The sequence below is a fragment of the Nicotiana tabacum genome, chromosome 15, assembly GCF_000715075.1.
Source record: "Nicotiana tabacum cultivar K326 chromosome 15, ASM71507v2, whole genome shotgun sequence".
Taxonomy (NCBI): Eukaryota; Viridiplantae; Streptophyta; class Magnoliopsida; order Solanales; family Solanaceae; genus Nicotiana; species Nicotiana tabacum.
The window spans coordinates 55,363,534-55,435,622 of NC_134094.1; the positions used below are offsets into that span (position 1 = coordinate 55,363,534).

Consider the following 72,089-nt stretch of genomic DNA (forward strand, 5'->3'; position numbering starts at 1 on the left):
TATATTCTCGAGGAGATTTCTTTCCTTCCTCAACTATCGCAGTTGTTTCTCGATTTCTGGTTCATATGGTAGCACTTCTTTCCCAGAAGATCGAGTCATGCACCAATCTAACATGTAGCCTGCGCACAGTTAAGAAGCACCAACATAAAATAAAATAAAATAAAATAAAAGAAAAATTCCTGAATTAGCACTACAAACTATTTCAAACACTATTGATTGCCAATCCCCGGCAACGGCGCCAAAATTTGACGAGCGCAAAACACACACTTAAATATACTCACTAGTCGAATATAGTAAAATATAATATCGTATCCACAAGGATTGGAGTTAAATAATATTTTTGTAGTTTATAGCTTGGTTGCTATCCAAGATGATAAACACTTGAGAATTATGTGATTAAAACTAAAATTAACTAAGAATCTAGAGCTAATTGACTATGACAATCGCAACGAAAGTAAGCAAGGAAGATATCAATGTGAGAAAATAGGGGTTGATTGGATAGGTGCAAGATAAATATCTGGGATTTAACTCTAGTTAATTGACTTCTAATGTTCAAGTGAGTCTCTTGAATTCACTCAATTATTAGTTCAAATGTTTAGTAGAATTTCCTCTCTCGATTAAGTCTCAACCTCACAATATGAACCAATTTAAGCTCGGTAAAGATATGCAAGAATTCGTAGTAGATTGGTCTTTAGGAGAACCTCTTCCGATTATCCTCCTAACTAGGCCTAAACAATAATTCAACTAGCCTCTTTCGATTACTAAGAAGAATTAATGAATTCGACCAACAAGATAATGCAAAGATATCATAAGTATACCTCTCTCGATTACACGAACATGCGAATATAGATGCAACAATTAGAACACCCAAAATGATTCAATGCATAGAAACTAGAGTTAATATCCATAAACAAATATCAATACACCAAATCCATCAATCCCTAAAGAGAAATACTCCATAGATATGGAGTAATTCATAACAAATATAAAGAAAAACATAAACGATCCAAACTCTTGTCTTGAGTGAGGATTGAATGATGAATCCCTTGTGCTTTTGCTTTTCCACCTTCTCTCTAGCCTCCTTAGGTCTTAGGTGTGTCAAAAGTACCAAAAATAATGTCTTTCCATGTATATATACCAAGTAGGGTCGGACCCAAGCGAAAATACCTTCTCCCACGTGAAATAGGAAAATACTCTGTAACAATTGCACAGGCGCGCCGCATGGGGCGATGCGCCATGCAGGGAGTTAGTGGGAAAGTTTAGAGAGTTAAAATCTATCAGACAGCCGGATAATATACAGGCGTGGCACGCCACACACCGCCCTACGTGCTATGGTGTATGCCTTTCTCAGAGTCCGACATTTTGTTTCAATTTTGACATCCAGACATGGTATTCGATCCCCGAACGCGATCCCGACTTAATCCCTTGGGCTTTTACTTAGACTTCGAAGCTCCAAATAGCTCAAATTAGATCCATAACATTTACATAGCTCAAAATTTTTCTACAAGACATAAAATACACAATTAGTGCAGAACACTAGCGATTAAAGCTCAAACTCATCTAAAGTGCAGTAAATTAGAGTGCAATAAGCGACTAAAACACGAGATTATAGCCTACCATCAGTCACTCTCCACTAATTGATTTGAATCTCTGAAACCCTAGGGTTTCACAACCGCTATAAATTGGGGCTTTGAATGCTCTCACCTAACAGACCTAACAAGAGCTAAGAAACCTAATATGAGTACTAAAAACCCACTAAGATTTCTAAACATAGGCTCTCTCTCATTAATTTCTGTTTCTCTTTTGTTTCCGAGTTCTTTTACTGCTCAAAGCTTGAAGCTTTGGTTCCTAGATGGCTAATTAAATTTTTGCTTGGTCTGCTGCACAAAAGGAGCTTAGTATACCTCCACCCCTTCTCTTTTGACTTTCTTATTCAAAATCATGAATATATTGTTGTCTTTCTGTTGACTACTTTCGTTTATGATGTTTGTCATTAGCTTATAACTGTTTTACCAGTTCATAATGATTTGGTTATTAATTTATGGCTGACTGGTATGCTTTTATGTATCTCGAATCAGTATTGAATGAGTTATTATGTGACCTTGATGACTTCTCTTCTGAATAAAATAGCTTGTATGATTAAGTTCCTTAATATGACTTAATGATTTCTCACGTATGTCTAGACTTCAGATTTCTTTAATGCTCTGTTGTGGTCTTCATATCTATTTGTCACGACTTAAATCTCAACATGTTGTGATGGCGTCAATCCTAGTACTAGGCAAGCCGACAATCACAAAATAACTTCTTATTTTAATTTAATCGAAAGGACTAACTACTACTCAAATAAAAGTCTCCCAAAGATCTGAGTGTCACTGAGTACATGAGCTACTAAATATCAACACAATCAAAACTTCTAATACAATTATCTAGAAAGATAGAATAATGCTAATTAAACTAAAAAGAAGGAGAGTCGAGGTCTGCGGACGCCAAAGTAGCTACCTCGAAAGTAACCACCGTGCCCAAAAGTACTTGGATATGACACGAAGTGTAGAGTGTAGTATGAGTACAACCGACCAAATGTACTCAATAAGTACTAAAATTGGGCCGAAACCAGTGACTAGCTCAGATAGGTACAGTCCAAATTCAGATAATAACAGTACAGATATGACAGGAAAAATGACAGTAACAACTCAGTGAAATGTCATAATCAGTTTGTACAGAGTAAAGAAATGTAGACATGCTTTCAAGTTGAACAGTTTAAGCTCAACACTGATGAAACATGTCAAGTACGACTGATATGAGGAATGTTACATCTCCATATCTATATGTCAAATGTGCATGTCACATGTAACACATCGCAATGATAACCTCATGTACTCACTCTCTCAGAGTACTCAATCTGACTGTCTCAACTTTTTCTCATCACACTCAACACTCCACACTGTATGGTACCCGCGTTCACTACTAATAAATCCACCATGCGCGGGTTTAATTCCCGTCGTTCACCCGTAATTCATAAATATTAGATAAATGATTGGCTACAAAGGGAGTTTTTTAGTGAACGTGTCACAAGCTTAATCCTATTTTTTTTCAAGCCCGCTTGAGATCTATCCAAGACCTGGCTGATGGCTACTTCCAATTCAAGTGCCACTTTTCTTAACACAACTCGGGCTAATCGACTCCTAGTCTAGCTAGACCTGGTGAAAGCAATCAAGCCAAAACAATACTTATTTCTTCAATGGTAAGAGCTATAGATGAATAGCAGTCGTGCAGCCCGATCCATAATAATAATATATATAAAGCCAAGACGGCTTGCTGTGGCGTGCAGCCCGATCCACAACCTCACTCATAACACGGCTCTCAGGCCCCAACTCAGTCATCAATCTCTCCAGTCTCACGGGCTCACAAATCTCATGCCAATCAGCCCAAACAATGATACATGATGTAACAATAAATAACAACAGAGACTGAGATATGATATGCAAATGATGGATGTGACTGAGTACATAATTGCAATTTAAGCAAATAATTCAACAGTAGAAATAACCTTTGTGGGTCCCAACAGAATAAACATATAGCCTAAACACGATTTCTAACATGAATTGCAACTCAATTTCTGCAACACGTAGGGATTTGATGAATGGCAACAAGGTTTGATAACTACACAGTACCACCGAAACAACTGAGTCACAATTACCACGATGCATGCCCACACGCCTATTACCTAGCATGTGTGTCACCTCAATACCAACCACATAACATGTATTTTAGGGATTCATACCCTCATAACCAAGTTTAGAAGTGTTACTTACCTCAAACTGCGCAAATCCCTACTACAACAAGCCCTTGCATCGTGAATCAACCTTCGAACGACTCAAATCTAGCCACAAACAACTTAGTATAATCAATACAAGCTATAGGAATCAATTCCATACGATAAAGCTAAGTTCTTTAACCAAAGTCAAAAAGTCAACCCAAAAGGTCAACCCCGAGCCCACATCTTGGAATATGACAAAGTAACAAAATCCAAACACACATTCAATAACGAGTCCAACCATACAAAAATTACTCAATTCCAATCTCAACTCGACCTTTAAATCCTTAAATTATAGTATATGAAATTTCACAAATCTTCCCTAATTTTTCCAATCCAAAGCACTAATTAATTAGTAAAAACAATGATAGATTCATGTATAATAACCAATACCAAGTTAGAATCACTTACCCAATCAACCTCTTGAAAATCCCTTCAAGAATCACCCAAATCCGAGGTCTCTAGCTAAAAATATGGAAAATGGGTTCAAACCCTCGATTTAAAATTTTATAAATGTTGCATGTAGGTTACTCTTCGTGATCACGGAAAGTCCCTGGCAATCGCAAAGAACAAAAGAATGCTGCCCTAAAAAATGACCTTCGCAAATGCGGAACACCAACCACGAACGCGATGCATAGGAACTCGAAGCTACGCGATCACGGACCTCCTCATGTCTTCCATGCCACCCCCCTTCCTACTCCGCGAACGCGGTATAACCCTCGCGTTTGCATAGTACCACTGACCAAAGCTCCACGACACGGACCAACTCTCACGGACGCATATAACACTTTCACCAGTCGCCCAAACAAGCCTTTGCGATCGCGAACCTTCCCACACGATCGCGAATAAGAAAATGAAACCTGAACATCAGCAATCCCACAAAGTCTAAAATGAAGCCGAACTTGACCCGAATCACACCCGAGGCCCATGGGACCCCATCCAAACATACCAACAAGTCCTAAAACACAATACGAACTTAGTCGAGGACTCAAATCACATCAAACAACATCAAAAACATGAATCGCACCCTAATTCAAGCCTAATGATCTAATGGATTTCCAACTTCTACAATCGATGCCGAAACCTATCAAACCAACTCCGATTGATCTCAATTTTTGCACACAAATCATAAATGACATAAAGGACCTATTCCAACTTCCAGAACCAAAATCTGATCACAGTAACAACAAAGTCAACTCTCTCAACTTTCCCTTCTTCCCGAACCTCATAACACCCTTCATGGGTGAAACTCTGAGCAATACCTTCTCTCCAACCATGTAAGCAACATAACGAACCTTCTGATCGGCGTAACTCTTCTTTCTAGACTGTGCTATGTGAAGCCGGTCCTGTATCAACTTAACCCTTTCCAGAGCATCCTGAACCAAGCCAGTACACAATAGCCTAGCCTCACCCAGCACAAACCAACCAACCGGAGACCGACACCGCCTCCCATACAAGGCCTCATAAGGAGCCATATGAATACTAGATTAGTAGCTGTTGTTTTAGGCAAACTCTGCAAGCAGTAGAAACGGATCCCAAGAACCCCCGAAATCCTTGACGCAAGCACATAGCATGTCCTCCAATATCTGAATGGTGCGCTTGGACTGTCCGTCCATCTGAGGGTGGAATGTTATACTCAACTCAACCTGTGTGCCTAACTCTCACTGCACTGCTCTCCAAAACTGCGATGTGAACTACGTGCCCCGATCTAAAATAATGGACACTGACACACCGTGAAGGCGAACAATCTCACAGATATAGATCTCAGCCAACCGCTCCGAAGAATAGGTAGTCCCAACTGGAATGAAATGTGTGGACTTAGTCAGCCGATCCACGATTACCCAAATGGCATCAAACTTCTTCAAAGTCCATGGGAGCCCAACTATGAAGTCCATGGTGATGCTCTACCATTTCCACTTAGGAATCTCAAGCCTCTGAAGCAAACCGCCCAGCCTCTGATGCTCGTACTTCACCTGCTGACAATTCCAGCACCGAGCTACAAACCCCACTATATCTTTCTTTATTCTCATCCACTAATAGCGCCGCCTCAAGTCCTGATACATCTTTGAGGCACCCGAATGAATGGAATACTGTGAACTGTGGGCCTACTCAAGAATCAACTCACGTAACCCATCAATATTGGGCACACAAATCTGACCATGCATTTGTAACACCCTATCATCCCCAATTGAAACCTCTTTGGCATCGCCGTACTGAACCGTGTCCTTAAGGAAAAGCAAATAAGGGTCGTCATACTGATGCTCTCTGATACAATCATATAAGGAAGACCGAGAAACCACGCAAGCTAACACGACTAGGCTCCAAAACATCTAACCTCTCGAATTGATTGGCCAAGGCCTGAACATCTGATGCAAGCGGTCTCTCACCAACAAGAATAAATACAAGGCTACCCATACTCACCCCCTTCCTAATCAAGGCATCGGCCACCACATTGACCTTCCCGGGATGAGACAAAATGGTAATCTTATAGCATTTTAACAGCTCTAACCATATCTGTTGCCTCAAATTCGGATTCTTTTGCTTTAACAAGTGCTGAAGACTCCGATGATCTGTAAATACCTCACAAGACATGCCGTAGAGGTAATGCCTCCAACTCTTCAATGCATAAATGATGGTTGCCAACTCTGAATCATGAACAAGGTAGTTCTTCTCATGAGGCTTCAACTGGCGTGAAACATAAGCTATCAACCTACCCTCCTAGATCAAGACACACCCAATACTAATCCAAGAAGCATCACCATACACTCTATAAGAAGCCGATGTTGAAGGGAAATAAAGAATTAGAGATGTGGTCAAGGCATTCTTGAGCTTTTGAAATCTCTCCTCACGCTCATCAGACCACCTGAATGGGGCACCCTTCTGGGTTAACCTAGTCAAAGGCACTGCAATGGACGAGAAATCCTCCACGAAGCGACGATAATATCTGGCTAAGCCAAGGAAACTCTGAATCTCAGTAGCTGAAGACGGTCTGGGCTCTGAACCGCCTCAATCTTCTTCGGAACCACCTTGATCCCCTCACTGGAACCCACGTGCCCCGAGAACACCACCCAACTGAGCCAAAACTCATACTTGTAGAACTTAGCATAAAGCTTATCCTCTCTCAACGTCTGTAGTACAATCCTCAGATATTGTGCATGCTCTTCCTAGCTATGTGAGTATACCAGAATATCATCAATAAATACTATGATAAACGAATCAAGATATGGCTGGAATACATTGTTCATCAGATGCATGAATGTTGCTGGGACATTGGTCAGTCCAAAAGATATCACAAGGAACTCACAGTGACCATAGCGGGTCTTAAATGTCGTCTTCAGAATATCCGAATCTTGAATCTTCAACTGGTGATATCCTGACCTCAAATCAATCTTATAGAACACTCTAGCTCCCTGAAGCTGGTCAAATAAGTCATCAATGCGCAGCAAAGGATACTTGTTCTTAATGGTAACTTTGTTCAACTGCCTATAGTCAATGTACATCCGCATGGTGCCACCCTTCTTCTTCACAAATAGAACTGGTGCACCCCAAGGCAACACACTAGGCCTAATGAACCCCTTATCAAGAAGCTCCTGAAGCTGCTATTTAAATTCCATCAACTCAACTGGTGCCATATGATACAGAGGGATAGCAATGGGCTAAGTGCCCGACACTATTTCAATACCAAAATCAATGTCCCTGTCAGGTGGCATGCCCAACAGGTCTGCAGGAAACACATCTGGAAAGTCTCACACTACCGGAACAGAATCAATGGTAGGAGTATCAACACCAACATCCCTCACAAAAGTCAAATATGACAAACACCCCTTCCCAACCATCTGTTGGGCCTTTAAATATGAAATTACCCTACTAGGAACATAGTCCAAAGAGCCTCTCCACTCGACTCTAGGTAACCCCGGCATCGCCAATGTCATGGTCTTAGCGTGACAATCTAGAATAGCATGACATGGGGGCAACTAATCCATGCCCAGAATCACATCAAAATCAACTAATCAATAAGAGATCAACTCTAGTCTCCAATCCCCTAATAGTCACCACACATAATCGATACACACGGTCCACAACAATAGAATCACCCACTAACGTAGATACATGAACAGGCGAAACTAAGGACTCACGGGGCATATCCAAATAACGAGCAAAATATGATGATACATATGAATGAGTGGAACCAGGGTCAAATAATATGGAAGCATCCCTGTGGCATACTGAGACAATACTTGTGATCACTGTGTCTGAAGCAATGGCCTCTGGCCTGGAAGGGAAAGCATAGCATCGAGCCTGACTGCCACCTAATCTACCTCCCCTCTAGGGCAACCTCTAGCTGCCTGAGCCCTACCCTGAGCTGGTTGAGCGGGGTGGCGAAGTAACTGGTATGGAAGTCATAATTGGGCCCTTCTATTGAACTAGACCTCCCAAGAGACGGGGACAATAACTCCTCACAGGTCTAAACTCCTCACACTCGTAGCAACTCCGATCCGTCAATGGTGGTGGAGACTGAATTGGACCTCAAGAGCCAGAATAACTACTAGAAGGACGGTGTACAGATGAACTCTACACTGATGGAGCACGTGATGAACTCTGAGCTGGGAGGGCACTAAGAGATGACTGACCCGGACGAGCACTGTATAAACCAATACTAGTTGATGCACCACAATGAACCGGACGAGCCATCTAAGCGGGGCCTATAAGGACGACCTCTGCGGTGATGGGACAGCCCTCCAGAAGAAACACCACTGAAACCACTCGAACCACGAGGCCTCTTGCCTCCCTCTTCTCACGATCCTGACTACGGAGCTGCTCTAGCCGCCTAGCAATATCAAGCACCTCGTCAAACCTAGCACCTGATGCAATCTCTCGAATCATGACAAAGCGCAGTCCATAGTTGAGGCCATCAATGAACCTCCTAATCCTCTCCCTTTCATTTGGAACCAACCAAATTATGCGACGAGCCAACTCTGAAAATCTTATCTCATACTAGGTCACGGACATACCCTCCTGGCGTAGCTTCTCAAACTGCCTACGCAACTTTTCCCTACGGGTGTGTGGAATAAACTTCTCTAAGAAGAGAATGGAGAACTCGTGCCGCTTAAGTGGTGCTGTGCCGGATGGCCTACTCAACTCACAAGCCTCCCACCATCTGAAGGTTGACCCCGACAACTAAAAAGTAGTAAATGAGACTCCACTAGTCTCCAGAATACCCGTCGTGCGAAGGATCCGCTGGCAACGATCTATGAAATCCCGAGCATCCTCTGACTCAGCCCCACTGAATGATAGAGACCTGAGTATCCCAAACCGTTCTAGCCTCTTCAGCTCCTGGTCACTCATAGGTAGACCAACCAGGGTCTGAGCTGCTGCAACCAGCTGGGCTAGTAGTACCCCCAACTATGTTTCCGAGATAATTGTTTTCCATGATATTGCACCTACGATTTCTCAACACGTTAGTAACAAGGAAGGAAAAGAAAATATTTCAAAAACACACCTAAATATATAGTTAACACCATTTTTAGCTCTCCGCCAACGATGCCAAAAATTGATCTCGTCCAATTTCACACCTTAATTCAAGGTTATGAAAATGATCGATGCAATAATAATACCCAACAAGAGTCGGGGTCGAATTTCGCAGGGAGCTATAAATGTGAGTTAGTAGTGTATATCGTAGAGTATGAATTTGAATATCTAAATTTACTCTTCCAAAAAATTTGGTTGTTCTGAAGTCTAATTTGAACTACGAATTGCAAGTTGAGAAATAAAACTAGGAGATTGTCTTTGTTATTTTTCAAATGTTGTAAAAAGCATAGGGCTATGACCTTCACCTAGGTGTTTGCTTAATGGGATATAAACTTTAAAGCTTGTTTTATTGGTCGGGGTGTATTATAGCAATCAACACTCAATTACCCACTCAATACCTCTCGGTCAGAGAGTGATTTTGCCCAATTTGGCTTTCTCAAGTCCAAATGGGTATTGAACAAAATGGTTGATAAAAGCTCAAGTCGGGTTGTTACTATCTCTAGGTTCAACCCTTTAATTGGGCTTATCAATCTCTCGATTGACCCAATTTCTTGTTAGCCAAGTTTTCCTAGATTAAGTCTCTCTTTCTCAAGTAGAGACCAAGTCAAATAGGCATGAACTAATATTTGCAACCATTAATTCCACAAATAAAAGCAAGAACAAGGCTAAATAATAAACACCCAACCATAAAAAAATTAAATTAAACACCCATTAAGTTTACACACTAGGGTTGGGTCACAACCCTAGTGAAAATCTAGCTACTCATGCTTGAAATGGAAGAAATAGAAGAAGAAATAATAATTAAACTCATATTGCTAATTAAAATGATAAAATCTATGTTCAAATAGCTCAAAATATGAAAAACTACTAAAAAGAGTAAAAGGAAACGTCTACTGTAGTAGCTGATGTCAAAAGTTAACCTAAAAATGTGAAACTCATCTATTTATACATGGCTGGAAATTTCGGACAAAAATGCCTTTCAGAAGGTTCTGCAGCCGCACAATTCCATGTGCGGTCCGCACTTTTCTTTAGCTTGACAGGATTGGAAGTTTGTGACTTCATAATTCTGGTTTGCGGCCGCAATGCACTCTTTCTGCGGTCCGCACAATTGTAACTGCGGCCGCACAATTCTTGTGTTGTCCGCACTTCTGGTGGCCTTGAACTGCATCTTCTCTGAACTTTGCTCCTGGCCCAGCTTTTGCGGCTGTACAATTCATGTGCGGACCACACTTTTCACCAAACTGTGATGGTTTTTCCTTCACAACCTGCGGCCGCAGATGGTATTCTGCGGTACGCACTTCTGAGTTTCTGCGTCTTTTATGTCTTTGAGTTCAGATAACTCCTTCTTGATTTGTATTTCATCTCGGGAGTTCATCTTCTAATATTCCTGCAATTAAGCACATTTTATTAGTTTTCGGGAACACAATTAAATGCTTTTGGATTAAAACAAAATCTAAAAGGCACTAATAAGTAGTCAAAATCCCCACTTATCAATGTGCGCCTATGCGACTCTTCTCTCCTTTTTGCTCCAGCTTTTAGCCTATCTCTAGGGCTCACTTTGTGAACATATACAAAACTATGACAAGCTATCCCTCTGGGAATCTATAGGTGTACTGAAGTTCTTTGCTTGGTACTTTGTCAAACTTACGACTATTGCTATATCTTGTTTCGTAGCCTCGGATATCTATCCTTATGGATTTATTGCATCTAGGTATGTCATACTATACCATAACACTTACTTCGAGTTATTATTATCGAGGTCTTCTACCCAACTCCAGGTTACTCACTCACTGCATAACCTCTATGTATAAATCTAAGTCCCTTAATGCTTCCTCGTTACTATTCATCTTAAGAATGACAGCCTAATCTCATCTCATACTTTGGAACTTTTATCCATCTATTGTTGATTCACCTTAGTGTTGATCTATAATCTACCACTGATAACTTGAAACCTCTTACGTAACACATTATCACTAGGGCTCACGTCTCATCGGGGAACATCAAAAGTGATTTGCCTAATTCACCTAGGGACGATACTATACTTCAATAACCGTATTTTATAGCATCCCAAAGTGATTCATCTTATGGTGGTATTATAATCCCATGCAATTCATGAAATTCCTTTTATTTAAATTATTACTCAATCAAATGCCTAAATGTCATCCTCTTATCAATCACAATTACACCCTTATTCTACTACCAGGGAAGTATTCCATCTATTCTAAATGCACCTAGTCTTAGACTCTTCCAAGTTCATTCAGGCTAGACTGAGCTTTCTATTACTTACAAAAACCATCAGCTCTCTTGATTGATGGGCTTAATCCCTGGGCCTTACCTATTCTTGTCACCTTCTAACTCACATTTTTTTATCCTTACTCTATCTACCTAAAACCTTGTCACTCTACCATACTTTAGCTTGCGACCTACACAAATCTATTTATACTACTCGCAACCTTCCTTATAACTTGCTAGCACCATAGATTTCCTTCCGTGCCTTCTCAGTTGTCTTTAAATGTAAGCAATTACTTTTCCTAGTCGTTCTGCCACTTGTTGCATAAATACTTGGCTTATCTTATTACCCATGAATATTGGAATTTCCTGTACCTCATATGATCTCAAATATCATCTTTGATTTTTTCCTGCTCATTAGCCATGATAGGTGCCACTTTCTTATGGAGTGTATACAATGTTGTAGTGAGACTATTCTTACAAGATCATTTCCTCTTTAGGTCACTATGCTTAGGTTTAAGCCTTCTTCCTTGTTTCCTCATCTAGTCTTTCATTGTAGTACTTAGGGGAGGCCCTCTGACTCCTGTAAAGCTGCGAGCTTATTACATCATATACCTGACGGAATTTTTGATGTTCTTGCTCGCCTATAATTATGTTTAGTTACTTACCTCTACACTCTTGTGCTTGTAGGGTTGCTTCTGAACTGAAATTTTGAATATCTCCCTAGTGACACTCTCTTTTATTTCTGTAACACCTATACAGTACCTTTAACTTCCCCAACTCCTATATGAATATTTCTCAAGAATCACGATATCATATCTGCGAGACTGAATTCACTATGTTAGGGTTCACTATGTTTATCTTGAATAATCTGTTGGTTTGTCCGTATCCTCTTATCTAGCCACAACTAGACTCTTTCTGAATCAACTACTAACTACTCGTTGGTCCATTCTCATATCTATATTCCACGTAATCTCTCCAACTTAATACCATATCATGCTATATTCCCCCTTTAGGGGAGTACTAACATTTAATGCTATGAAGATTTATCTATAAATGTTTTACCTCTTCATTGTTGGCGTATTTTCACATCTTCACGGACTCTTACTCGCCTTGCGGTAACCCTTCTATACCAGGGATAATTGAATTTCTTACACACAAAGGTGACACCTAGTGGAACTGGCACACTTAATCCCTTAAGCTTAACTTACTCATAGTACTTGCTTTAGGGAAGCGTCTTCCTGAATGACCTTTAAAGGTTATTCTTTTGTTGTCCATTCTATTATTGCCAGAACGCGATCTCTGAAATAGTCACGATGTAGACTATTATCAAATCCTCTGGTCCCTAATTCATTCTCGATTTTATCTTGTTTACTAGACCATACTGATTTCTATTACTACATGGAGTCTAACTTAGCCTTCTGGCAATCACGTTGGAGTCACCAACTCATTTCTCAAAATGAGGATATGACCTTTGGCCTATACTCTTTTATTGTCTCAAGGCCTGTCACCTCTTTTCTTTTCCTTCACTTCTCTATAGACTCTGTCATGGTGTCATATTTTGATTTACCGTTGTCACCCATTTTATCACATCTTACTCATAATGCTTCATTTACTCTCTTCTTATTCTCCTACTAATATTTCTGTCTATCACTTTATTCTGAAAAATTCAACAAAACATTCTATCACTTTTAGCTCCCCTTGCTCTATCCACTGGCTCTTCGGGTTGCCTAGTATTCTCTCTTTACTAGGGGGGGGAGCCATACAAAGGTAAATATTTATCCCTTCTAGGATTCTAGTGCCAATCTTCTAAATTTTTTCTGGACATTCTAGTATTTCATATCTAAATGTACTATTCTAGAGTGCACCATCGAGGTGTCTCACAAGGAGAACTATTACCACTTTTGCAATATCCTTCGGAAATGTTAGCAAAATGCTAACAATCCATTCACCATTTTGGATTACTCTAACCCAGCTAGATCCTGATATCCCATCCTTCTCTTAAACAATATCTGTTAGCTCCCGTAAGGTATAACTAAGATGGGTGTGGCAAATTGTACATACCTCTGTTACTATTGAAGGTAACTCAGAATACTTATATTTCTCTTCCTGAATTATAAAAATTGATAATCTTCACTAACTGGGTACCCCGTACCCTTCTTCACCTTGCTTCTTTTACTTGTTGAAACTTGTATCTATCTTCTGATTCTCTTGTTGCTTTTTAAACCATATGGGTGGATAGATATTCATGTCTTAGGGCTACTTATCAAGAAGCTTACACATCTTAGTACACATATAATCTACTGAAGACCTTGCATTTACTCATGATAAGCATGATGCAAAATCGAGTCCCTCTAACTCAACTTTCCACAGCCACATTGAATCTCTTTCCAACTCTCTTTGTGAATGTAGAAATCGTTGTATTACGAATAAAGTAGAATTTAGGAGTTTGAATTCTTACAACTGAGCTCTACCACACGATCTAGAGAAAGAAGAAAGAGTGACAGTCATAAATGCCATGTAGCCTCCTGCTTATAAGTGTGGTTCACAACACACCCATAAACAAGTTTGTCATGACCCAAACCGATGGGCTGCGACGGGCACCCGATGCCTTACCCAATCAAGTACCAACGTAACATATTTTTCTTATCATACCATCATGCGTAAATGGGCCAGAAGGGATGTCATGATATAACCAGAATAAAATATAAGGGAATACTCGACATACAACGACCCAACATGATATACAAACTTATACATGTGACATACGGACCTATAGGATCGAAATGATCATTTGTAACTCAAAACATAGGCCGACAAGGCCATACAATCATCCATATACATGACATATGTTTACAAGATTCTAAGAGTATATAAATATCATAAAGCCGAGACAGGGCCCTGCCATACCAATCTATACATGTCCAAAGCCTACTGACCAAATAGGCAACTTCGGAGCAAGTGGAGTGCACCAACACTTTATCCTGAGCTGATAGCCTACTAGGAGAACTGTCAACCCATCTATCGGTACCTGCAGGCATGAAATGCAGCATCCCCAAACAAAAGGGATGTCAGTACAGATAAAGTACCGAGTATGTAAGGGATGAAAGTAGTATATAAAAGACATGACAGAAACATGGAGTAAAAAACTCAACGTGTAAATTTGAATAGCTCTGTGAATCATAAAACATTTATAATGCCATGCATATGCACATAAATGTCATATCATGCATAGGTATATGCGTACATAATATCATCAAGCCTCTGAGGGCACCCCATCATATCATCTCGGTCTCTGTGGGAGAAATCATCAACGTATACCAGCTGATCAGGTGGTGGTGCGTATATAACGCCATAACCTTTCCCCATACTCCATATACATATAATATACGCGTATATAATGCCATCTGGTCATGGGTTAATGTACATGTATAAATGAATGCAATGCAATAAGAAGTAAGTCAATAAGATCTGTCGGGATGTCATAAGATCAATATGCTTTCGGTTAATATCACGAAATAAACTTTATCAACTTACATATTTTCTGAGACCCATGAACAGGCAATATAATAATAGGACACATGGGGAATCAAGAACATAGGCACCCCTAGTACTTCTAAGAATATAGTCATTTGTGAAAGTTCCGCGTTTGCTCGTTTCGTTTGTATCATATGGATCATGCCAAAAGGAAAGAAGGGATAGACTTAACATACCTTAACTCTGTTGATTCCTTAATACCTTCCAACCAATTCTTCAAACAACTCAACTCAATCTACCATAGCATAAGGAGATTCAAAATCCATGCTGAGTAAAGGCTAAGTCAACTTTAACTAGTAGCTTGTTTATGTAAATTTGGGAAGCATCTTCTCTATAACAAGGGCATCCTCCAATACCATATATCAACAACAACAACCAGATCAATCCAGCAACATATAAGTATCAATAACAAGACACCATATAACAACAACAAGTCACAACTACTTCACGACGAGCGACAAGCTCCGATTGGAACCCATATATAACTGATATCACCCCTTATAGACTTCTTACTTTAACTTAATAGTATCATTAATATGATAATAAGTCATTCACCAATGACTCCAGCCTTATACCATATTTTTGTAACAAAGAAAATAATCCAAAACTCCAACTATCTTCAATTAGCAACTTTATTCACTAGTTCATGTCTAGTCCATCCATTTAACTTAATCAACATCATGATAACCTTAAGCACATGCAAGAACCAATTATACATACGTCCTACAGTAGAATCAAGTAAAAATCCAAGTTATATTTACCTTACAACAGCCCTCAATGGCAATACACCACCATATAAGTGATTTAATCTAATCTTTACTTCCAATCTCAAGTTTCATATGTTTCTTTCATCAACTCGCTTGATCAACATATATACATGCATAACAATATAAACCAAATCATAATCAAGTTATTTTCCCCAATTTTCATCGACATGCATAAAAATAGAAACTATATCATAATTAAGTTATTTTCCACATTTTCCAGCCATAACAACATATATATATATATATACCCTTAAAATAACCCAACAAAAGATAACAATATTTCTTCCCCTTTCAAGTGCTATCTTGTAATCTTTCACTCCAACACCATAACCAATATGTAATTAACCTTATACACCATCAGAAGGATGTTAAACATACCTTAGGCAGTAGATATATTTCGAACCCCAATATTAACTTAGCTCACCATCATCCTTATTCACATCACAACACCATAGAGGGCTTTTTGGAATTTGTTTGGAGCCTCTGGGGAACTATTTGGGAGGGTTTGGAGAGTGTGAGGATGGAAGGAGGTCGAAAAATTTGCAAAGCTCATCCCAAAAACGAGATAAAAACAAGTGAAGATCAGCCACCAACCAAGTGGGTCCCATAGAAGCTTCATGCACAGTCTCGCAAAAACGTGAATGTCTCTCTACTCTGATGTTGTATTGACAAATGGTTTAATGAGTTATAAATTAGACTTGTAGATATTCAACTTGGTAGATGGATCATCCAGTAATTCCAAGTATAATGGGAGAATAGCTCAGCTACATTTGACCTAATGTTCAACACATTTATGAATGTAACTTGTGATGACCTTTGCCAACTTTTGTTCCATAACTCGCTTGACATCAAAACTCAATATACGACTATCATACGACTATAATAACTCATAACATAACCTCCTTATCATATTAAGAACCCTAGTCTCACCCCAAAAGTACATGTTATAACATTCCCAACTTGTCAACTTCCGACTTAAACTTATTTTCTTCAATTCGTTTAGCTTCTAAGCCTTCCAAACATCTTGGTACTTGTTATTCATGATCTTAAAGATTTGTAACCTCTAAGGTAACATGATTAACTTACTTTATGTACTTTCAAAGATGATCTCCTTCTGCGCTTACATCAATTGACTTACGATGTACTCTCACGTACAAAAATATGGGGTGTAACAGTAGGTTCGCCGAAACGATGAGAAACGATAGATGTTCTCCGGTTCTTTCCTCAGTACGTTACAACCGAAATGATGAAGAAGTCGAAACATCTCATCAGTCACGTTGTTCTGACTTCGGAAACGTGTCAATCATCTGATGGTTGCCTCCGAATGCGAAGCGTCACATACTTCCCCTATTAAATCTTCTATCCACTGTTCTTTTTCCACTTTTCAATCAAGCTTCTACCTTCGAATTCTCTAGCTATCACCAACTTCCTTCAAACCTTCATATCTTCATCCTTGATCTTCAAATTCTTATAGTTGTTCTTAGGTTCTTACCCAAATTTTCTTCGAATCTTCTTACTCTGTTCTTCAGTCTTCAAACTTGTTCCTTCAAACCTCTATACTTTTTCTTTGAATCATCAAACTTTCTCAGATAGTAATGGCAAAAACTTCCAAGTCAGCCCCTCAGCAGGCTGCCTCTTCATATTCCCAACCAGCCGCCGGTAATGAGGCGGTCGCTCCCAAAATAGTTGTTCCCTAGACGGTTGCTCCCGAAGTGGTTGCCACTGAGCTGACTACCGCCAAACCGGCTCTGGAGCCCCCCTTGAAAATGTTTATTCCCGGGGAATGTTAAATTGTGGATGACTTCAAGGTCGATAAACCCTCATCCAAACAGGACCGGGGTGAAGGAGCATTGAGGTATATATGCTTCGTTACTGAAGACGTCCTTCCTGCGGTCCGAGAGGACTGTAAATGGAAAGGCAAAGACGTAGTATTCCCCGGGCCTGAGGATGCTATTACTTCTCACGTGGAGGGGTATTTAAGTGTTTACACTTACCCCTTCACACTAGGCCCAGTAGACCCAGTTGTTTTGGATTTTTGCAAGAGATACGCGATGTACCTTGGGCAAATCCACCCGTCTCTATGGAGAATCTTGATCCTCCTTCGTTACTTCATGAATAACACCGAATCTCTTTGGTTCACCATCGACTACCTACTCCGTCTATACAGTCCCCAAAATTTTCGAGGGGGACTAATCAAGCTCACTCGCCGGGCTAACAAGGCCTCCTTCTCGAGTATTGACGAAAATCGAGACCGAGGCTGGCAGGGGCGCTTTGTCTGGGTGAAGATAAAATATCTGATCCCTCCCGAGTTTATGCCATTCCCCGAGAAGTGGAATGCATCTCGTAAGTGCAACCCTTCCTTAAATGTCAATTTTTCCTTATTGTTTTTCTCATCATTCGTGTTTGAGGTTGTGCAGTTGTTGCCCGGGTTTTAAATGCGATCCCCCGGCTTAAGGAGTGGATTGAAGGCATCTGCAAACAAATGTCATACTTCGAGCGCTCATGGCGCAAGCTTTCGAAGGGCCGATGGGAGGCTCGTTCTCATGGTAAGGTTCTCCTTCGAATAGCTATTTTCATGTCCTTAACTCACATCATACTAACCTTTCTTCTTTTTTTTATAGGTTTGCCTAAGACCACCGAGCTTAGGCCTTTGGAAGGGGACAAGGACGTATCCTTGTCCATTGATCTCTTCGTTACGGGACAGCCCGGGATTGCCATGGGCGAAAAGAAGAAGAGGAAAAGAAAACCTTCGGGCTCCCCGGGTCCCGAGGTGAAACCAAAGAAAAGGGTGGCTTGCAAGCCCATGAAGAGCACCAGCTCCTGGGTGCCAGACTTCGATTTGATTCTCCGGCTCGGGGATGAGTCGGAAGAATATGACATTTTTATCGCCCATAGATCGACCCCTCCCGGGGAGCAGGCGGCAGCCGAGGGGGAGACTCGTGAGTCTGACTTCCCTCAGACTCGAGAAGCCGATATGGAGACGGGGAATGGGACCCCCCGAGACGCCGGCTTCACTCCGAAGGAATAGCCCCGTGTAATAAATATTATGGGGACGCCCTCCTACACCGAGTCCATGCTTGAGAAGGCCCAAGCAAGAAAAGAGAAGTCCATTGAAGGGGTTCATAGCGCGGATGATCCCCTTCATTCTTTCTTTGATGGTGTGGACTCGTCTACTTTGGAAGAATTTTCCAGGCTGGGAGACCTAGAAGTCCCAAAGAAGGATACATCTTCGGAAGCTGGTGGGCTGAGTTTGAGCCCAAAATTGATTCATCAGTTTCCTGCTCCGAGTGTGGACCCCAGTCGCAAGAGATCGATTATCCTTACTGTCCCGGAGGATGCCCAGGTTCTATCTGCTCTCGTGGGAGTAGCCAGCTACCTCCGATGCGTGATGACCGAGGAGGACCAGGCAAAAATGAATGAGGTGGACGTGCTGTCTCTTTTCAATGAGGCGCAGCAGGCGCTGAACTGAGTAAGGCATTATTACGTCTTTTTGAATTTTACTTAGGTTTTGATATCTCTCACGACTTTCATTATTTTGCAGGCCTCAATACTTCATCATGAAAGCTTTCTCTAGCACTATGTCGAGGTCAATAAGCTCAAACATTAGCTCAAGGAGAAGGCTCATAAAAGGGATACGTATAAGCTCCTCACCGAGCAACAAGACAGGGTCATCAAGGACCTTCAGGCCGAGCTGGATAAGGATCAGAAGGAAGCATCAGCTCTGAGGCGGGAACATGCCGACTTCGTCGAAAAGGTGAAGCTCTTTGAAGTTAGAAACGAGGAACTAGTCGTAGTGGCTAATGACAAAACCTCACAGGTCCAACAGAAGATCAACCAGGTCGACCAACTCCGAAAGGAGATGAACAAGATCCAAGCCATGGCCAATGGGTGAAAGAGCAAGATGGATCTGCTGGCTTTGGAAAAGGAAACCGCCCAGGCAAAGCTGACATCGGTAGAGGTTCAACTTCGGGTGGCGAAGGAGAAAGCTGACAAGCGGGCTCAACTAAATGAAGATCTCTAAGCACAGTTGAGCTCGACTGTCGTAGAATGGGACGCCCTCGGTAGAGAGCACGAGGCAATGAAGTCCAAGCTGGAGACAACCTCTATCGATGATGAGAAGATGGTGACCCAGTACAAGGCTGATGTCGAAGCAGCCGAGGCCCGCCTGAAGACCCATGCCAAATATGCGAGGCGGCTGTCTCGAAGAGAGACCCTCGAATAGCCTTAGGGCTCTTCTTAGACCCTAAACCATTCTTAATGCACCTCATACATATATTATCATGATCAATTGATATCATTCAAATTACCAGTCTTGTTCATACCCGAATTGATATAATTAGCACCCGCCAATCTTCTTAATGGTCTTAAAACACTTAGAAATTTTCTGGGGTGTTATATTCTCCCTCACTTAAGAACATTCATCCTCGAATGTTTTACAAGTCATTATTAGGCACGGTATTATCCTCTTTTCACCTTAACCATCATCTCTAATCGTTCTTGACTTCATATAGATCTTAGATATTCTTCCAACATTTTAACTTCCTTAAGTCCCAGAAATTTTGCTAACTCCCAAAACTTTCAGAAATTTTGGCAGAGTGTTCTCTGCATTTGGCCTAACCACGTGCCAGAGAATCACCAAAAATAGTCCTAACAACATATTCATGAACCAACGACGCAACATAACATTAAAAAAATGCCAATCGTGGCCTCACGAGCAGTATACTACCAAAAAGGAACACTTTTAACATCAGCTATACAGTTGATACATAATTCATAGAAGGTAACTCTTAGCATTTTCGTAGAACACAACTTTATAAATACATGACTATTCAAACAAATCAGGTACTTCTTCTTCATTTCCTTCTCGGCTTCTCAAGTGGCCTCTTCAACCTGTTTGTTTTGCTATAACACTTTCACGGAGGCAATTTTTTTATTTCTCAACTGTAACACCCTAAAAAATTTTAAAGTATCTCAATGTAAAGCCCCGTAAATTTCACAAGTGAATTCAAGGTTTCGTAGTGCTAGAGTAGGCTTACGTGTTTGAGAATGGTATAAAATTCAAGGTTTTGGGTTGAATAATGCACTGGAAAGTAAAGAAACATTTTTGGCGGAAAAATGCATTTATGCGACCACATAATCACTCTGTGGGCCGCATAATGGCCACAGAAGTGAGCAGGAGAAGGGCCAGTCTGGGGGCAATTATGTGGTCGGCTAATAGTTATGCAGACTGCATAGTGACTGCATACACAGACGGTTTTTTTATCGTTTTGGTCTGTAATTATGCGGCCGATATGCGGTCCGCATATCCATTATGCGATCGCATATGCGACCGCAGAACCTGTTCCGGAGCTCCATTTTTGGGTTTTTAAAAACCCGACCCTACTTCATTAAATACATGCTTTGGGTCATCTTTTAGCAAAAATCTGATGTTTTAGAGAGAAGGGAGAGTGTTTTAGAGAGAGAGGAAAACCCTAGGAAAATTATTCATCAATTTTTGCTCAAATCTTGGAAGATTAACAAGGAAAACCCACAAGTTCTTCATCTAAGAGGTAAGGTTCCATACCCTAGTTTTCAATTTTGAATTTGGGTAGAAGATGGCTGATTAGGAGTATGATTCATGGGTATGAGATTATTATTTATACATGCATGTACCAATAAGAATTGTGGGAAGATTGTTGAGTTGAAATAAGTAAGGATTGGGTTGTAGAGTGAAGGAAATCTTGCAGAAGAACCTTGTGGTTAAATTTGCACACCTAATGTCTGATAAAATACTCAAATTAGCTGAGACCATGAATATCTTCCTAATTATGGTTCAATTTTGTTATGTCTCAAAATAGATCGGGATTGCTAAGAATTCAGGATCATTCTAGAGTTAAGGAAGCTCGATTGAGGTATGTTGGCTAAACTTTCTCTCTTGGAATTGAATTCCATAATGTTTCCGTAAGTTTCAAAGTATGATTTATGTATTAAAAGGTTATGGCTTTGAGTCGTGTTTCAATGAAAGATAGTATGCTAAATTGTGTGAGAAAATCTCAATATTCTTAAGACTCTTAATTGCTCATATGTGTACCTAAAGTCTTGATTTGGAAATGTCTTATTGTTGATAATCTATAAAGATGGTTGGAAGTGAAATAAGTTAATTGGGGATATAGAGTGTGGCCAACGTGCCAAGAATTTAAGTTATGATTGTGTCTAGTAGTGCAAATGATTTGAGAAGATGCGATAAAGAATGTGAAATGAGCCTCGACTCAATTGTTTAAAAATGACTTTGAAGATAGAATTGTCTAAAAGCTTTTGTACTAAATTCATGCCCATTAGTGGCTACTTTAACTAATGCTTTGATTTATAAATATATCCAGTGTGATTCGAGTTCTATATACTCATGTGTTGAAATTGTACATTGTCATTTCTGGGGAAGAGTATTGCAAGAGTAAATGGTGTATTGACTGTTTATGATTTTTCATGTGTGTTTCTATTGTTCGTTGGTATGCCTCATTCTTTGGGAATAAACCATTTGTGTTTGGAGTTTCCATTTCAAATGGATTTGAAGTATATGATTTTTGAAATATCCTATATGTTAATACTTGATGGTGATCTTTGAAATTGAAAGAGGTGAAAGTGTGGAATATGAAATACGGCCATCATGCCAGAAATAAAGAATCTTGTGAATGGCCTAATGAGCCAAGGAAATATTGTCGTTGTGAATGACTGGAAATTCTAATGAGAATTCATACAATGTGAAAGATGTTGAGGTGAGTACAATTGTATTTATGATATTTCTGTTTACAAATCAAATCAAAACTATTTTTGGGAGCATCATTAGGAATACCAAGGAAGGGTGGGTCATAAGGCCCACACCTGAAACTACACGTGCCGGTATAGGGTTGGATTGGGATTATTCCCCTTATTTGGGATGAAATTGGAACTTTTGGAAATTGTGATATTATTCCCCTTAATTGGGATGAAACTGGAACCTTTGTGGATTGGATAAGTCAACCCACACGACATATGTGGGAAGGCGGCCTAGCTGATCGGGTGGAGATCAGACGCCATATTGCACATATGGTGGTACTACTCTTGGTAACAACTTTCTTTCGCATCACATGTCAAACCACATTGTTCGTGGGGAGATGGCCTAAACGATCGGACGTGATCGGACTCCGTGCTAACAAAGACAGTGGTATATCGGTACTAATGATCTCCCAACCAAAATTATATATGAAGTTCGTATTTTAAAAATTATTATGTTTTAACTGGACGTTTGGATATTATTGATTGTGAATTGCTGTTTCTATGTGTTGCCTTTTCTTATATGGGCATTCTATTTTGAAAGAGGATTTTTAGCTATACATACTAGTGCTATTTGACAGTACTAATGTCCCTTTTGTCGGGGGTGCTGCATCTTTAATGGATGCAGGTGGTTCTTCAGCAGGCGGCATTGATCAGTGATAGCAGTACACTCTTTTCAGCTGATTTGGTGAGCCCTACTTCATTTCGGGGTCATGTATCTTTTGTTTCTCATGTACTGTGTTTTGAGGTATAGCCGGGGCCTTATTGCCGGCATTTCCATATTACTCTTCTATTGTACTTAGAGGCTCCGTAGACAGGTTGTGGGTTATGGTTGATGTTGGGAATTGAACTAGAAATGTTGGTACTTGGAAATTATGTTTTTCATTAATTCTATAAACTCGTAATGTTTTGGAAATTATGAATGAATCTGCTAATGGGAATGAAAAGGAAGTTGTTAATAAAATCTTTTTAGTGATTGGTTAATGGAGTACATCTCCTCTTTATTCATGGATGAGTTTGGGTAGAAGGAAGTCTAATAGGCTTGCTCGGCCGGGTTCTCTCGGTTGAGCGTCGGTCGCGCTCCCTGAGTTTGGGGCGTGACATCAACTTTCGAACCTGTCGGTCAAAAATGGCCACCGGTTCCACATCATAAGTCAAATTACCGTCCAGCTGCACTGTACTGAAATCCAAAATATGATACGGATTCCCAACATACTTTTAGAGGATGGACACATGGAATACTGGATGAACACCTGATAGACTAGGTGGCAATGCAAGTTCATAAGCCACCTCTCCAATCTTCTTAAGTGTTTCAAAAGGCCCAATATACCGAGGGCTCAACTTGCCCTTCTTCCCGAACCTCAACGCACCCTTCATGGGTCAAATCTTGAGTAGAACCTTCTCCCCAACCATGTAAGCAACATCACGGACCTCCCGGTCGGCATAACTCTTCTGTCTAGACTGAGTCGTGCGAAGCCGCTCCTGAATCAATTTAACCTTCTCCAAAACATCCTGAACCGAATCAGTACCCAATAGTCTAGTCTCACCCAGCTCAAACCAACCCACCGGAGACCGACATCGTCTCCCATATAAAGCCTCAGACGGAGCCATCTGAATGCTCGATTGGTAGCTGTTATTGTAAGCAAACTCTGTCAGTAGCAGAAATTGATCCCAAGAACCCCCTGAAATCTATAACACAAGCGCGTAGCATATCTTCCAATATCTGAATAGTGCGCTCGGACTGTCCGTCCGTCTGAGGGTGAAATGCTGTACTCAGTTGAACCTGTGTACCTAATTCTCGTTGTACTGCCCTCCAAAATTGTGATGTAAACTGCATGCTAAGAGTTGTTCCTAAACCTTCGAATCACTATTCCACCTTACCATGTATATACCCGGGGGTGATCCCGCGTCATCATATTCTATATAGGCCTGACAACACAACATAACTGAAAATCATTCATTTAACCTTAGCCCAAAAACCTTGGAGCCTCATTTCTAACATCTAGAACTCTTTTCAAGACCCGAATCTCACATCCACACACTATATAAGTCCGAACAAACTGTACCAAGCCATAGCCATAACTCACGATGTGATCACATGATATATCACACAACTCGCATACTTGCAGCACCATTTTCGATATCGGTAACTACTCCAAACCAACCAAGTACTATATTAAATCCCACATCCCACAAAACCTCATTCCAAAACTTTCCTACACTGCTGATAATAAAAGAAACACGTGGAATTTCATAACCCCTTATCAGATCAACAAGTCATGGAGTTATCTTGCCCCAACCAGAACCATAATCACTTTCTAAGCCGACTTTCAATGTCATCCTCCCAAATATACCATAATCAAACCTGATAGTACCCACTCTAGGTCTAATGACCATATATTATTAAACACAACTATCCCACAAACATTCCACAACAATCTAATCCAATCCGCAAACTGCGCAATCCGTGTACCCAAAAATGGAAAAATGTTTCAAAGAAGAGAACTGTTTCGCTAGTTCAACAAGCACTTCTACAACCGACATGCTATGAGCTCACCATACATGGCAAAACCAAGACACACGAATATAATAACGGTAACCAGCTCTCCTAGAGCTCATATTAAGATCAACCCGCATGGACAACTCACATGCTATTGTATCAATATATGAATCCGCACAGACAACTCACGTGTCAATAACATAATCCGCCTGGCATGGTCGCAGGCCTCCAATCCAAGCATATCATATAGGAGAAACCAAATAAGTACACATGTCTATGATAAATTAAATAAAATTCACATGATCCTGGACTGGTATAAATAACACGCCATAGAGTAGGCATGTGCAAAGTGCGCTATCATAACTCAAATCGGCAAGTGAACACAGAAATAGTAACTACCCAGTTTATTCAAGGAATTAGCCTCTTTGTAACCTCAAGTTTAGCCCAGATGGTTCTCAACAAAGGTACGAATACGAGAAACATCATAACTTTACGCTTAACTATCAACTCTAGGCATATCATAGTCTAAACATTTTCCCGAGTCTGAATACTTGCCTCGATGCCCGCACATGGGCTCAAATCTCACATATATATATACGCACTTGTAGCGCGTAGTCATCACAAAGGCAACTAGTGCCTCCACTGAGTTAAAATAAAATACTCACCCCAAAGAGGCTGCAACCCTAAAACAATATGCTTTAGAGAACGCCCAGTCTCCACATTCATAGAACACAGGAATCGCCGTGACTGGTCCCAACTCCAGCACTCGAATGACTAACACATCTTTCACGCATGATCATCCCATGAGGAATACTTCCATATTTCCTCCCGTGCCACATAGCAATAATTGGAATATCAACAGTCTATTAACCATGTGAGTATTGCAATACCGATGACATCCGAAAGTCAAAACACAATGCCCCTTTTGAAATGCACACCCTTCTCATGGATTACCGAGTAGTTATAATATCTGTCTAAACATCTGAAATTGACCATTCTGTCCATAATTCGTGGTTTTGCTTTCCAGAATGAACTGCCACCTTGTACATGTAAGTCTTAATCCCGCACAACACACCACATCTATTATGCCATCATGTGACAAGCACGAGAATCTCCTTATTAACTCTGAGTCACACATATTACATAGCCGATCAATTAGAAACCTTCCATTTCCTCTCATCCATGAGGAATTCACAATGCACAACATGTCTCCCACACCGGTTGAAATATCTAGTTAAAATCATGGTAGAAACCATCAAGAACACTTTCAAATCCATTTACACATAACCAAGCTATCAAAACTAAATTCCTCTAACTCGACCAATCCACGCAGGTCACCAAACCCAAGAATATTGCCACTGAAACATCTGTAAAGTCTCACCACATCATAATTATCCCAAAAGGATCGAACATACCATTACCATACTGGTCTAGCCTACTACCTAGTTATCCTATTTTTCTTCGAGTTTCTTCTGAATTACCCTCAAGTTGACACTTTTCCTTTTCAGAACACTACGATCTTTACCCAAAGCTCACTATATTCTTCTTAAGCACCTTATGTGAATTTAAAATTGTTCCTCTTTCCTTTCTTATACTGAAATGTAGAATCCACAGTCAAACAGAATTATCGCACGTCCCGATACTATCCAATGTAAGTAACCGATTCTAGTGATATACAAATTCGAAAAATTTTCAATTGCCACATATACATTTTGAATCTATTAGAACCCTCTCGAGAGTCATCCACTGTGTTCAAATCTAATTTGCTCCGCCCAAACGGGCCGAAAGACACGTGTTCCTTTAGCACACTCAACACTCAAAGAAATAACCTTGCCTTAACACGACCAATCAAATTCATAATTCGTGTGCACTACATCCTTCAAATTAATAATTTAATCATTCCATAATTTATATATTTTCATAAAGTACAATGTAACCTGTATCCAAAAATTTCCTTACCCGAGTCATCCTCGATCTCCACCTCTGCAAGTCATAACTAACCCACAAGTATACCTCAGACCAAAACTAAAATTTAACATATATGTATGAAATTGAATTGTCAATAGCAGGCTCCCCCACTTGGCTCAAAGCCATACAACAAAACACTCCATAACTCACAATATCATACTTTATTACTTCCATAATACCGCAGTCAGTTCAAAGAAAATTCTTCTCAAGCTTACGCAACACTCACCATAAAATACCTCAATCATCTGCTAAGTTCGCATTTATTCTCGTGACAGTCAAGTCAACTTTCTCAACAGGATTCAAATTCAAATCTCAACACATACGCCTAGCTGGTAGAAAAGAAACTCTCCACTCAACATCATAAGGAATACACCTACGTAGATTACTCCGCAGGAGATAACCCACCTGCTTAGCCTCAAATTGACATATAGCTATACCCTTTCGCAGCCACAATTACCACAGAATCACTTAATATTTCTGAGTTTGAACTCATCAATACGACATGAAGATCTACTTCGCTCCATAATTAAACACCATGATAGATCCCTTAACGCACTCACAACTCAAGAATGTGCGTCACATCAATACATGAATCAAGTACCCAATAGCAAACTATGAGTCACAAGTAAATTTTATTTGTCTCATTCAATCCATCTGAACACATCCCGCATTCACATCATACTTATCATATAGTCATTCAACTGCTTATCGAACCATAAATTCCACTCATAGGAATACTACCGAACGCATAAGTCCAATTGCACTGGTTCTCATAATCGAAACTACCGAGCATAAGATGCGGTCTAACTTCGGCCTCAAGTCCTCCAGACTGGCCCATCAAGAAAACACAGAATACTCATCTCGAACCTCGTTCATGGAATCACAAGCCACCGATACACAGCTAATACTGAGCGCTCACATGCTTACACGAATGCGTAGAAGGAATTTGTCATACCCCGAACCTGGGGGGGCGAGACCGACACCCAGTGCCTCACCTATCCTTGCGTACCAGCTTGCAACTAAGGGACTCTGAATATATGATATCATACTTTGTCTATGGGAAATATTGCAAAACAACTACGAATGCTGGCTAGATATCAATATAAAACTGGGCCGACAAGGCCGTCATAATTATTACAGCTGACAAACCAACCAAATATACATACAAGGCCTGCAAGCCCAACATACTGTACTAACTGAAAGGATATGTCTACAAGCCTCTACTGATGGATATACTATGATCGGAACAGCTCCCCGACCTACTCATAACATATATACATATATATACAAGATGTACATAAGGTTCTAGACCCGGCAACTCCGAAAGGCATGGAGCTTATTGATCAAGCTGAACTCGGGCAACACTTACTGAGGAGGTCTACCCGTCTGTCTGTCTGAACCTGCACGCATGAAATGCAGCGCTCCCAGAAAAGGGTCATCAGTACGAAATAATGTATCGAGTATGTAAGGCAATATACTGAAAGGTGAAACTGAACTGATAATATAATAACTGAAAGCAACTAGGAGTCAAAGATAATCTGAAGGTATGCTTACCTGCTGATACTGACTCAACTCTCTCAATATAGTAAGTAAAATAGCTGTCCGGCCTTATAAGGCTCGGTATATACATATAACTGCTCTTCCGTAGTAGGCTCGCTCATAGGCGCTCGGCCATACTAGGCTTTGTATCTCGGCCATGTTGGGCTCGCTCATAGGCGCTAGGCCACAGTAGGCTCGGTATATATCTTACCATCTGATCAGAGATTGCCCAATAGGGGCCTGCCCATCGATTATAGCTCGATGGTAATGAAAATACTGTAATACTGTATATATAGACTTTTTGCTCTCTTGACTGGAAAAAGAAAATACTCAATTGAATATGAAGTCCCAATAAAGAGAATATTGTAACTTACCAAACTAGAAAAATATACGTAAATTTCGGGATATGAATTTTTCTTTATGCTTCGTTATCAAACTCGTATAATTACAAGATCATGCCAAAATGAAAGAAGGGATTAGCCTTAACATACCTGTAGTAGAAAAAAATCCGTGTGATAATTTTGAGAAGGTTTATACCGTACTCCCTTAAAATTGCAAAATCTCTATCCGATCTATTAAAGACCCGTACCCTTCTATGTTAGCTTCAATTTGCCTTCACGTTCGCTTCAATTAGCATTTCTGATGGCTATAGAGAGTCTACTAGAGAGCTCTTTCCTAATCCCTCAAAATGTTAGATATATGAAGCCTTTTAATTAGCTAAAGGTTATGTAGCTTTTTATTGAATTTCAAGGTTTTGCTTTCGCTAGTTGCCACCTAACCCAACATGACTAATGAGTCATTTGGTTTGGGTGGTGGCTTGCTGCCACATGGTGTGGGGGAGGGGTTTTATTCTTATCCAATAATCAATTAACTAATTAGGTAATATCCCGCTACCCGATAATTAACCAATTACCCGCATAATTAAGAATTGTCTCAAATTACTTAAACATTCTACTTATTTAATACCCTTTATACATCCTACTATCATGGTCATATGGTACCTTGTATGGTAATAATCCATAAATATCGGGTATATCGCTCGGCCCGCATTTTATCCCAATATGTCAAACTTGGACGAAAATTCATTTTCTTTGACTTGCTTCCCCTCTCACCTTCACGAATTACTCATTACTTGTTTGAAATAGTATGATGCTTATAATTTCAAAATAATGTCATTCCCGAACTTACGTCGATTAACTTACGACGAAACTTTAACATACGAAAATGCGGGATGTAACATCATTCCTCCCTTTGGAACATTCGTCCTCGAATGTTGACTGATGCACTTATCATTCTCATAACCCATAGCTCTTACAAATACTTTAGTGCTCCTCTTACCATCTAGGCAACTGTGCTGTGAATAAGTCCAAAGGCTAGGGCATTCCCCCCTTTAGGCCTCTTTCTCATACCATGACTTGTGGTCGGGATCTTTCCAATCTCGTAACTTTTGCTACCTCCTATCATGCAACCTCTACGATACTGACCTTGTAAGTGTGCCTATGTGACTCTTATCTCCTTTTTCCTCCAACTTTTAGCCAATCTCTAGTCCTTACTTTGTAAACATATACAAGGCTTAATAGGATGCCTCTCTGGGAATCTATAGGTGTACTGAAATTCTTCGCTCGGTACTTTGTAGAACTTGCGATTATGGTTATATATTATTTCATAGACCTGGTTATCCATTCGCATGACGTTACTGCATCTACGTAGGTCATACTATATCATAATTCTTACTTCGATTTATCGTTACTGAGGTCTACAACCAAATCCAGGTTACTCTCGTTGCTTACCGTTAAGACTGATGGTCTAATCTCATCTCATACTGTTGAACTTTTATCCATCTATTGTTGATTAACCTTAATGTTGATTCATCATCTACCACTGATAACTTGATCTCTTATGTAACACCGCCGCTAGGGCTCGCGTCTCATCGGGGACATCTGGAGTAATTAGATTGATCCACCTAGGGGTGATACTATTCTTCTATAACCGTACTTTATAGCATCCCAATGTGACTCACCTTATATGGGTATTTTAGTCCCTTACAATTCATGAAATCCTTTTCCCCTTTTTTTTTCTCCTCCAAATCGTTACTCAAGCGAAGGCCCAAATGTCATCCTTTATTTGTCACAATTACACCCTCATTTTATTACCAGGTCAGCATTCCATTTCTTCTAAATGCTACTAGTCTTAGACTCCTTTGAGCTCACTCAGGCTATACTGAGCTTTATATAATTTATAGAATCCATCAGCTCTCTCTCATTTTCGTGGGCTTAATCCTGAGGGCTTATCCATTCTTGTCACCTTCTCATTTGCCCTTTCTTATCTTTACTCCTGTCTTCCTACAACCTTATCGTTTTATCATACTTTAGCTTGCGATCGATTCCCTTATGCTTTTTTGGAACATCAAGCGAGACATCGCATGTTCTCTAATTCTTCTTTATTCTCTTAAATAGACCTTTCAGTGCCTAGAAACCATAGGCTGGAAGATATGCCACTGACGATGCTGCTATTATTCCTGGATACTGAATCCCAGTGCCTCTAGTCTTTTACATGAAGTATGGACCACTCTCATCATTCTATATTTGAGTATTTCGTACGTTGTTCATCTTTACCTTACTTACTTTAAAATATCACCTCACATTCTTCTATCTCTCTTTCATAACCTCCCTCCCACATAGGTATAAATCATATCCACCATTTGAAGATCTATTATAATACTTGCACCTCTGGTGCCTATACAATCCGGTGGGAGCTCCATACTGAATTCTTATGAGGCTAGTATTTTCCTAACTTGCTTTATCGTAGAGACGTTATAGAATATGGTTGTTGTACTATCTCTCTTGCAACTCTGATATTAAAAGTGATCATGCTATATTCTCAATCATGATTCCTATAACTTCTGGGTCTAATAAACGAATTCCTGATTTACTTCGTTGATGTAACTTTTTAGTTTCCTCCTTCTGATCGGCCTTTATGTCGGCCTAACTTATCTCCCGATCTATGGTTCATGGTATTAGTTATTCTGTTTAGCCTTTCATAGGAGTTGATAAATATGCATGATACAATCCTTTAACAATTTAATCCTTCGTCTATGACTTGGGCTCAATTCTTTCTTTTAACGTATACCAGAATATTCTACGGTTGTAGATGCTGCACGTATAAAACTCCGAACCCTTAAGTGCGTTCATAACGTAACCCACTCTGGATCATTGATCGAATAATTTCTTTTGTTCTATCTTAGCTTTCTTTAACGTAAACTATTACTTTTCCTGGTCTTTCTGCCCCCTTGTTGTGTACATATTTATCTTATCTTAGTTCCCACACATGCCGGAGGTTTCGTGCAACTCATATGATCTCGAATATTACTTTTAATTTTACTTCCCGTTCATTAGCCGTGGTAGGTGCCACTTTCCTTTGGAGTGCTTACAATGTTGTTGTGAGACTGTTGTTACACGATCATTTCCTCTTTAGGTTATGGTGCTTAGGTTGCAGCCTTCTTCCTTATTTCCTCAGCTAGTCTTTCGTTGTAGTACTTAGGGAGAACCCTTGACTCTTGTAAAGCTGTGAGCTTATTACAGACCTTTTGATGTCCTTCGTTGCTTATAATCATTCATAGTTGCTTACCTCCATACCCTTGTGCTTGTAGGGTTGCTCCTGAACTGATATTTGGATAGTCTTCCCAGTGGCACTTTCTTTTATCCCCGTAACACTCATACAATACCTTTAACTAAATCGACTCCTATTTGAATATATCTCACCTATTATAATGACATTACTGTGGGGCTGAATTCCCTATGTTGGGGTTTATTATATTTATCTTGCATAATCTGCTGATTTGTCTGTAACCTCTTGTCTAGTCATGACTAGGCTCTTCCTAAATCAACTAGTACTACTATATATAGCTCGATGGTAATGAAAATACTGTAATACTGTATATATAGACTTTCTGCTCTCTTGACTGGAAAAAGAAAATACTCAATTGAATATGAAGTCCCAATAAAGAGAATATTGTAACTTACCAAACTAGAAAAATATACGTAAATTCCGGGATATGAATTTTTCTTTATGCTTCGTTATCAAACTCGTGTAATTACGAGATCCTGCCAAAATGAAAGAAGGGATTAGCCTTAACATACCTGGAGTAGGAAAAAATTCGTGTGATAATTTTGAGAAGGTTTACACCGTACTCCCTTAAAATTGTAAAATCTCTATCCGATCTATTAAAGACCCGTACCCTTCTATGTTAGCTTCAATTTGCCTTCACGTTGGCTTCAAGTAGCATTTCTGTTGGCTTCAGAGAGTCTCCTGGAGAGCTCTTTCCTAATCCCTCAAAATGTTAGATATATGAAGCCTTTTAATTAGCTAAAGGTTATGTAGCTTTTTATTGAATTTCAAGATTTTACTTTAGCTAGTTGCCACCTAACCCAACATGACTAATGATTCATTTGGTTTGGGTGGTGGCTTGCTGCCACATGGGGTGGGGAGGGGTTTTATTCTTATCCAATAATCAATTAACTAATTAGGTAATATTCCGCTACCCGGTTATTAACCAATTACCCGCATAATTAAGAATTATCTCAAATTACTTAAAATTCTATTCATTTAATACCCTTTATACATCCTACTATCATGATCATATGGTACCTTGTATGGTACTAATGCATAAATATCGGGTATTATCGCTCGGTCCGTATTTTATTCCAATATGTCAAACTTGGACGAAAATTCATTTTTTTTACTTGCTTCCCCTCTCACCTTCACGAATTTACTCATCACTTATTTGAAATAGCATGATGCTTATAATCTCAAAATAATCTCATTCCCGAACTTATGTCGATTAACTTACGATGAAACTTTAACATACGAAAATGCGGGATATAACAGAATTCAAAGAATTATGTTTCAAGCTGAATCAATTCCGCACGATAGAATACAAGAAAGTGAAATTTTCCTAAGGGTTCGGCAGCCTCTCGAAGATAAGTACAGACGTCTCCATACCGATCCGCAAGACTCTACTAAACCTGCTCATGAGTCGTGAGACCTATGTAACTTAGCCTCTGATACCAACTTGTCACGACCCAAAATCACACATGTCGTGATGGCGCCTATCTTAATACTAGGCAAGCCGTCAACCTTCATAAACCACAATTTCTTTTAAATGCGAAAAATATAATAATTAATTTAAGAGAAAATCCCAACATACTGATATAAATACACTTCCAAAACCTGGTGTCACTGAGTACATGAGCATCTATACATTACAAGTCTAGAAAAATCCGGTCTATAATAATCTGAGACCAAATACAATAAATAAAAGAGTAGGGAAGGAGAGACAAGGTCTGCAAAACATAGCAGCTACCTCTGAATCTCCGGAAAATCAACTGTGTGAAATAATCAACACCCACTGTGTCCGGGATCACCTGGATCTGCACACGAAGTGCAGGGTGTAGTATGAGTACAACCAACTCAGCAAGTAACAATAATAAATAAGGAACTGAAAGTAGTGATGAGCTTCTCTGCTAAGTCCAAATAGAGTACTTTCCAACATAAAAGGATAGGAATGCTCTCAAGTTCAACATTTAAGATTTCACTGAAATTTCATAACAAGTTTGACCGAAACAGAAAATAATATTTTTCTGAAATTTTCAAAATAATGATATATGACAACTGAAATGCAGTAAATAATGAAATCAATGCGCCCTCTCAGAGTAACAGTCACTCAGTCCTCCCATTCACTCCAACCTCATAGTCACTCTTTCCTCACAGTCACTCATTCCTCATAGTCACTCATCACTCGGCACTCGGCACTTGCACTCGGCACTCACACTCGACACTCGCTCTCAGTAGGTACCTGTGCTCACTGGGGGTCTGTACAGACTCTGGAGGGGCTCCTTCAGCCCAAGCGCTATATCAAGCCAATCATGGCAAAAATCAATAAAACATAATGCGGCGTGCAGCTGGATCCATAAATATCCTCACAATTAGACTCTCGGCCCCACTCAGTCATCAATCTCTCCAGTCTGTCTGGCTCTCAAAAATCATGATAATCAGCCCAAAATTGATAATATGATGATTTAATAAATAACAATAGAGATCGAGATATAATATGAAATGAATAAACATAACTGAGTGTGAAATTACAATTTGAACATATAATTCAACCACAGAAATGACCCTAGTAGGTACCAATAATAACAACATATGTCTAAGTATGATTTTTAATACGAGTCTCAGCTCAATTTTCCCTAACACATAGAGAATGTACAGATATCAACAGATAATTCAACTACACAGTTCCATGGAATTTGACCAAGTCACAATTCCTACGGTGCATGCCCACACGCCCGTCACCTAGCATGTGCGTCACCTCAAAACTAATCACATAACATATGATCCGGGGTTTCATACCCTTAGGACTAAATTTAAAACTGTTACTTACCTCAAACCGTGTAATTTCTTATTCCACTAAGCCTTTGCCTCGTGAATTGGCCTCCAAACGCCTCGAATCTAGCCACAAATAATTCGATTCAGTCAATAAAAATTGTAGGAATTAATTCCATATGAAAATACAATTTTTCCATAAAAATTCAAATTTTCATCCAAAAATACCTGTGGGTCCCATGTCTCAGAACCCGAAAAAAGTTACAAAATATGAATTCCCATCCAACCACGAGTCCAACCATATAAATTTCACCAAATTCCGACATCAACTCGACCCTCAAATCTTCAATTAAAGTCTTCAACAAGCCCAATTCACCCATACATATCCCTTTTATCCTTAATAGATTTCATCATTGGCCTTTAAGCCCCAATCTAGGTTATATGATTCAATATTTAATCATTATTAAGCTATTGAGGCACTAGAATCACCAACCATCCTAACAAGATTCAAAAATTCACTATTCATCTTCTTCTCCCTTCAAGAACCCTAACTCACAATACCCATTTGAAGGACTAGCATAATTCTTCAACCAATTGGTACTTTCTACTTCACAATACATTCCAAATACTTAATCCACAATTGTATTTAAGTGTAGGGTGAAAAATTTACCTCTTGTATCTCAAACCCTAACTTGAACTCTTTTGAATGATTCTTGAAGATTAGAGAAATCCCTATGAATTTCAATCCATGTAGATGTTAATACTACCATTAACTAGTGTTAATCCATTATAAAAATATCATAAAACTCACCTTTGATATGTATTTGGGTTGAGGATGCTCCACCTTCTCTCTAGAACCCAAAACTTAGCCAAAAATGTTATATTTTTCTCTCTCCCCGAACCTCCCCTGTTTTATAGAAAACGAGTTGCGTAGGCTGGTTGCGTAGCCTACACAGATTGGCTATGCAGCTTAACCCTCCCCTTCACTTCATGCTGATTTTGCCTACGCAATGGTGTGTAGGCTATGCAAGACTCGCGTAGCTGTTCTGTCACCCTTTAGTAAAAGGGTCATAACTTCTTGTAGAATTCTCTGAATAACGAACGGTTTGATGCGTTGGAAATTAGACTCCCGAATAACGAATGGTTTGATGCGTTGGAAATTAGACTCAAAGGGATTTAATTTTATAGGTTATACACCATATAAATCTTCATAGCTTGAGAGTTATTCTCGTTTGAAGTTATATCTTGTGCAAACTCACTTGAAACTTTATCCCATCATATAATTTTCAACTTGACTTAGCCTTAGGGCTCTTCTTAGACCTTAAACCATTTTAATGCACCTCATACATATATTATCATGATCAATTGATATCATTCAAATTACCAATTTTGTTCATACCCGAATTGATATAATTAGCACCCCGCCAATCTTCTTAATGGTCTTAAAACACTTAGAAATATTTTCGGGGTGTTACAGTAACCAAGGCCTTTTGACTAAAGGAAACATGCTTCTTAACAGAGCTGAATGATCATGCTACTATAATAGATTTTAATTATAAGTCCTAAAGACATGAGTGCTAATGTCCCCTTTTGTACAAAACTACAAACATATTTTGATTCAGTTAAACAGAGGCAAACCTAACACGTGATTCAATAATACGGTATGTTACTAATATAAGAATAATAGGATAAGGTCGAGTTTTTACCTTCCACGGGGCAGTGAACTGAGGGCTTTCGAGACTCCACATCTACTCCACAAGACAAGAGTTGAGCGAGGAAATTGAAGGACTTTTTGAGTATCAGATTGTAAGTACTAAAACAAAGATTAAGATTGGAAGATTCAGTTGAGTTGAGAGATTATTCTTTTTACAGTGTTCAAACTTTATTTTCGTCTGAAGACTTTGGGGAGTATTTATAGATGCAACTTAGGGTTTATGGGGTAGAGATTGAGCGGAATTTCAAAATTGGAGACAAAAATATTCAAAAATTCAAACGTTTGTAACCGTTTGAGAATCAAACCTCAAAAAAAAGAATTTAATTCAAAAAGTTCTTTGGCCTCTTCTTCTGACCAAATCTCGTGTCAGAGGTAGATATTCAAAAAGGCGCAAAGAGGGGAGAGGGAAGAGAGGAGATCGTCTGGAAAGTGTTCTTTTGCACGAAAATGGTGGAATAAATTTGGCTTGGAGATGGAGGAGTTTGGAATTTCGCTCAAAGAAGGAAGGAAGAGAATGGGCGACTGTTTGGGCAGAAAAGAGGATGGGCGTAGAATTTTAGGGATTAGGCTAATTGGGCTGGGTTTTGGTCTGAAGGTTGGGCTTGGAATGGTCTGCCCCTTCTTCAAATTAATTTAATTGGGCTCCCATATCATAATAATTTGGACTCAATAAAAATAATTTGAGCATATATAATATTATATTTTAAATAAGTAATTAACTCAACAATAGTCATATTAACGGTAATATTAATAATAATGCTAATAGTACTAATAACAAAATAATAGTTTTTGTAATAGTAGTAATATCTTCAATAATTATAATTATAATAAATAGTTTTTGATGACTAGGGAGCGCCAGAAAATTAATAAGAAGAATGGTAGGACAAAATTGGGTATCAACAGTAGGTCCATCCGTTCCATTTGAAACATCGATACGAATTCCCTGAGCATTTCGTTATCTCTTTGTTTTGCCTTGAAAAGGTCCAATTTCCTGGTATCGACCTTGATGGCCCCGGCATTCGCTTTCACAAAGGCATTTGCAAGCATAGCAAACGAATCAATAGAATTTGGAGGTAAGTTGTGATACCATATCATTGCTCCTTTGGATAGGGTTTTCCCGAACATTTTTAGTAAAACCGACTCGATTTCGTCATCTTCTAAGTCATTTCCCTTGATGGCACACGTGTAGGACATCACGTGCTCATTTGGATTTGTGGTTCCATTATACTTCAAAATTTCGGGCATACGAAACTTTCTTCGGGATTGGCTTCCGTGCCACACTCGAAGGGAAAGACTTTTGGACAAATTTCTTGGAATCCAGACCTTTCAATATTGGGGGCGCTCCTGGGATTTGATCGACTCTAGAGTAATAGGTCTCTACTTTTTTGTCGTTGGCCTCAATTTTCTTCTCCCCCGATTCCACCCGCTTTATCAGTTCCTCAAGACTTTTTATTATTTCGGGGTTGGTCCCGGGCTCAGCTTCACCCCGCCTTTCTGTGGCTTGCTCATTTCTTCGAGTGTTTTTCGGAGATGGTTCAGACTTAACTCAGCTGGGGGCACAACTTTAATTCTGTAGCTATGCTATCGCTGCCTATTGGGCATGTAACATTTTGAAGATCACACGCAGATTGATCCCGTCGCCTTCACCTTCGGGCGTACCTCGAGTCGTAGGTCGGGCTCCTCTGCGAACGCTGTTCTCAGGGTCGGTCGGCAGGTTGGCATCAATGTCCACATGTGAGTTGGCGTCAACTGGGTCTACAACTGGGACTCTATTGGGTTCAGCAGGGGGCACTTGTTTCTATGCACTAGATTGTTGTTTTTGCTGTGATGGCCAGATTCAGCGTCAACGTTCAAGTGAGCAGACTGAGAGTTTGACATTTTTTGGTTGACCTGAAATTAAAATCTCAAAGAACAAGTGTAAAATAGATTGTGTTATGGATATTTGTATCAAATTACCACTATTATTCTTAGCCCCACGGTGGGCGCCAAACTGTTTACCCTTAAAAATGGATAACAATTGAATTTATATACGGTTCTAAGGATATTTGGACTAATTCAATACAAGTGATTAATAATGTTAGATGAGCAAATTAAAGATAGAATAAATAGCCAAACCAGTAGTAGTATCAAGTCCAGGCTCGGTTATGAGCTTAACAATTAGCCTGCCATCGGTTCGGAGCCAAATACTTATGATGAACTATGAGCAAAATTAAGGACTTTGAATCACTTTTAGGAGCAAGAAAAACAAATATATATTGCTTTGATATGCATGTTACAATGTGTCTACTGAATAATAATCTTCCCCTTTATATAGTAAGGGAGTTTTACCCTAGGTACAATTCTAAAAAAGGTAAAAAATCTTCCTTTTCGCTAATCATTGATCTGCTGCCGATACACACCGTGATATCCAGTTGGGCACGGATATCACATCCCTTTATTAATCGTGCGCGGTCGTTTGGTAATGCTTTTCGAGGTCTTGGAACTCAGTGCGGTTGTTTGGTTTGGTTTTCTATTAACTCTTCCGTTTGCCTTTCCAGGGACTAAACTTTCCCAAGAAGCTACATGCTTCACAAACATCATATGTAGTAACTATTTGTTACTACATACTCATTAGGTAATCAACAAATTAAATTACTGGGTTGTTACTATAGGTAATTCAAAAAAGAAACAACCTCAACCCTGCTTGATGGTGTGTTTTCATGCTCCCTTTTTTGGAGAAAGTCTGATCCCTCTTGATAGAGCCATTCTGGTATGCATCAAATTTACCTCTTGTACGTGTAAGGTCCGATCCAATAGAGTGGAGAGCACCAAAAGTGGATAAATCTCTATGGTTCTTTCCTAGTATCCATAAAATAATATTAGATTTTATGATTTAATCTTGGTGATATGTATTAAAGTAACTAAAAATAAACATTATCAAAATACAAACAATTGGAATTACCTGATTCATGCATGTGCACATGCTAACCATTTATCATAGTTAAAGAATGAGTTAAAACAATGGAAGTGCAAGACATTGTTAAACTTATATCTAATTTAAGACTATTACCATAACATCTTTTGCAAACTTCAGAGATGGAGTACAGATGAAGCTCAAACTGAACTTTAATAGTGAGATTCTAGAAGATTCTATAAGATAGAAAAAAAAAAGGAGAAGAGGAGCTATGTTATTTCGTAAAGTGAAAGCCCAAGTTCTTTTTATTACTTTACAATATTATATATACTAGACCTATGCACATGTGTGACTATGCTAGCTGTCAACAAATAATCAACAACTAATTCCTAATAGCCTTGAAAAGATTTGAGACCCTGCTAACTCTAACTAACTATTTTTGTGTGTAATACAAATGGATATATAAATACTATATGATGGAGCACCGAATGATTCACTAATCATATTAGGTCGGACCACCGATGTTTGACTAATCATATTACAATGGACCACCAATGCTTCACTATCTCAATTTCCCTCTCAAATTGGAGGTGAGGCTCTTACTACAACTTGGCCAAAATAGTTGAATGTTTGATCCCTGTGAGATCCTTAATCAGGATGTTAGCTAACTAATCATTTGTGGCAACATGATGCAACGAAACTAGACCCTCTTGAAGCTTATCTCTCATAAAGTGACAATCCACTTCTATATGTTTGTTTTTTCATGAAAAATAGGGTTGCTTTCAATATGTAGAGCTAACAAGCTACCACAATGCATAGCAATAGGAGTAAAAAAGGGGGCGGTCGTCTCTTCAAATAGTCTGGTCAGCTAAGCCAACTCTCCAACAACTCTCTTTAAGGACTTGTATCCTGCTTCTGCTGAAGATATCGAAATAGTTGCCTGCTTCTTAGACTTCTAACTCATAGGACTGTCTTCTAATAGCACCAAATACTCACTAATTGACTACCTATAACCTGGGCATGCAGCCTAGTCAAAATCTTAATAAATTTGTACTGTACATTCAGGATTTTAAGATACCCGAGGTTGGATCTTTTTTAAAGTATCTCAACTTATAGAAAGCAGCCTGTAAGTGGGGCTCTATGTGATCTTGTATGAAGTAGCATAAATGCTAAACACTATAAGTTATATCTAACCTTTTATTTGTTAGGAAGTTCAACTTATAAACTAGCTTCTTTTAATAGGCGGATCCCTCAATGCAACCCCATCTTTTGCCTTGAGCTTCACATTGGGATCAAGGAGTGAGGATAAATTATTGTAGTCGTAACAATCATATTCTTCGAGTAGATCCAGAACAAACTTCCCTTATGACATGATAGCCCAATCTACCGTATGCAAAACCTCTAATCCCAAGAAGTAGTGCAGGTTGTCAAGGTCTTTGATCGTGAACTTATCATGTAAGAAAGCTTTAAGGTGATTATTCTTTGTTGTATCTGTCCTAGTGAGTATTATATCATTAACATACATAGCTACAAAAACTGTTAGATACCTTGTCTTTTTGTAAATAAACAATTACTCATGCATAGAGTATGAATAGCCTCTAAAGGATAGTGCTTCAGTCAACTTAGCATACCATCGCCTATTAGCTTGTTTTAGGCCATATAAAGACTTGTTTAGCCTACAAACCAACCCTCTAGTGTCAATCTCATGTTCTGGAGGTACTGTTGCACCCTATTTTGCACGAGTCAACAAGATTCAACTTGTGATTTCTCTGTTATTGATAAAAGAGAGTCGCCACCTAATATTTAAAGGTATACTAGGGTACCTATTTAATTATTAAAGTCATGTTCTTTATTAGTCTACTAACCGGTGATATTTTGGATAATGGTTCTTGTTCTTCTAAGGGGAAGGTGTTAGGCACCCCTTAAAATCTACCTGAAGTAGCTCCATATGACTTAGACTAGGTTTAAAGGATTAGTTATTTGTATTCTTCCTAATTAGTATTAGAGAGGAATGGCTTAATATTTATCTAAGTGAGAGTAGGATGTTAGAAAGGATCCGAGATTTAAAAAAAGGGGTATGAGTTTTAGAAAGAGCCTTTAAAACTACCATTGATGTGATAAAAAAAGTTCTAAAACTGAATAGTTTGCATAAAGCATGTAGAGAAACGCTTTGTTCTTTGAAAGGATGGATGTTCATACAATTCTAAGATGTTATAAATAAATTTTTCTAAGGTATACCTTGACTTATGAAATTACCTCAATCTTAGGCTTGAAGGGATGTTTGAAAATCTTGCTGGACGACAGCTCCTAAGTTTTGAAAGAGTCAAATTCTTTTTAAAAGGCTAGTCTTGCAATTTGTTTCTGGTTTTGAAAGAGGGACATCCGTCTTTGCTAAGCACTCTTTTATTTTAGCTTCAAAATCTTCATGAAATGGTTAGCATAGCAGGTTAATAATGTGAACAACACGTGAATTAATGAATTGAAAATAGTTACTATCTAGTATTTCTTTTAATCCTATGTTCTTTAAGGCTTGCCTAAATTATTTATGTAATTCAAAAGGTAAAACAAAATACTAATCAAATATGACGAGAGTAATGTTATATATATGTAACGAATATAGATAATGAAATATTAATAAAGCAGTAAAGGATGAAGAGTGACTCTGGTTTGAGCTTGAAAGAGGTAGGCCCAACAATCAATAGGAATGGACAACAACAGGTTCCAGATTTTAGATGCATCAGATGGTAGGCCATAATTGCGTATTTTAGTGGCTTAAAGCACTCTAATTTACTGTACTTTACTTGTGTGGAGCTTTAATTTATAGTATTTTGTACTTATTGTGTGTTTTATGCCTTGTAGGAGTGATTCTGAGCTATGTAGATGTTATGGAATGAATTCGAGCTATTTGGAGCTTAGAAGTCTGAGTAAAAGCCCAGGGGATTAAGTCGGGATCGTGTTCGAGGGTCGAGGTCCAAGTCTGGACGTCAAAAATTGAAGCAAAATTCGTACTATGAAAAATCCCACTACCGCGGTGCGTGGGGCGGCGCGCTTGTGCAATTCTCTACTGCCTGTCAGAAATTAGCTCTATGGATTTCCCTACTAATGCCCCGCATAGAGCGTCGCCCCATGCGGCGCGCCTGTGCAATTTTTACAGAGTTATTTTCCTATTTTGGCTAGGAGAAGGTTATTTCATCTAGGCCCGACCCTACTTGGTATGAATACATGGAAAAATATTATTTTCTAAACTTTTGACACATACTCGACCTAAGGAGGCCAAGGAGGATTTGTAAGAGCAAAAGAACAAGGATTTCATCATTCCTTCCTCACTCAAGACCCGAGTTTGGATCAAATTTATGTTTTTCTATACTTTAACTTTATTTGTGATGAATTGCTCCATGTTTATGGAGTAGTTCTCTTTAGGGTTTGATGGATATGGTGTATTGAATCGTTTTGGATGATTTAATTATTGCATCTATATTCACTTGTTCATTTAACCGAGAAAGACATAACTTGTGATATCTTTGCATTATATTATTGGTTGAGTTCATTAATTCTTCTTAGTAATCGAAAGAGGCTAGTTGAATCATTGATTAAACCTAGTTAGGAGGATAATCGAGAGAGGTTCTCCTAAAGACCAATCCGCTACGCATACTTGCATATCTTCACGTGCTAAAATTGGTTCATCTTGTGAGGTTAAGACTTAATCGAGAGAGGAGTTTTGCCTAACGTTTGAACTAATAATTGAGTGAATTCGAGAGACTCACTTGAACATTAGAAGTGAATTATCTAGAGTTAGATCCAAAATAATTATCTTGCACCTATCCCATCAAAACCCTATCTTCTCCCATTGATAACCTTCTTTGCTCGATCCTTGGTGCGATTGTCATTAGTCAATAGCTTTAGACTCTTAGTTAATTTTAGTTAGAAATTATATAAATCTCAATTGTTGATCAACTTGAATAGCAAATAAGCTAGAAACTACGAGAATACTGTTTAAATCCAATCCCTATAGATACGATATTATACTATACTATATTTGATTAGCGAGCATAATTTAGGTAAGTGTTTAGAGCTCGTCAAATTTTAGCGTCGTTGCCGGGGATTGGCAATCAACAGTGTTTTAAATAGTTTGTAGTGCTAATTCAGGAATTTTTCTTTTTATTTTTATTTTTTCCTTTTTACGTTTGGTTTTCTTTGATTGTGTGCAGGTTACAGGTTGAGGTTGGTGCATGACTCGAGCTTCTGCGAAAGAAGTGTTACCATACGAGCCAGAGATAAAAAACAACTGCGATAGCTGAGTAAGGAAAGAAATCTCACCGAGATGTTAGAAACGGTTGGGCAATCCTCAACCAAAGAAATTATGGCTGGAAACAGTGATGATAATGTAGATTTGGCTACAAGAGAGGCAGCCCAACGAAGAGAACAAGCTGCACGGGATGCTGAGGAAGAACCTATTAGAGATGCACAAATTATCTATGAAGAAGAGAGGGGTCGTAGAATTGCTCAAAATCAACCCTTGGCTGCATACTAGTTCGGAAATATAGCTCCCGCCTGGGAGACCACTTGGCGATTATGATAGACCGGTCTACAATCAAGGATTATTAAGTGTTAGACCACCTCCAATTGCAGCAAACAATTTTGAGTTGAAGCAAGGGTTGCTTCAAACCCTTCAGAATTGCTGTGTTTTCAGAGGAGAGCCAAACGAAGATCCAAACACACATCTAATAGACTTCTAGGAGATTATGAACACCTTTCAATACAATGGTGTATCACGAGATGCAGTGTGTACTTAAGGGCATTCCCCTTCACACTCAAGGATGATACAAAGAAGTGGCTTCGAAGCTTACCCACAGGATCAATTAGAACATGGGAGGAGATGACCAGAAAATTTCTTGATAAATATTTCTCCTCAGCTAAGACAGGAAAGTTTAGAAGAGAAATCCATAACTTCTGCCAGAAAGAGACTGAAACTATTTTTGAAGCATGCGAGAGGTTTAAGGAGATTGTTCGAAAGTGTCCACATAATGGAATCAAACTCTGGATGTAACTCCAGGACTTTTGGGATGGATTGACACTGGGCTCACATAGAACATTGAGCAATGAAGCTGGAGGCCCATTGATGAAGAAGACTCCAGAGGAAATAGTTACAATTCTTGATGATTTATCTGAAGATGCAAATCAGTGGCCCTCTGAGAGTGCTGAAAAAAGAAGATCAACTGGTGTTCACCAAGTTGATGCTAATACATCTGTATAGGTACAGCTTGATGCTATAGCCAAAGAAATAAGGAAGCTAACCTTAGCCTCGATACAAAATGAGCCTCACGCAGCTTGTGATATATGTGGAAGAGGACACCCTACTCATGAGTGTCAAGCCTCAATTGAGGAAGTGAATGCTGTTGGAAACTACAATTTCAATGCAATAGGTCAGAGGCACCCAGGTTTTTCATGGAGTTAGCTTGGAGGTACTGTAAATGCATGGAAATAAAATAACTCTAGAACTAAGGGACAAGGAGCTCCAGCATACCAAAATTAGCAGAGGCAGCAATTTCAGCCTCGACAGCCCATTCAACCTGGTCTAGAGGATCTAATGAAGGCCTTCATCATGAAGACAGATGAGAGACTGGACGCCCATGGAGCAGCTATCAAAGAGTTGGGCACATCTTTTTGAAATAGTGAATGCTGATACTGAGAGAAATCCTAAAGAAACAATGAATGTTGTAACTCTGAGAAGTGGGCAAGTGTTGAAAGATCCCACCCCGATCCAAAAGGATGTGATCCTTGAAAAAGAAAGTGGGGAGAAGCTGAAGAAAGATATTGATAAAAAGAAGAAAGGCCCGATGAAAACTGAGGAGAAGAAGAAGAAGAAGAAGAAGAAGAAGAAGAAGAAGAAGAAGAAGAAGAAGAAGAAGAAGAAGAAGAAGAAGAAGAAGAAGAAGAAGAAGAAGAAGAAGAAGAAGAAGAAGAAGGAAGAAAATTCAAGAAGGGAGGAACATGATGAGATCGAGCACATGCCTGCATTACCCTTCCCCCAAAAGCTATATAGAGAAAAGCTGGACAAGCAGTTTGGGAGATTTCTGGATGTGCTGAAATAGGTTCATGTGAACTTACTATTCACAGAAGTACTCTCACAAATGCCTGCGTATGCCAAATTCTTGTAGGAGATCCTTACAAAAAAAAGGAAAATCGAGGAGACCTTAGTGGTCAAGCTCACAGAGCATTGCAGCGCAATATTACAAAACAAACTCCCACAAAAGTGTGGAGATCCAGGGAGTTTTACTATACGTTGATCATTAGGAATTATTCATTTTGACAAGTCTTTATGTGATTCTGGTGCCTCAATTAATTTAATGCCTCTATCTATTTACAGAAAACTAGAGAAGGTGATTTGAGAGATAAGGTCGGTGTCATATCTTTGTAGCTGGTAGACCAAAAGACTATAACATCCGCGGGGATAGTAAAAGATGTGTTAGTTCAGGTGGATAAGTTCGTATTTCTTGTAGACTTTATAGTGGTGAATATGGAGGAGAACAAGGAGGTCCCCCTCATTGTAGGAAGACCATTCTTAGCAACGGGTAGAGGAACACTGGATATACACAAGAGGAAAGTCATGCTTAGAGTGGGTGAGGAGACGGTGACTTTTGATATGAATGTAGAAAAGGGGGTGCAAAAGGACAAACCAGCTGCAAGTATTGAGTGGAAACCGAAGGGCTCGAAAGAGAAGGCTGCAATGAGAAAGAAAGATAATTGTGGGGGGTACCCCAAAAAGTCTGAGAAGAAGTTGTCTGCATAGATGTGTGCATTAGTTCGGGCGTGAGGAATAGAGCCCGACTTCGACTCAGACCCCGACTAGATGTTCAGGGAAGGTTTCTTTACCTTATGCTTTTTAATTGTGTGTCATGAGAAAATAGTGGGGGATATTTTTATATATGTATATTAGTTTTCTTTTTATTAGTTGTAGTAGTTAGAGATAGAAAATAATTGGAAAAAAACATAAAAATTGAATTTATTTTTAAAATTTTTGATTTTCCCGACGATGAATATCATTCGACAGGTTTCTTGAGTGATTAAAGTCGAAAGAAATAGACAAAATGATTTTGTTTTGTTAGGTAGTGTAACAAGTCCCCCTTGGTTTTTCTTTGTGTCGCGGTTCTTTTTCAAGGGTTTTGTTTGAACCGGGTGTAGTTAGTTTTTGTTTTGTAGAGTAGTAGAAAACCTTGTGCTATGATTTGAATTGAAGACAATGTCTCTTAATTTTTTTATACCTTGAGAATAGTTAGTGCTTTAGTTGTGATGCTTAGACTTAGTTTTTAACTCTTGTATAAGTACCTTAAATTGTTTGATCTTAACTTTGCTTAACTGCGTTGACTAGAGTGTCTTGATTGTAAGGCCCCATAAAATTTTGCAAAAGAAAAAAAAATAAATAAATAATGTTAATAATGTTTCGTGGTGCCGAATTGATTTTACGTGTTGAGCCGCGGTTCAGACTTTTTGGGTTGAACAATGCATCGGAAAGTAAAGGAAAATGTTTGGCAATGTTATGCGTTTATGAGGTCCATTATGCGACCACAGAATCACTCTGTGGACAGCATAATGGCCGTAGAGTGAGGCAGTTAATTGGGCCAGTTTGGATGAAATTTTGTGGTCGACTATGCGACAGCATAACTGTTCTGCAGTTCATTATGCAACCGCAGAACAGGTCTGCGGGCCGCATAGTGACCGCAGACACGGACAGGTTTTTGGCTGTTTTGGTCACCGATTATGCGACCGATATGCGGGGTCCGTATATCGATTATGCGATCGCAAACCTTGTTCCGGAGCTTCATTTTTGGGGTTTTAAACCCGACCCTATTTCGTTAAAACACAACGCATGGACCATTTTGAGCATATTTTCTGATATTTTTAGAGTGAGAGAGAGGGTCCTAGAGGGAGAAGTGATCTTCATCAAATTGTTCTTCAATTCTCACTTAAATCTTGAAGATTATCAAGAGAGGCACCTAGGTCTTCTTCCTAAGAGGTAAGATTCTATCACCCAAACTCTTAATTTCAAAATGTAAATAGAATGGGCCATTAGTAAGGTAATTCATGGGGATGGGAGAGCTTACCTTGCATGCATGTATCCTTGTAGTATGTGGGAAGATTGTGAGCTAATAATGGCAGAGAGTGGGTTGGGAAATGATGGAATCTTCCACAAAAGAGCCTTAAAACATTGATGCACAACTAGTGTTTGATAGTATGCTCAAATGAGCTAAAACCATGTTCATCTTCTTAATTTTTGGTTCAATTTTATTATATTGCTTAACTAGATTGAAGTTGCTAATATTCCGGAACATCTTAGAGTTTTATGAAGCTCAATTGAGGTATGTTGGCTAAACCCCCTTCTCCTTAGAATCAAACCCCACGGTGTTCATGTAACTGGAGTAAGCTCTTGATCATTATAGAATTGGAAATTTTTAATGTGTTTGTTTTGAAGGGTGTAAGTTCAATATTTATTCTAAAGGCTTCATCATGTTATCTTGTTATTTGAGGATGTGTTCAAAAATATGGAATATGTGTTATAACTATTAAGACTTAATGTCAAGATTGAGATAAAAGGTTGTTATGCCAAATTAGATGAAAAGCCTCTATGTGCCTAAGATTCCCAAATTGCTCATATGTGAATTTAGTGTCTTTAATGGGAAGTCTTATTGTTGTTGATAATGATAATGATATTGAAAGTGGTAAAAGGGGTCTGGAACTATGAAATACGGCCAAGTGCCAAGAAAGACTTTGTAATCATAATCACTAGTGCCAATGGATCTAAAGTATATGAAAGAAGTATGATGTGAGATGATTGAACGAAAAAGGTAATGTCTCAAATGAGATGGCCTAGCTGATCGGGCCAAGATCGGACTCCGTGTAAGAACACGGTGGTATTGTGGATGAAATTGTGAAAAGGTTTGATGTCTCAAATGAGATGGCCTAGCCGATCGGGCCGTGATCGGACGCCATGCCACACACATGGTGGTACTGTGCCGTAAATTATAATGAAATTGTGGTAATGTCTCAGATGAGGCGGACTAGCCGATCGGGCCGAGATCGGACTCCGTGTAAGAATACGGAGGTATTGTGAATTGTGGAACATAGGTACTAAAGGTCACCCAACCTAATAATATGAAAACTGTCTTGAAAATGTATATGATCCTTGACTTGTTGTTTTACTATTATTTGAAGCCCTTATTGAATTCTTGATAGTTCCTTTTGTATTATTATTCATTCTATTAAGTTGGTGTTTCGCTATACATACTAGTGCTATTCGACGGTACTAACATCCTTTTTTCCGGGGGAGCTGCATCTTTAAATGGATGCAGGTGGTTACATAACAGACAGTGCGAATCACAGATAGTGTTGCATCCTCTTCTCAACGGACTCGGTGAACCCCATTTCATTCCGGGGTCATGTATTATACGTTTTGTTTATATTATGGCCACTTTTGAGGTATAGTCAGGGCCTTGTTGTCGGCACCATCTTTACTCTCTTTTGTATCTTTAGAGGCTCCATAGACACTATGTGGGTTGTATATGGGTGTTGGGAATGTTGAACCAGTTAAGTTGTGTTTGGTTACTTGTTCTATTCGAACTATAGGAAATATGTATTTTGGAACTTAGAAGCGCAATGACTAATGAAATGATTTAGGATTGTATGAATGAGACTTCTACTGTATAATTATTGAAATAACGTCTTCTCTTGATTATGGGTTAATTGGGTAGGAAGTATCTAACAGGCTTGCTCAGCTTGGTTCACTCGGTTGAGCGCCGGTCGCGCTTCCCGAGGATGGGCGTGACAAACTTGGTATCAGAGCATAAGGTTTTAAAGTGTCCTAGGATGTCTCGGAGCCATGTCTGGTAGAGTCCTTCTTATCGGTGTGTTGTCGTCCACATCTATAAGTTGGAGGCTACTTGGACATTTAGGAAAAATACCCTTCTTTGATATTCTGGATCGTGCGATGAAACTAATGGTGCAACTATTCCTCCTCTAACTCGTGCATTCCTTTAACTTTCAGTATATGGCACCTAAGAAGAGAGCAAGAACTAGCCAAGGAGCCAACGCCGCCTTAGGAGTGGAAGTTGACCCTTTATTTGATGAAGCGGGTGAACACCCGAGGGGTGAGGATAATCCCCTGACTACTACACTACCTGATTCCACTACACCGGCCCAGGCCACACCAGTTCCTACACCTACTGAGGGTGCGACGGTTCCTCCACCTGACATTCTGATTCCACCTCCAGCCTCAGCTTCCGGCTCTGGTATTTCTGATGGGGATCTTAGGGGAGCTATTCAGATACTAACTCAAATAGTGGTTTCTCAGGCCCAAAGGTCGGGTGTTGCACCCATATCTTCTAGCCAGCAAGGGGATTCTACTAGTTCTACGGTGAACAAATTTTTGCAGTTGGATCCTCCGGTGTTCACGGGTGCTAATCCCGAGGAGGACCTGCATGACTTCATTGATGAGATGCATAAGACTCTCCGGGTTATGCGCACTACTGAGACGGAGGGAGTGGAGTTGGCCACCTACCACCTGAAAGGGGTGGCATATTTGTGGTTTGAGCTGTGGGAGGAGGGGAGCCCTCCAGCGAGATGGAGTAAGTTTGCGGATGCCTCTATGGACCATTTCTTGCCTGCTGAGACTAGGGCAGCCCGTGCCGTAGAGTTTGAGAATCTTAAGCAAGGGAATATAAGTGTGTGGGAGTAGCACATAGAGTTCGCGCGAATGTCAAAATATGCCATTCTTATGTTGCCTACTATGGAGGCTAGAGTGTGCCGGTTTATGCAGGTCCTTATCCCCTTGGTTATCAATGAGGCCACTACAACTTCCTTGAATTCAGACATGAACTATGGGAAAATGGTAGCATTTTCTCAAGCTACAGAGGACCGCAAGTTGAAGAACAGGAGGGAGTGAGAGGCTACCAGTAAGGCCCGGTCCGGGGGAAACTTTGGGGAGTCATTTGGTGGGGGAAGATCAGCTTTCAGGGGAGGGTCATCAAGGCCAACCCAGACTCATGCTCAGTCTTTAGCCAGTGCACCACCAGCGGGGCACAGTCAGCAGTAGGGGAGTCGCTTCAGGCTCAATCAGGGCAGTAGAGGACCCCACCATCAGGGCCGATCAGGAGGGAGATTCCCGCAGCAGCGGAGGCCCCCATGCCCCAGGTGTGGGAGGATGTACTCGGAAATTTGCTACATGGACGTACCTACATGTTACGGGTGTGGATTGAGGGGTCATATTCAGAGGGAGTGCGGTTCATCCCGCCAGGGTACGGGCAGGGGCACAGCACAGCCATCCAGTTCCGCAGCTGCTACATCTTTAGCACCCCCTCCAGCTCGAGGCACTCCGGCACCAGCAGAGCGTGGTGCAGCTAGGGGTGATGCATAGAGTTCAGGAGGACCCAGCCGTTTCTATGAAATGAGTGGTCGCCAGAGTGCATAGGCTTCTCCAGATGTCGTCACAGGTGTATTGACTGTCCAAACTCATGATGTATATACTCTTATTGATCCCGGTTCCACCTTGTCCTATGTTACCCCTTTTGTTGCTATGGAATTTGGGATAGAACCAGAACAGCTTCCTGAGCCGTTCTCTGTATCTACTCCGGTTGGCGAGTCTATTATGGCCGCACGAGTTTATAGGGATTGTGTTGTCACGGTGCGCGGTCGGGACACCGTGGCCGATCTCATTGAATTGGGGATGGTTGATTTTGATGTAATTATGGGAATGGATTGGCTTTATTCATGTTTTGCTAAGCTCGACTGGCGAACTAGAACTGTGAGGTTTGAATTTCCTAATGAGCTGGTTATTGAGTGGAAGGGGGATAATGTGATGCCAAAAGGTAGGTTTATTTCTTACCATAAGGCCACAAAGATAATCAACAAGGGGTGTATTTACCATTTGGTTCGAGTTACGGACACCACTGCTGAGGCACCTACACTCGAGTCAATGCCAGTTGTGAAAGAATTTCCGAAGGTCTTTCCTGATGAGCTCCTAGGGATTCCGCTAGATAGGGAGATTAATTTTGGGATTGATGTGATGCCAGGCACGCAGCCTATATCTATTCTGCCCTACAGAATGGCACCAGCAGAATTGAAGGAGCTAAAGGAACAGTTGAAGGATCTGTTAGAGAAGGGTTTCATCCGACCGAGTGTGTCGCCATAGGGCGCACCGGTTCTCTTCGTGAGGAAGAAAGATGGATCACTGAGGATGTGCATTGACTACTGGCAGCTCAACAAAGTCACAATCAAAAACAAATATCCACTACCAAGAATAGATGATTTGTTTGATCAGTTACAGGGTGCTAATTACTTCTCCAAAATTGATTTACGATTCGGGTATCACCAATTGAATATCAGGGAGTAGGATATACCGAAAATAGCTTTTAGAACCCGGTATGGGCATTTTGAATTTCTAGTGATGTCTTTTGGGCTAACAAATGCCCCGACAGCTTTCATGGATCTTATGAATCGGGTTTTCAAGCCTTTCCTCAACTCCTTTGTGATAGTGTTCATTGACGATATTCTTATGTATTCACGTGGTCGGGAGGACCATGTCGATCATCTCAGGGCAGTGTTGCAGACTCTTTATCAGCACCAATTGTATGCGAAATTTTCAAAGTGTGAATTTTGGCTTGAATCTGTCACATTCTTGGGTCATATGGTCTCTATAAAAGGAATCAAGGTTGATCCTCAAAAGATTTCAGCTGTAAAGAATTGGCTTAGACCTACAACGCCCGCCGAGATTCGCAGTTTCTTGGGCTTAGTAGGGTATTACAGGAAGTTTGTGGAGGGGTTCTCTACTCTTGCCTCTCCGTTGACTAAATTGACTCAGAAAGAAGTTAAGTTCTAATGGTCCGATGCTTGTGAAAGGAGCTTCCAGGAGTTGAAATTGAGATTGACTACAGTGCCGGTGTTGACCTTGCCAGAGGGTACAGATGAATTTGTGATATATTGTGATACTTAAAGAATTTGGCTTGGGTGTGTGTTAATGCAACACGGCAAAGTTATAGCATATGCTTCTAGGAAACTCAAGAATCATGAAAAGAATTATCCAACACATGACTTACAACTGGCGACGGTGGTTTTTACATTGAGAATTTGGCATCACTATTTGTATGGGGTCCATGTGGAGGTATTCACGGACCACAAAAGTCTTCAATATATTTTCAAACAAATGAGCTGAATCTGAGGCAGAGAAGATAGCTTGAGTTACTCAAGAATTACGATATCGATATTCTATATCACCCAGGGAAAGCCAGTGTTGTGGCGGATGCACTTAGCCGGAAATCTATGGGTAGTTTAGCACACTTGGAGGTATATCAAAGGCCATTGGCCAAGGAAGTCCATCGATTGGCTAGTTTGGGAGTTCGTTTTACGAACTCTAATGAAGGAGGGGTAATTGTGCAAAATAAGGCTGAATCATCGCTTGTTGTGGAAGTCAAGGAGAAGAAATACAACGATCTATTTTTGGTTCAATTGAAGGAGGGGATTCAAAAACATAAGACTATGGCTTTTGCTCTTAGCATGGATGATGGTACACTAAGGTACCAAGGGCGACTATGTGTTCCAAATGTAGATGGTCTCGGGAAAGAACCATGACCGGAGCTCACGCTTCTAGGTATTCAGTGCATCCAGGTTCTATGAAGATGTATCACGACCTCAAGGAAGTTTATTGGTAGAATGACATGAAAAGGAATATGGTGGACTTTGTGGCAAGGTGTCCGAACTATCAGCAAGTGAAGGCCGAACATCAACGGCCTGGTGGGTTGGCACAGAACATAGAAATTCCAATGTGGAAGTGGAAGATGATTAATATGGATTTTGTGGTAGGATTACCATGCACTCCGCGCAAGTTTTACACAATTTGTGTGATCGTGGACCGACTCACGAAATCATCACACTTCTTGCCAGTTAAATCTACCGACACAGCGGAACAGTATGCTCAGTTGTATATCAAGGAAATAGTCAGGCTACATGGCACTCCAGTTTCTATCATTTTCGATCGAGGGGCTCAGTTCACGGCCAATGTTTGGAGGAAATTACAGCAAGGTTTGGATACTCAGGTGAATCTTAGTACAGCTTTCCATCCATAGACCAACGGGCAAGCAAAGTGGACTATTCAGACACTCGAAGACATGTTGCGTGCTTGTGTTCTTGATTTCAAGGGTAGCTGGGATGATCATTTGCCACTCATAGAGTTTGCTTATAACAATAGCTTTCATGCAAGTATCCAGATGGCACCGTTTGAGGCATTATATGGTAGGATATATAGATCTCCCATTGGGTGGTTCGAGATTGGGGAAGAAGAGTTGATAGGGCCAGACCTTGTACATCAGTCTATGGAAAAATTTAAGATCATAAATGAGCGGTTGAAAACTGCTCAGAGCCGTCAAAAATCTTATTCGGATATTCGTTGCACAGACTTGGAGTTCAAGAAAGATGATTGGGTATTCTTGAAGGTTTCCCCCATGAGGGGTATTATGCGGTTTGGGAAAAAAGGAAAATTGAGTCTGAAGTATGTCGGGCCGTACAAAATTATTCAGAGGATTGATGAGGTGGCGTACAAGCTTGAGCTACCACCTGAGATGTCATTAGTACACCCGGCGTTCCATGTATCTATGTTGAAAAAAGTAGTTGGAGATCCGTCACTCATTGTTCTGGATGAGACCATTGAGGTTAATGAAGAACTGTCATATAAAGAGATTCCAATTCCCATTTTTGATAGGCAAGTCCGAAAGTTGAGGAATAAAGAAATTGCCTCTATGAAATTATTATGGCGAAACCAGCAGGTTGAAGAGGCCACGTGGGAGGCCGAGGAAGAGATGAAGAAGAAGTATCCTCACTTGCTTGAATAGTTGTGTAATCCTTTCTTTTACGAACCTGTCGCCTAAGAATTTTGTATCACTTGTTCAGTTAATGTAAAGATGCTCCTTTCGATTATATGTTATTTACATGAGGCCACGGTTGGTGTGATTATGAGTTATGCTACGTCGTTGGGTTCTATACATGTTTGTAAGATGTGTTTCTGGGGCTCTCTGATAGGTGGATAGGCCTAGTTACAAACGAAACTCTGGCAAAATTTTTGGAAATTTAGGGAGTTAGTCAAATTTGGGGCTGCTGGTGTGTAGTATGAAAACTGAGTTGCATAAGATACTAATAATAGATTTTTACCCTCATTCGAGGACGAATGATCCTAAGTGGAGGAGAATGTAAGGCCCCATAAAATTTTGCAAAAGAAAAAAAAATAAAAAAATAATGTTAATAATGTTTCGTGGTGCCGAATTGGTTTAACGTGTTGTGCATTATACAGTTTGGACTTTTTGGGTTGAACAATGCATCGGAAAGTAAAGGAAAATGTTTGGCAGTGTTATGCATTTCTACAGTCCATTATGCGACAGCAGAATCACTCTACGGACCGCATAATGGCCGCAGAGTGAGGCAGTTAATTGGGCCAGTTTGGATGAAATTTTGCGGTCGACTATGCGACTGCATAACTGTTCTACGGTTCATTATGCAACCGCAGAACAGGTCTGCAAGTGACCACAGACACGATGAAGTTCTTGGCTGTTTTGGTCACCGATTATGCGACCGATATGCGGTCCACATATCGATTATGCGATCGCAGATCTTGTTCCGGAGCTTCATTTTTTGGATTTTTAAATTCAACCCTATTTCATTAAAACACACCCCATGGACCATTTTGAGCATAGTTTCTGATATATTTAGAGTGAGAGAGAGGTTCCTAGAAGGAGAAGTGATCTTCATCGAATTGTTCTTCAATTCTCACTTAAATCTTGAAGATTATCAAGAGAGGCACCTAGGTCTTCTTCCTAAGCGGTAAGATTCTATCACCCAAACTCTTAATTTCAAAATATAACTAGAATGGGCCATTAGTAAGGTAATTCATGGGGATGGGAGTGCTTACCTTGCATGCATGTATCTTTATAGTATGTGGGAAGATTGTGAGCTGATAATGGCAGAGAGTAGGTTGGGAAATGATGGAATCTTCCACAAAAGAGCCTTAAAACATTGATGCACACCTAGAGTTTGATAGTATGCTCAAATGAGCTAAAACCATGTTCATCTTCCTAATTTTTGGTTCAATTTTGTTATATTTCTTAAATAGATTGAAGTTGCTAATATTCCGGAACATCTTAGAGTTTTAAGAAGCTCAATTGATGTACGTTGGCTAAACCCCCTTCTCCTTAGAATCGAAACCCACGGTGTTCGTGTAATTGAAGTAAGCTCTTGATCATTATAGAATTGGCAATTGTTAATGTCTTTGTGTTGAAGGGTGTAAGTTCAATATTTATTCTAAAGGCTTCATCATGTTATCTTGTTATTTGAGGATGTGTTCAAAAATATGGAATATGTGTTAGAACTGTTAAGACTTCATGTCAAGATTGAGATAAAAGGTTGTTATGCCAAATTGGATGAAAAGCCTCTATGTGCCTAAGATTCCCAAATTGCTCGTATGTGAATTTAGTGTCTTGAATGGGAAGCCTTATTTTTGGTGATAATGATAATGATATTAAATGTGAAAAAAGGGGTCTGGAACTATGAAATACGGCCAAGTGCCAAGAAAGACTTTGTAATCATAATCACTAGTGCCAATGGATCGAAAGTATATGAAAGAAGTATGATATGAGATGATTGAATGAAAAAGGTAATGTCTCAAATGAGATGGCCTAGCTGATCGGGCCGAGATTGGACTCCGTGTAAGAACACGGTGGTATTGTGGATGAAATTGTGAAAAGGGTTGATGTCTCAAATGAGATGGCCTAGCCGATCGGGCCGTGATCGGATGCCATACCGCACACATGGTGGTACTGTGCCGTAAATTATAATGAAATTGTGGTAATGTCTCAGATGAGGCAGACTAGCTGATCGGGCCGAGATCGGACTCCGTGTAAGAATACGGAGGTATTGTGAATTATGGAACATTGGTACTAAAGGTCACCCAACCTAATAATATGAAAATTGTCTTGAAAATGTATATGATCCTTGAATTGTTGTTTAACTATTATTTGAAGCCCATATTGAATTCTTGACTATTTTTCTTGTATCATTATTCATTCTACTGAGTTGGTGTTTAGCTATACATACTAGTGTTATTCGACGGTATTAACGTCCCTTTTGCCGGGGGCACTGCATCTTTAAATGGATGCAGGTGGTTACATACTAGACAGTGCGGATAACAGATAGTGCTGCATCCTCTTCTCAGCGAACTCGGTGAGCCCCATTTCATTCTGGGGTCATGTATTGTACCTTTTGTTTATATTATGGTCATTTTTGAGGTATAGTCGGGGCCTTATTGCCGGAACCATCTTTACTCTCTTTCGTATCTTTAGAGGCTCCGTAGACACTATGTGGGTTGTATATGGGTGTTGGGAATGTTAAACAAGTCATGTTGTGTTTGATCACTTGTTCCACTTGAACTTTAAGAAATGTGTATTTTGGGACTTAAAAGCGCAATGACTAATGAAATGATTTAGTATCGTATGAATGAGACTCCTACTGTATAATTAATGAAATTGCGTCTTCTCTTGATCATGGGTTAATTGGGTAGGAAGTATCTAATAGGCTTGCTCGGTCGGGTTCACTCGGTTGAGCGCCGGTCGCGCTTCCCGAGGATGGGGCGTTACAAACTTTGTTATCAATATTGAATGAGTTATGTGCCATGTGTGTGAGAGGTTTTGTGTTATTCTGTGCATTGCATTTGATGTCTAGAACTTGCCCCGTGTATTTACAAAGTGAAATAGTAGTTTTATTCAGTCTTGGAAGTGATTTGGGCATTTCTTTGTTGAGCCAGATATATGCATTTGCCCACGTAATTGTTATGTATCGTAGTTAACCCCTTTTAGCCTGTAATCCTGTTTCTTTGGCAACCACATTACAAGCCTCATCCATTTATTTGAATTGACCATCTATTTGAACCATTTACCTCTCGTGAGCACTTGAATTTGTTATGAACTTTGTAAAAGTTGAAGTATGGGGTGGTTGGTTTGGCTTTTGAGTGGAACTATTGAACTAATGAGAAAGGTGCACTATTTTGAAAAGGAAAGAGCCACTTGAATTGAAAAGGAAACAAAAAAATAAGTGTATGATTGTGAAAGATATTCATTGATAGTGGTAATTCTTGATGTAATTGTGATTAAAGAAGTAGGGAGTTGATGTATATTAATATTAAGGTGGAGTTATGGTTTGACATAAGTTTGAGATTTTGAATGGTTAATTGTATGTATTAAAGTGCTTATGGAGGTGTAGTAACTCTTATATCCGAATGTATCCTACCCATCCCGTAGCCTACATTACAACTAATTAAAGTCCTATTTGATCCTTCACTGAATGAGCTCAGTTAGTAGAGTAGTACACTACGGGCAAGCCTATGGTACGTCTTTTGTGGCATATGAATGTTGTTTCTGAGAGTGAGTGAATTCTTTCTATCTTGAGTTCCTAATTGCTCTTAAATTCTATTACATGTGGAACTACTCTCTATTGTAATTTGAGGGTACTTAATTTATGAAGGAAAGGTAATGTCGTTGATCTCTGTGTTAGAGTAAGTGAGCGGGTTATAAAAATACGTGGTGCTTTTGAGTCAAATCTTGAGGCGAGGATGTTACGGTATTGTGCTTAATCTGTTTTTAATATTCTTGGTGTGATGAGTTATGAGATTTGTTTGAAAAGGTCGTATCTATGTGAAGTGTAGTTTGATTGCTAAGTGTGGGGTGTTGATGGTAGGCTATAATTGTGTATTTTAGTCGCTTAAAGCACTCTAATTTACTGCACTTTACTTGTATTGAGCTTTAATTAATAGTGTTTTACACTTATTGTGTGTTTTATGCCTTATAGGAGTGATTCCGACTATGTAGAGGTTATGGAATGAATTCGAGCTATTTGGAGCTTTGAAGACTGAGTAAACTCCCAAGGGATTAAGGCGGGATCGTGTTCGGGGGTCGAGGACCAAGTCTGGATGTCAAAAATCGAAGTAAAATCCGTACTCTGATAAACCCCCATTGTGGCAGCGCGCTTGTGCAATTCTCTGTTGCCTGACAGAAATTAGCTCTCTGGATTTCCCCACTAATGCCCCGCATAGCGTGTCGCCCCATGTGGCGCGCCTGTACAATTTTTACAGAGTTATTTTCCTATTTTGGCTAGGAGAAGGTAATTTCGTCTGGATCCGACCCTACTTGGTATAAATACATGGAAAAACATTATTGTTTGAACTTTTGACACATATTCGACCTAAGGAGGAGTTGGAAGAGCAAAAGCACAAGGATTTCATCATTCCTTCCTCACTCAAGACCCGAGTTTGGATCGAATGTATGTTTTCCTATACTTTAACTTTATTTGTGATGAATCACTCTATGTCTATGGAGTATTTCTCATTAGGGTTTGATGGATTTGGTGTATTGATGATTGTTTGTGGATTATAACTCTAGTTTTATGTATTGAATCGTTTTGGATGATTTAATTATTGCATCTATATTCACTTGTTCATGTAATCGAGAGAGACATAACTTGTGATATCTTTGCATTATATTGTTAGTTGAATTCATTAATTCTTCTTAGTAATCAAAAAAGGCTAGTTGAATAATTGATTAAACCTAGTTAGGAAGATAATAGAGAGAGGTTCTCCTAAAGACCAATCCACTATGCATTCTTGCATATCTTCACGTGCTTAAATTGGTTCATCTTGTGAGGTTAAGACTTAATCGAGAGAGGAGTTTTTCCTAATGTTTGAACCAATAATTGAGTGAATTCGAGAGACTCACTTGAACATTAGAAGTGAATTATCTAGAGTTAGATCTCAAACAATTATCTTGCACCTACCCCATCAAAACCCTATCTTCTCCCATTGATAACCTACTTTGCTTGATCCTTGGTGCGTTTGTCATTCGTCAATAGCTTTGGATTCTTAGTTAATTTTAGTTAGAAATCATATAAATCTCAATTGTTGATCATCTTGGATAGCAACCAAGCTAGAAACTATGAGAATACTGTTTAAATCTAACCCATGTGGATACAATATTATACTATACTATATATGATTAGAGAGCATAATTTAGAGGTATGTTTCGAGCTCATCAATGACGCTGAGTTTGGGCTTGAGTTCCTTGAGAACTCAGCAGGCCCAATGGTTTTACATGTTCAAAATAAAGAGAGAAAGTCATTAATAACAATATTCTATACATACAATCATACATGAAATATATGAGTAAATGACTTAAGAAAAATATCGCAACTAACAATACTTAAATATTATGAAAGGTCATACTAATATGGTGGTTATATATGGAAAATGATTTACATTGAAAATCTTTCGTTGTCGTTAAACATTAAACCCAAAAGGAGTAATGAATATCAATGGGTTAGAGGTTAAGGGTAGAGTTCCACTCAAGGTCAAAGCCCCCTTTGAATCCCCTGACACTTCAAAGTTCCCAAGGGTCTCTAGGGCCCAGGGCAATGCTTGTGCTAGGGAGAGCAGCCCAACCAAGAGCTAAACCCTACTCTCAACTACCCCTAACCATTAATGATTCACTCTTCCCTACAGGTTTAAGTGCCAATGAGGCACTTTCAATGCAAACCAATTACCATAATAATACCATACCACAGAAGTATACCCCTTTCTTAACAGGGCCAAGCAGAATAACATAAGGACACAAAGCGGTTTTATCTACATTTCATAACTATATTTCCAACACTAAGTGGATGATTAGCATATTAAACAGGTCTAAAGGTCAAGTTTCAAACATACATAGACACAGAGGTATTATCATGCTACTACTAAAGAGCCAAACACCTGAAATCAGATATCTTGAGGATAGAGAAAGAGAATACAATTCAATTCTTCAACAGTTAATGAATCCAGATGTATTTGCCTTGACAACCCCTAATTAAACTAAGCACTGATTGTTTTAACTTAAGTCTGGTCTTTATCACACACAAGTTAATAATACTACTAGAAGATTTGAAAGTGTCAGTCAAGGTTTCAGATAAATATTCATGGTCAAAACCTCTACAGATGTTGTTAGAGATACCAAAATACACTCAAAGTTTCAACAAGACTATATGTTTATAACTTTAACCAGAACTCCTAAGAGTACTTGACATAATCTCATGCCACCAGTCTTTCTTATCTTTGAAATTAATGACATGGTCACCTTTCCCTAAGTATGTTAAACTCTTACTAAGAATAAGCAGATTGTTATATCCAGGCAGTAGCAACTTGAGGGTTTCCTTAGAGTTCACAGACTAGGTTCAATTCATGTTAAGAGAGAGAGAGAGAGAGTTATATCCAGGCAGTAGCAACATGAGGTTTTCCTTAGAGTTTACAGACTAGGTTTAATTTATATTAAAAGAGAGAGAGAACTTGATGCAGTTTCAAGACAATACAAACATGCATGAAATCATGAAGGTCAAACAGAAGCATTGAAGAATTGGAATGAGTGCAGGATCACAAAATGGAACATACACAAAAGAATTTAGCAGAGATTATAAACTAAGTCTTGACTTATATTAGATGCTGAGTTGTTAGCTTCATTCAGGAATCTCTTAAGAGCATTAATAGAGCTACTTGTGCTATTTAACGGACTAGTATTACTCTAAGCATATGCCATGGCTACATTCTTTTCAAAGAGCTTTAGGTCTCACATTCATGTTGCCTCTATTTGAATGTCAAAGAACATTGTAATATTCAGGCAAAGCAGATAGTTTCAAAGTCATTCATTAGTTCTGATAGTGGATTACAATAGACTCAGATAAACTTAGCAGGTTTTAATGATACTGGATGCACATGCATGAGAATGAAGGACAAACAGAGATGAATGCAAAACTTTCATTCAAACACATACATAGGATGTTTCAGCCAAGGTTATGATTTTACAAACAGGTTGAGTTTCAAACCTTATGAAGTCAAGTCAATAATATCATTAAAGAAGTTTAAGACATGAGGGACTTTATATTAATTAGACCTAACTTAGCTATACATATTAAAAGTAAATATCTAGACATAATGGAGTTCTATTCAACTTACTAACATAATAATTAATACTCAACCACAACAGATATGATTATAGCCTAATTTATAAGAGATGACTTTATCATGACATAATACATGCAAGAATAGTTATTGAAGTTCATTAGAGTTGTTCCAGTTACCTTAATGTTGTTTCATATAATAAGGCTCATAGATGTGATTAATAGTTAAATACAGATACAAGACTTTTACAGTAATAACTCAAAGGCTGCTTTAGGATAAACAAACACTCATGTGAAGAAGGAAAGCACCTTGAACACTTAAACTTTACAAACTTAAACTAAGTGATAAAGAATTAAACCCTGAGCATTCATTTATATTCTAGACAAAATCATCAAACAACAACCTCAAATACATAACAACAAACTACAATAACAGAAATAGTGTGATAGTGTAACGACTCGGCCAATCATTTTGAGTATTATAGCCCTGTTCCCCCATTTATTGCTTATTCTATGTTCGTTTTTATTATGTGACTTGTTGGGGTAGTTGGTTTGGTTTCGGGGATGTTTTGGAATGAATTGGGACACTTAGTCCCAAGGTTGGAAGCCTAAGTTGAAAGAGTTGAACGGATATTGACTTATGTGTAAATAACTCCAGAATGGAGTTCTGATGGTTCCAATAGCTTTGTATGATGATTTTGGACTTAGGAGTGTGTCCGGATATTGATTTGGAGATCAGTGATGATTTTGGCTTAAATTGGCAAAAGTTGGAAAAGTTGAAGTTTTGAGAGTTGAGAAGTTTGATCGAGAGTTGACTTTGTTGTTACTGGGCTCTGATTTTGGTTATAGAAGTTGGAATAGGTCCATTTTATCATTTATGACTTGTATGCAAAATTTGAGGTCAATCGGATTTGGTTTGATAGGTTTCAGCATCGATTGTAGAAGTTGGAAATCTATTAGTTCATTAGGCTTGAATTGGGGTGCGATTCATGTTTTTGATATTGTTTGATGTAATTTGAGGCCTCGTCTAAGTTTGTATCATGTTTTATGACTTGTTGGTATATTTGGATGGGGTCCCGAGGGCCTCGGGTGTGATTCGGATCAAGTTCGGCTTCATTTTAGACTTTGTGGGATTGCTGATTTTTAGGTCTGGTTTTCTTATTCGCGATCACGTGGGAAGGTTCGCAATCGCGAAGGCTTGTTTGAGTAGCTGGTTAAGTGTTCTACACATTCGCGAGAGTTGGTCCGTGATCGTGGAACTTCGGTCAGTGGTACTACGCGAATGCGAGAGTTGTACCACGTTCACAAAGAAGGAAGGAGGGTGGCCTGGAAGCCACGCGTTTGTTCTTCGCGATCGCATAAGGAGGTCGGCGATCGCGTAGCTTTGAGTTCATGTGCATTACATTTGCGGCTAGAGTTCCGTGTTCGCGAAGGTCATTTTTTAGGGCAGCATTCTTTTGTTTTTCGTGATCACGAGGGACTTTCCGTGATCATAAAGAGGAACCTCTGGGCAACAGTTTTAAAATTTCAAATCAAGGGTTTGAACCGATTTTTCATATTTTGAGCTAGAGACTTCGGATTTGGGCAATTCTTGAAGGGATTTTTAAGGAGTTGATTGAGGTAAGCGATTTTAACTCGGTTTTGGTTGTTACACATGAATCTTATTAGATTTACCATTTAATTACTGTTTTGGGTTGAAAACATTGGGGAAAGTTTGTGACACTTCATAGACTATAATCTGAGGATTTGAAGGTCGAGTTGAGATCGGAATTGAGTAATATTGGAGTGGCTGGACTCGTTATTGAAAGGGTATTTGAATTTTGTTAATTTTGTCAAATTCCGAAATGTGAGCTTAGGGTTGACTTTTTGACTTTGGTTAAAGAACTAAGCTTTATTGTATAGAATCGATTCCTATAGCTTGTATTGATTGTTCTATGTTATTTGTGGCTAGATTTGAGTCATTCAGAGGCCTATTCGCGAGGCAAGGGCTTATGGGAGTAGGGATTTGCGCGTATTTGAGGCAAGTAACACTTCTGAACTTGGTTCTGAGGGTATGAATCCCTGATATACGTGTTATGTGGTTGGTATTAAGGTGACTCACATGCTAGGTGACGGGAGTATGGGCGTGCACCGTGGTAATTGTGACTCGGTTGTTTCTGTGGTACAGTGTAGTTATCAAACCTTGTTTCTATTCATGAAATCCCTACGTGTTACAGTAATTGAGCTGCAATCCATGTTAGAAAGTATGTTTAGGCTATATGCTTATTTTGTTGGGATCCACAGAGGTTATTTATACTATTGAATTATTTGATTAAATTGCAATTATGTACTCAGTCACATCCATTATTTTCATATCATATCTCAGTTTCTGTTGTTATTTATTGTTACATCATGTATCATTGTTTGGGCTGATTGGCATGAGATTTATGAGCCCGAGAGACTGGAGAGATTGATGACTGAGTCAGGGCCTAAGATTTGTGTTGTGAGTGCGGTCGTGGATCGGGATGCATGCCGCAACAAGCCTTCCTAGCTTTATATATATTATTATTATTATGGATCAGACTGCACGCCACAACAGGACTTATAGACTTTATTTATTATTATGGGATCGGGTTGCACGCTGCAGCAGGGCATATTAGCTTTATATTAGCGCTTGGGCACGATCCGTCTCTCCGGAGTCTGACATACCAGCAGTGAGAGTGGGTACCGTACAGTGCTGACTGATTGAGTGTGGTAAGAGAGAGTTGAGACAGTCAGATTGAGTACTCTGAGAGAGTGGGAACATGAGGTTATCATTGTGATACATTACATGTGACATGCACATTTGACATGTAGATATAGAGATGTAACATTCCTCATATCAGTCATACTTGGCATATTTCATCATTATTGACCTTAAACTATTCAACTTGAAAGCATGTCTACATTTATGTACTCTGTACAAACTGATTATGAGATTTCTCTTAGTTGTTACTGTCATTTTATCTGTCATATCTGTACTGTTATTATCTGGATTTGGACTGTACCTATCTGAGCTCGTCACTGCTTTCAACCCAAGGTTAATCCTGTTACATATTGAGTACATTGGGTCAGTTGTACTCATACTACACTATGCACTTCGTGTGCAGATCCAAATACTTCTGGGCACGGTGGTTGCTAGACTTGGAGCATTTCTTGCTTGGACTTTTTCGAGGTAGCTGCTTTTGGCATCCGCAGACCTCGACTCTCCTCCTTTTCAGTTTAATTAGCATTGTTCTATCTTTCTAGATAGTTGTATTAGAAGTTTTGACTGTGTTGATATTTAGTAGCTTATGTACTCAGTGACACCCGAATCTTTGGGATATTTTGTATTTGAGTCGCAGTTAGTCCTTTTGGTTATTTATGAGATTTTCACTGATAAACTCAATATATCATAATTTTAAATTAAAATAAGTAGTTATTTTGTGATTGTCGGCTTGCCTAATACTGGGATAGGCGCCATTACGACATGTTAAGATTTGGGTCATGAGAAGTTGGTTTCAGAGCCTAGGTAACATAGGTCTCACGAGTCATGAGTAGGTTTAGTAGAGTCTTTCGGATTGGTACTGAGACATCTGTACTTATCTTCGAGGGGCTATCGAACCATTAGGAAACTTCACTTTCTTGTATTCATGTGGTGCGAATTTGTTGATTCCGGAAACTAAACTTCAGGTTTTCTATTCTCTCATAGATGGTGAGCACACGTGCAACCGGATCGGGCAGATGGCCACAACTACCACCAGCTAGGGTCGTGAGAGGACGGGGCCGCGATAGAGGCCGATGTGCAACTTGTACAGCAGCTAGAGCAGCACCTGTAGAGCCACCAGTTGCTCTAGCTCAGGAGCAGATTCCAGATATGGCTGAGCCAGTAGGACCAGCTCAGGCACCAGCTATGCCCATTGTGATTCTAGGCCTTCAGGAGGCTTTGGCCCAGATATTGGTTGTATGCACTAGCCTTGCTCAGGCGGTTTCAGTTTCGGCCGCACTAGCAGCTTCTCAGGTCGGGGGAGGTGCTCAGACTCCCGCCGCCCATACTCCAGAGCAAGTAGTTCAGGGACTTCACGTGGACATTGAGGACGATCAAATGGATGAGGTCCCTCTTGGACCTCAAGCAAATAGACGAGGCCGAGCGCCTCAAGACAATGTACCCGCTCCACCCCCACCTTCACCACGAGCGGCTCCACACCGAGTGTTTCCGAATGAAGGGTATGCAAGTGTTATAGTCCCTCCCCGTATTAGGGAGGGCAACTTCTAAATAACCAACGTGATGCTCACTTTGGTCGAGCAACGAGGGTTCTTCACCGGTGCACCGGGTTAAAATGCATATAAATACTTGAAGGGGTTCGTAGATACGTGTTGGGGGAGCAAACAAACTAATGTCTCCGGGGATTCTTTGAGGCTAAGGCTTTTTCCCTTCTCTCTACGGGAGAAAGCTTTAGATTGGTTGGAACGTTTGCCAAATCATTCCATTCATATGTGGGATGAATTAGCGAAGAAATTTATTTCTAAGTAGTCCTCTCCCGGGCACATGTCTATTCTTCGAGATGAAATTCTAGCATTCAAGCAAGAGCCCAATGAACCACTACACGAGATAATGGGAAAAGTATAGAACAATGGTGAAAGAGTGCCCCAACAACGATATGACGGAGAACATGATTCAACAAACTTTCTATCGGGGGATCAATACAACCAACCAATGTGTAGTGAATCAACTTGGCAGTGGAAACTTCATGATTACGCCTTATGCGGAGGCATGCGATATATTGGATGAGATAGCAGATACTTCATTGGCGTGGCAATATCGGGCTAATATTCCACAAGGTGATCCCAATGTGATTCACCTTCACAAAGAGTTGCATGATCATGGACAAGCCATAGCCGAGTTGACTACCACCATGAACATTGGCAAAGGCTCAACTTCAACAAGTGCAAAACCCAAGGCAAGTCAATGCAATGGAGAGAGTAGGTATGATGGTGAACAAGCGAAGAACAAGAAGTCCACAAATGCAACAAAGAGTGGACAATTTTATGAAAGATGATAGTGGATTTGATCAAGATGAATCTTATAATGACAAAGAAGAGGAGGTCCAATATGTGAACAACTTTCAAGGGCAAAGAAAAAACTACCAAGGCCCTAGCCAACAACAATGGAGACCTCAAAATAATCAAGGCAATTGGAATTCTCACAACCAAGGTAATTGGAGTGGTGGAAATAATCAAAACAATTGGAATAACAACAACAGTCAAGGCAATTGGAGTGGAAGCAATAATCAAGGGAATTGGCATAACAACAATAACCAAGGCAATGGGGGGAGGCAACAATCAAGGCGGTTGGAATAACAATCAAGGAAATTGGGGGTCGGGTTTTCAAAGGCCCCCGGTGTATCAACAACCGAGCAACCCACCTCCTTATCCTTCCCATGGTCCTAGTTCTTCTAATAATGAAATGGTCAACTTCCAAATTGAGAACATGTTCAAGCAAATGATGGAGAAGAACGCCGATTCTGATGCTCAACTTGCTTCACATAACACCTCGATCCGTAACTTGGAAGTGCAAACGCGACAAATCTCTCAAGCTTTAAATTCTCGTCCTAAGGGGGCACTATCAAGTGATACGGTGGTGAACCCGAAGGGTGGGAATAATACGGGCATGCTATGGCCATTACTACAAGAAGTAGAAGAGGAGGGAATGCACCCACCTCAAGTCAAAGACAACTTATAGATGATGAGCAAGTGGTAAAAGAAGAGGAGATTCCAACCAATGTAGTGCAAGCAAATGATGAAGTGCGGATTGATATTGATGACACGGTGGAAGAGACTAAAGATGAAGTGAACCCGTCTAGGGAGCATGTGATTGACATAATGAAACCGGTAGTGCAAAAGGCTACGGCACCATTGCCTAAGCCAACTCCTCCATATCCTCAAAGGCTCGCCAAGCAAAATGGTGAGAATTAATTCAAAAAGTTCATTGATATGATGACGAGTCTCTCGATAAATGTACCATTAGTTGAATCCTTGGAGCAAATGCCCGGATACACAAAGTTTATGAAGGATTTGGTGACAAATAAGCAGTCGATGAATTTTGAAACTATCAAAGTCACTCACTAAATGAGTGCAATTGTGCATTCGATGGCTCCTAAGTTGGAAGATCCCGGTGCTTTCACAATCCCTTGCACCATTGGAAGTGCCGAGTTTGCCAAAGCTCTTTGTGATCTTGGGGCGAGTATCAATTTGATGCCCTATTCGGTTTTCAAGACCTTGGGAATTGGGCAACCAAGACCCACATCTATGAGATTACAAATGGATGATCGTACAATGAAGAGAATGTTGGGGGTGATTGAAGATGTATTGGTTCGTGTCGATAAGTTCATTCTCCCGGCGGATTTTGTTATTCTTGATTGTGAAGTGGACTATGAGGTGCCGATTATTCTTGGAAGACCTTTCCGTGCTACGGGGAAGGCTCTTGTTGATGTGGAAGCTGGAGAACTCACTTTCTGGGTGGGTGATGAAAAGGTGGTGTTCCACGTGTGAAAATCTATGAGGCAACCAAATAGCAATGAAGTGTTTTCATTCGTGGACTTGGTGACCGATGTGATTATTGATGATACAAGTGCCACGATTAATGCGGGTGATATGTTGGAGGCCATCTTGCTCAATTTTGATGATGACGAGACGGATGGCTTCATGGAATATGTTAATTCTTTGCAAAGAACGGGGTCGTACAACTATGCACCCCGGAAACTTTTCTTGGATCTTGAAAATAGGAAAACTCCTCCTACAAAGCCTTCAATTGAAGAACCTCCTATCTTGGAGTTAAATCCATTGCCTCCACATCTCAGGTATGAATTCCTTGGCCCTTGTTCTACGTTACTGTTATTCATTCCTCTTATTTGACTAATGTGCAGGTTGACTCTACATTGGCGGTGCTCCACTAGAGAAAGAAAGCTATTGGGTGGACTCGGATATTCGGGGAATAAGCCCCGCATTTTGCATGCACAAGATTAACTTGGAGGAAGATGTCAAACCCTCCATTGAACATCAAAGGAGACTCAATGAAGCCATGCAAGACGTGGTCAAAAAGGAGATTATCAAATGGTTGGATGCCGGGGTGGTCTACCCTATTTTCGATAGTTCGTGGACTTCTCCGGTGCAATGTGTCCAGAAAATGGGGGCATAACAGTGGTTACCAATGACAAGAACGAGTTGATTCCCACAAGAACGGTGACCGGGTGGAGAGTGTGTATGGACTATCGGAATCTAAACAAAGTCACAAGGAAAGACCATTTTCCACTCCACTTCCTTGACCAAATGCTTGATAGGTTGGTCGGCTGTGCTTTCTATTACTTTCTAGATGGATATTCGGGCTACAACCAAATTCTTATAGCCCCAGAAGATCAAGAGAAAACAACTTTCACTTGTCCCTATGGCACTTTCGCTTTCAAGCGGATGCCATTTGGCTTATGCAATGCACCGGCGACTTTTCAACGGTATATGATGGCGATCTTTATGGATATGGTAGAAGACTACATTGAAGTCTCCATGGATGATTTCTCGATAGTCGGGGATTCCTTTGATGATTGCTTGGCAAATTTGGATAAAGTATTGGCAAGATGTGAAGAAACGAACTTGGTGCTAAATTGGGAGAAATATCATTTCATGGTCGAGGAAGGCATTGTCGTTGGCCACAAGATTTCAAAGAATGGAATAGAGGTCGACAAGACAAAGATAGAGGTGATTTCTAAACTTCTACCTCCAATCTCAGTGAAAGGCGTGAGATGTTTCTTGGGTCACGCGGGGTTCTACCGGCATTTCATAAAAGATTTTTCTAAAGTGGTAAACCCATTGTACAAGCTCTTAGAGAAAGATGCTAAATTTCACTTCAATGATAATTTCATGAGAGCCTTTGAATTGTTAGAGTTCAAGTTGACAGCCACTCCCATTATCACCGCTCCTAATTGGAGTATTCCTTTTGAGCTCATGTGCGATTCTTGTGATGTAGCGGTTGGAGCAGTTTTGGGGCAATGTATCAACAAGATTTTTCATTCGGTCTACTATGCTAGTAAGACCATGAATGATGTGCAAGTCAATTATATTATTACAGAGCAAGAGCTCCTTGCCATGCAATTGAGAAGTTCCGCCCATACTTGATGGGTGCAAAGGCTATTGTTCATACGGATCATGTGGCACTTCGCTATCTTATGACCAAGAAAGATTCCAAAGCTCTATTGATGAAATGGGTGCTATTATTGCAAGAGTTTGATATTGACATCCAAGATCGAAAAGGGAGTGAAAATCAAGTGGCGGACCACTTATCTCGTTTGGAGGAGGAGGGGAGGCCGCATGATGGCCTTGAAATCAATGACTCCTTCCCCGATGAGCAACTCTTGGCAATCTCAATGAAGGAGGTTCTATGGTTCACGAATCTAGCAAACTTCCTTGTGTGTGGCATCATCCCGGATGAGTTCTCTTCAAATCAAAGGAAGAAGCTCAAACAGGATTGTCAAGATTATTATTGGGATGAGCCATACCTTTTCCGGATTTGTACGGATGGGTTAATTAGAAGATGTGTACCGGACGAAGAGCAAAATGTTATTCTTGAGGCTTGCCATTCTTCGCCTTATGGTGGTCACCATGGCGGAGCAAGAATGTTGGCCAAAGTGATAAGTTGCGGTTTCTATTGGCCCACCCTTTACAAAGATGCAAGTGATATGGTGAAAAGATGTGAAGAATGCCAACGGGCCGGTGGAATCTCGAAGAAGAATGAAATGCCTCTCAATACACTTTTGGAAATTGATATCTTTGATGTGTGGGGTATTGACTTCATGGGTCCTTTTGTGAGTTCTTGTGAAAACACCTACATCTTGGTCGTGGTTGATTATGTGTCTAAATGGGTTGAGGCCATTGCTCTACCCAACAATGAAGCGAGAAGTGTTGTGAAATTCCTGAAGAAGAATATTTTCACAATATTTGGTACTCCCGGGCTATTATAAGCGATGGGGGGTCGCATTTTTGCAACAGGGCTTTTGACACTTTGCTTGGAAAGTATGGTGTCACTCATAAATTATGACTCCCTATCATCCACAAGCTAGCGGTCAAGTGGAAGTCTCCAACCAGGAGATAAAGAGCATCTTGTCCAAACCAGTGAATGCTAACCGGACGGATTGGTCAAAGAAGCTTGATGATGCACTATGGGCTTATTGGACTGCTTTCAAAACTCCTATTGGGATGTCTCCATACCGGTTGGTGTTTGTCAAAGTTTGTCATCTTCCGGTAGAACTTGAGCACAAAGCCATGTGGGCTTTAAAGAAGTTGAATCTTGATTGGGATGCAGCCGCACATTTGAATGAATTGGATGAGTTCCGATACCATGCTTATGCAAGTTCGTCCTTGTACAAAGAGAAGATGAACCACCTTCATGAAAAATACATCCGAAACAAGAAGTTCAAGGTGGGCGATCTTGTTTTGTTGTTCAATTCACGATTGAAGATGTTTCCCGGAAAGCTGAAATCTAAATGGAGTGGTCCCTTTGAAATTATGGGAGTGACACCTTTTGGTGCATTGGACTTGAAGAACAAAAATGATGAGGTATTCCGAGTCAATGGTCACTGGGTGAATCATTATTTGGGACAAGTTGATGATGGCCACATGGTGGCAGTTATTCATTTGAAATGATGGTAATTTGCGTCATGCCGCGACGTTAAATCAGGCGCTTCTTGGGAGGCAATCCATGTTTTCTTTTTCTTTTCTTCTTTTGTAGATAGTTTTTATTTGTGTGCTAATTGTATTTGAAGTGTGTTGCAGGAATGAGTGTGATTTACAGGAACTGTGATCAGAAAATTGGCTAAGTATGAAAAAAGTGCGGACCGCATGTGTGTTGTGCGGACTGCACAATTATGATTGCTACAGCAGAAGGGAACTTCTGCCTCACAATTACAGTGCGGGTTGCACAAATTGGAAATGGAAAATGCAAACTCTCTAAAGTTTGGTCTGTTAGAGAAATGGCCAAAGTGTGGCCGCACTTCAAAATCTGCGGTCCGTATCAAAAATCTGCGGCCGCACCACAAATTCTGCGGATTGCAGATCATCAAGGGTATTTGAGTCCCTAGGAAACAGAGTGTGGACCGCGGAAGGAATTCTGAGGCCGCATTATAAACTATTGTCCCTTAGTCAGCTCGTCTTTATAAATAGTAACCTTAGGGTTACTGTACAACGTTTCCCCTCTCTCGGCACTCTAAACTCTAAAACTTTGAAATCGTCTGTACAATCACCTGCCACACTCAATCCACATATGTGATCACTCATCTGCATTACTTCATATCTGGTATGCTTCAATTACTCATAGAATTTTTCAATTTTTAGTTTAATTTACAATTTGTAAGGTAGTTTTAGGCCGTTTGTCAATAGATTTC

General features: G+C 39.8%; 1 long non-coding RNA gene and 1 other non-coding gene across 2 annotated transcripts; both read right to left on the reverse strand.

Annotated features, from left to right (window-relative positions):
- Positions 1–33,875: 33,875 nt before the first annotated feature.
- On the reverse strand, positions 33,876–37,294 carry LOC142169890 (uncharacterized). Its single transcript, XR_012699523.1, has 3 exons — positions 36,763–37,294; positions 35,115–35,182; positions 33,876–34,101 (listed from the first exon to the last, which is right to left on the reverse strand). It is a non-coding gene; the product is annotated as an uncharacterized LOC142169890 (long non-coding RNA).
- Positions 37,295–44,587: 7,293 nt separating this feature from the next.
- Positions 44,588–44,694, reverse strand: LOC142169956 (small nucleolar RNA R71). Its single transcript, XR_012699576.1, has one exon. It is a non-coding gene; the product is annotated as a small nucleolar RNA R71 (small nucleolar RNA).
- Between the last annotated feature and the right edge of the window lie 27,395 nt (positions 44,695–72,089).